The following is a 71,608-nucleotide window of genomic DNA, read 5'->3' as shown; positions in this document are numbered from 1 at the left end:
ATTAACTGACCAACGCATAAAAAATTATTTGCCAAACTGGGTGCAAAGTAAACATGATCAAGAAATTTCACATTACCATTACTGGATCGTACTGCGATAGTACCTATTCCCCCCACTTTGATCTTGGTGTTTTTTCCAAGCTTTACTTCTTCCTTGAAGTTTTCATTAAGTTCTTTGAATGCAGATTTTTCTCCAGACATGTGGTGTGAACAGCCGCTATTGATGAACTAAACTTCCATTGGCACATTCACCTCCACCTCTTGCTCTAGCTCTTGAGCCATGAGCAGCTTCTCTTCTACTTCAACTTCTGCATAACTTGCTTTTTTTTTTCTTTTGAGCTTCCAACAATTTGCTTTCACATGGCCGTAATTTTTGCATTAGTTACATTGAATACTAATTTTATAATGTCTCTGTTCATCATTTGTCTGCCCATAATCAACTTGCTCATAGGATCTTCCTCTACCTCTGCCTCCGCTGTTGGCTCTACCGCTGTGACCTCCTCTGTTGAATTCTTTGCCTCTACCAGCAGCTCTTGAGTCACCGATTGATGGGGAAGCTTTGACTTGAAATGCCTTTTCTTCTGCTTTCTCAATTGATCTGTTGTTCATTCTGGCTTCATGAGATTTCAATGACCCTTTTAGGTCATCAAAAGATAGAGTGGACAAGTCTTCGGATTCTTCGATATCAATAGCTACATGAGCAAATCTAGGAGTTAAACTCCTTAGAACTTTCTCAACCACAACTTGATCAGTATATTTTTCACCATATGACCTCAAATGATCCACTATTGTGGCTACTCTGGACAAAAAGACTTGTATTGTCTCATTATTCTGCATTGTCAGATTCTCAAATTCACGGCGTAGTGATTGAAGTTTGATCGTGAAAGATTTGTTTGTGCCTTAATATTCTTTCTACAGTATCTCCCATGCCTCTTTGGAAGTGCTTGCTGTTGCAATTCGTGAGAATATTGATTCATGAACAACTTGTTGAATGCTGTATAAGGCCTTGTTATGCTTTTTCTTGTTCTCTTTCAACCTTGCTTCATCAGTGTCAAGGTCTGCAAAACCTCTTTCAACTAATTCCCATACATCTTAGGACTTGAAGAGTGTCTTCATCCAAAACTCATACTTCTCTCCATTGAAGATGGGTATGAGTGGCTGCGTGGAAGAGGAAATACCATTCACAGCCATGACATAATTTCCTATTGTGTTTCACTTCCTTACGTGTTTCTCTCTCTCTATTTTTACCCACACTAGCGCAGTCAAGAACCGAACTAGGCTTTGATACCACAATGTTGGGCAAAACTAGAAAATTGATAACTGCAACTCTGTATCAAGTTAAACAATAAGAATAGAAAGATTTAGAGACTAAACAATAATGAAAGAAGATGAAAGAAGCACTCATATTGGATGATAAAATCAAGAGAATTGTTGGCTTATTTATAGCCATACATATAACAGAAATAATAGAAAAATATGGCACTAACAGTAACGTGCCTTGACTCAACAAACAAAGAGACAAAGTAGGAGAATTATTAGCAACTATCTAACAAAGCATGAGCAGTCCAAAATATCCTATTTTTAATCAACTTCTAACAATTGGAATAAGAATGTTTTTGGGAATATTTTTGAGAGAAAACGCACGTTGCTCGCTAGGATTAAGGGGATCCAGTGTCGTACTGATTAGGATAGGCATTCAGGTTTACTGGCTCTTGAAGTTAAACTCAAATGAGATCTTAATTTGATTCTGGATCAGGAGGAAATATTGTGGTTTCAGAAATCTAAAGAGAGATGGATGGCAGACAAGGATAGGAATACCACATTCTTTCATGCTAGTGCGGTTCTTAAAAGGTCGAAGAAGCATATTTCTCGTTTAAAGGCTGACAATGATAATTGGGTTACTGATCAGCAGACCATTCTTGATATGGCTATAAGTTTTTATAGGAAGTTATATGAGGTGCACTGGCTCGACAGCTCCTACATCTCTGCCTGTTGGTTTTCCTGCTCTATCTTCAGGTAATGAAGCTATTCTTAAGGCACGTTTTATAGTGAAGGAAGTGAAGTCTGCATCATGGAGTATGGATCCCTATTTGGCTTTAGGTCCCGACGAATTTCAAGCGGTCTTTTTCTAGAAAGCGTGGCATGCGATTGGTGCTAGTATGTGTAACATGGTTCTTTCCACTCTTCAGGGAGATTCTCTTATAAAGGGAATTTGTGATATTCTTATTACAGTTCTTCCAAATATAGATGTTCTGGAGACCCTTTCTCAGTTCCGACCGACCAGTCTATGTAATGTGAGTTTTGAAGTTATCATGAAGGTTCTGACTAACAGGATAAAACAGGTTCTTCCTATTCTTATTTCACCCCTTCAGAGCAGTTTCATCCAGGGGAGCCATCTCCATGACAATGTGATTATTCTCTAAGAGGTTGTTTATTCCATGACTAGAAGTTCTTCTAAAAAGGGTTAGATGGTGATTAAAATCGATTTGGAAAAAGCATATGACCGCTTGAATTGGGATTTTTTTGCTGGATTCAATGAAAGTAGCGGGATTGCCTAATAACTGCTTCACCTGATTTCTACTTGTTTACGTTCTTACTCTATGAAGGTTCTATGGAATGGGCTTATTTCAGACTGCTTCTCACCTTCCTGTGGGTTGCGTCAGGGGGACCCTATTTCCCTGTACTTATATGTGTTAGCTATGGAGAAGCTAAGTCATTGCATTCAGGAGGCGATTTTAGGGTAACTGGAAAACATTTCGGCATTCTAGCAGTGTCCAGATATCTCCCTCCTATTTTTTGCTGACGATTTGCTTCTATTTATTGAGGCTTCCTAGGATCAGGTGTGATTTATTATAGATTGTTTGAATCTTTTTCGCTCGGCTTCAGGTCAGAAGGTGAATGTCGCGAAGTCTAGTATCTGGTTTTCTCCGAGTGTGGCGGTAGGTGAGCAAAGGAATGTTGGGGCTTTATCCGAGATGGGCATTGCAGAAGCCATTAATTCTTATTTAGGAGTTCCAATTTTTAAGGTTAAGGTGGTTAAGGCCTCCTTTGATGGCTTATTATGAACGCTGGAATCTCATCTAGCTGGATGGAAAATGAAGTATTTATCCTTAGTTGGTCGTGCACACTTATCAAATCGGTCTTGACAGCCCTTCCAAATCACATTCTGCAAACCATCTATATCCTCCAAGCAGTTTGTGGTGCCTTTGATAAAAGAGTACGACAATTCCTCTGGGGTAATATTGCTGATAGTCAACATACACCTCTTGTACGGCGGGATGTGTGATACGGAAATGCTACCACTTAACCATAAAGCTCAAGGAAGCATGGGGAACACCTAAGTTTCTCACATTAATGGAAGCACAAGTTGAGATGGAATCTGAATTTCCAGCCTATGGCACTCCCAGACCGTGCTATGTTAGCATGCCCGTGCAAGGTGGCACGCCCCAGGCCGTGCCCTCGTCTGGCTTGCGGAGGAAAACCAAGTAACATGAAGCACGCCCATGCCAAATAGCACGCCCAAGACCGTGCAAGTCTCTGACTCTCGCGAGGAAACACTTACCTCAACTTCATGCTTAGGCGTGTTCTTACTTTAGAGAGAGTGTGAGATTGCGTTCTTTTAATTGCATCAAGAATCAAGGTAAACTTATCAAGTTATTTGTGGCGTTTATCTTATTCTTTTACTCTATTATTGGTGTTCTTGCTTCTTTAAGCTTTGGGTGCCATAGAGGGGAGTTTAGTTTGATCTTGGATCTCTTCCAAATCTTGTCATAGAGTTCTTGGAATAAATTTCCATAGCGTTCAGCGTCAGTTTGGTATCAGAGCCAAAGATTAAGGTAAATTCTTATTTTTCTTAGTTCTAGGGTTTGTGATTATTTGTTTTCTTGTTTCTTCTTGTTTTCGTGTTTATCTTCTTGATTGTTAGTTTTAATTTAGAATTTTCATCAATTGTGTTTGTTGATTTTGTTCTTGATAAAAAAAAAAAATTTCTGGAAGTTGTGATCTTAGATCTTGTTAATTAGATTTGCAAAAAAAAAAAAAAAAAGAGTAAGAAAAATTCGTCCACCATTAAAAAGCTTGAGTTGTTGTGTGGATTTTGTTCCTAATTCTTAGGGATTTTGTTCCTAATTCTTAGGGATTTGACCTTATTTTGTGGGATTAAGTTTATACACTATAATCTCTTGATAAAATCTAATTTTAACTACTTTGTGGATAAGGTAACAAGAATTAGTTGTCCATATCTTTTGAGATTTAAGCATATCCACTACACTCCTTGTCAAAATCTAAATCCTACCTAAATTGGGTTACATTAAAAGGATAAGGGAGGATACAAGGCAGAACGCCCGTGCTACACTACAAGCACGCCCGTGCTAGGCTCTGACTCTCAATTGTCGGACCAAGCTATACGCGCACGCCGGTGCTTCCATCTAGCACGCCCGTGCTCGGTTCTGACCATATAAAAAAAAAAAATTTCTTTTGGATTTTCTTTTATTGCTTGCTTTGTTTTTGGGTAGAATTAACTAGGTCCATATTTGGTTTGCTTTGTAGTAAACTAAATTCATACATTATATCCAGAAATTGTCTTTTAAATTCTAGTTTCTTTATTCTTGGTTTGAGCTTTCTTTTGCTTCTATTACATTATTAGGGTGTGTTTGCTTGTTTACTACACTCTAATTAATAATTAAAGTAGTGCATTGTTTTGTTCTTGTGCTGCTATCCATCTCGTTTTTGAGTCTTCTTTCTAGAATTTGTGCTTATTTTTTTATTGTTAAGTTTTATTCCTTATTTCTAAACGTGCTTTTGAGTTGATTGGTTGACTTAAGATTCTGAAGTACAATTGGAGGAATTGCAAGGAGTGATTAAAGAGTGTAAACACGTGAAGAAGTGCTTTACTATTAACTCAAATCTTTTGTGTTTTCTATTTGAATACTAACCATGAGTTCAAGCAAGTTTGAAAATAATAGTGGGGATGGAAGCCAAATAGACGATTCCCAATTAAAACTTGTAATGGAGTCAATCTAAGAATAGTTTAGAAACTACAACAGTATCCTCCAAGATATGAGAAAGGATTTGAAGGAGATTAAAGTCACTCGACGCTCTAATACAACGAGAGCTCATCCTAATACTACACCAACTAGATTTCAAACACCTGAAGATGAAGAGGTCGATAATCCTAATCATTACTTTAGGAATTTGAACAATAAGTTAGGAAGAGTGCAAGGAAGGAAAAATGTGGATTACCTCAATAGGTACTCATTCACAAAGGATGGGTGGATGACCGGTCCAAGATCATTCTCAAAAGAAGTGTATGAAGACCAATGTGAAAAGCAAAAGATGAGTTTTGAGGCTGTCAATAAAGAAAAAGAGTGTAAAAATAAAATGAGTGAAAATATACAGAGTGCAAATAAAAAGAAAGAGGGAGAAGAAAAGGAAAAACAAATTCAACCTATATTTGTACCTCTGAGCAAAGAAGTGTGTTTGACCATCAATGATCCTAATCCATCTTTGCCAAGTGTGTCTGTTGATCCTTTGCAAGAAATTGAAGAATATGATGACCAAAAGAAGCTACCTGAGGAAGTGTCCTCAACTTTGAAAGAAAATGAGAGTGAGGCTTCGAGTTCAAAAGAACCAAAGTGTGAAAAGAGTAAAGAAAAAGAGGAGGAAGAAGCCACAGAACAAACAAAACAAACTAATGGCCCATTAGAGAGTGGAACTTCAAGATTGAGAGAACAAAAGAGTGAAAAGAGTAAGGAGGAAGGGAAAGAGGCCACAAAAATAACAAAACAAATTAATGGCCCAATTGTGAGTGAAAAAGAGAGACAAATTATGTATGTGAGAAAGAGAGATCCAAAACAGTGTAAGTGAAGGTAGATCGGTCCTAATGATTCGGTTTAAGGAGTTTTTGCGTAATTTGACTAACATTGACACTTCTTCTCTACCTTCTAATTCTGTTTCTTTGTTGCAGGAGTTCCCTAATGGTAAGAAGAAGCCTACATTGGTGAAGGAGATGCACGCTAAGGCTAGGGTTCATATGAACATGAAGAACAAAGACTATGCCAACCATGCCAACAAGAGAAGAAGGAATGTTGTGTTTAAACCAGGTGATTGGGTTTGGGTACATTTTCGCAAGGAAAAGTTTCCCAACCAAAGAAAGATTAAGTTTGATGAACATGGAGATGGACCATTCCAAGTCGTTGAGCACGTTGATGACAACACCTATAAGATAGGCTTACCAGGTGAGTATGGTGTTTCCATTACTTTCAATGTTAGTGATTTGTCTCCTTTTGACATGGATGCAGATTTGAGGACAAATCTTTTTAAAGAAGGGGGGAATGATATGAACCTGCCATCACTCATCCATGGAACTCAAGGGAACTTAAAGGAACAAGGAGAACAACATGAAAAATCCATTAGTGCTTCCTAGTGGATCAATTACAAGAAGTCATGCAAAAAAATATGGAGCAACCATGGAGCTCAAGAGAGCATGGATACCTCAACTTCTAACTAAGATTCGAGGACGAATCTTTTCGAGGAAAGGGGGCATGATACGGAATCTCTACCACTCAACCATAAAGCTCGAGGAAGCATGGGGAACACCTAAGTTTCTCACATTAATGGAAGCACAAGTTGAGATGGAATCTGAATTTCCAACCTATGGCACGCCCAGACCGTGCTATGTTAGCACGCCTGTGCAAGATGGCACGCCCCAAGCCATGCCCTCGTCTGACTTGCAAAGGAAAACCAAGTAACATGAAGCACGCCCATGCCAAATAGCACGCCCAAGACCGTGCAAGTCTCTGACTCTCGCGAGGAAACACTTACCTTGAAGCACGCCCCAGACCGTGCCCGCCTCTGACTCTCGAGAGGAAGCACTTACCTCGAAGCACGCCCGTGCGTATTGGCACGCCCCAGGCCGTGCCCGCCTCTGCCTCTAGCTAGATTAGTTAGTTTATTTTGAATTTTAACAATGTTAATGGGTTGGGCCTCCTATAATTCGGCCACCCTTGGTTATTTTAGCCTTGATTTGTTTAGATTTGGTCAATCTTTAGTTGATTTGGATTAGTTAACCAAATCCTTAAGTTGTTAAGATTTGTTAGTCATATCCTTAGTTGGTTTAGATTAGCTAAATCCTTATCCTTAGCTGATTTAGATTAATTATTCTAAATCCTTTAAGGATCAGGACCTCTTAGGATTAGTATAAATAGCTTGTTATATTGTATTCATACAACAATTGAATAAAATAGAAATTCCTCAACTTCATGCTTAGGCGTGTTCTTGCTTTAGAGAGAGTGTGAGATTGCATTTTTCTAATTGCATCAAGAATCAAGGTAAACTTATCAAGTTATTTGTGGCGTTTATCTTATTCTTTTACTCTATTATTGGTGTTCTTGCTTCTTTAAACTTTGGGTGCCATAGAGGGGAGTTTAGTTTGATCTTGGATCTCTTCCAAATCTTGTCATAGAGTTCAAAGATCTGGACCCATAACTTCGCCCCAAAAGCTAGCTCGTAGGGGAAGGACTGAACCCAGCCTTATACACTAGCCCAGGATGTACTCCGCGGGCGATGTGGGATGCATCATCCCCACCTCATAAGACCCGACTGCCTCAGTCGGCGTTCTGACGAACCCCCGACCCTACGAAGCCAGAGCTCTGATACCAAATGATAAGGATCTGGACTCCTAACTTCGCCCCAAAAGCTAGTTCGTAGGGGAAGGACTGAACCCAGCCTTATACACTAGCTCAGAATGTACTCCGCGGGTGATGTGGGACGCATCAATGTGGTTACTAAACCTGTTGATCAAGGTGGTTTGGGTATTCGCCTTATGAATGATGCTGTTTTGACAAAAATAGGGTGGAAGTTGATTTTTGAAGATGATGCTTTGTGGTCAACGTTGTTACGTAATAAATATTTGTCTAGGTTAAGGGGTCTGCCTCATATGGGGGTCGTGCTCATTCTTCTAATCTTTGGCGGGGTATTATCCGTTCATTGGACTTATTGCAAAATGGTATAGGGTAGGATTGTTTCAAATGGGATAAGTACGATGTTCTGGACTGATGATTGGCTTGGTATTGGTCCCTTGGTCTTATTGGCGCGTTCTAAGATTCCGAATCATATGCTTAATCTGCCTGTTTCATTTTTCTGGAGTGGCGCTGGTTGGAGATGGGACTTGATTCGACCTTATTTAAATGATCAGCATTGCTTAATGATTGAAGCTATCCATTTGAACTCTGATGCTTTTGCTATGGATGGTTATGCTTGGAAATACACTCCAAATGGTCTCTTTAGTGTGAGTTCAACTTATAGAAGGCTTGGCAGTTTGGCTCCTAGTAATAAGAAGTCGCTGGGTGCTTGGCAGGATCGGGTTCCCTAGCAGCTAGGTGGCTTGAGCAATCGAACTCCCTTGTCTGGTCTTGGTCTGCTGCGCTTTCCCCTCATCGTTGTTTATCATCTGTGGTGGAATTGGAAATGGCAGAATGAAGTTATTTTTAGAGGTCAGATTTATTCTATCACTACTGAACTCTATGCCATTTCTTCTTATTTAGACTTACTGTCTTCATCTGAGTCCAGAATGAATAAAGGAAAAACCGGTTGCGTGAAAACTATAATTCATGTGGCTTGGTCACGTCCGACGGATGGATGGGTGAAGTTGAATGTTGATAGGGCTTGTAAAGGTAACCCGGGCAGAGGGGGTGGTGATGGTGTTATTCACGACAGAATGGGCAGATGGCTGCTGGGCTTTGCTGTTAAACTTGGTATTTGTAATTCGATGTTATCTGAAGTTACATCTTTGTTGTTTGGTCTTCGCCTAGCCTGGGACTCTGGTTATCGAAAGGTTGAAGTGAACATGGATTCCTTAGCTACTGTTCATCTGGTTCGAGAATGGCCTAACTCTCATGGTGAGAATGCTCGCTATGCACCGTTGCTTCTGCAGATTGATGCTTTTTTTGTCCTGGCCTTGGCAAGTCAAGATCAGCCATTCGAGAGGCTACCAGGGCAGCTGATATCCTTGCAAACACTGCGACTTTTGCTAATGAGCACCTGCAGATTTTCCGGGCTCCTCCGAGAGAGTTTCAGATGGCTCTTCATGACGATATTCATGGGATTAGCCTCCCTTGTTTGGTTAATGCTATTTGAGTTTTGTTTTTTCCGGGCTTGAGCCCTCCTTAGTATCCAAAAAAAAAAAAACTTAAACGAATCACAATTTGATTTAATTATTATTTTATTTATTTAAATTTTTTTTCCATATGTGGACCTACAATTTCATTTAATTAATTTTATTAGATTCTATTTATTTAATTTTTTTCTACAATAAAAAAAATAAATAAATACAGACTAAAGGCCCATCCAATAAAACCCAGAAGTAGAACTACAAAATCAGCATGCATAAAGGAACAAAAGCTTCCCATAAAATCAAACCCTGCTCAATCGAGTGAGCCCAACGTACGAACCCGAAAAATCTGCAACCATATTTCCACCTGCTTAAAATAATAATGAAAAGTTGTGGTTTTCCTGCAAAAATTCTTTTTTGTATTTATAAGAGGAAAATTTCTATTCAGTCCCTGTTCTTTGGTGAAATCACTAAACTTTATTTATTCCAATTTCATCAAAGTTTGGTTAATTCTATTTTCAAATCTAACGTTGGCTTTCTTTCAGTTTCATCAATAAATAAATCAGCCACTAAACACAATTTTAGCACGTGATGTATGTTCTCGACTCAACAATCTTGAAAAGACAATGTACTCTATCTTTTAACATCTAAATTATCTCTCTGACATTCTTTTCGGTTTGATTCGATTTTTGTTAAACTCAATAAATAAATCCAAATCTATTAGAAATAGTCCAGATTAAACCAAATTGATCTAATTCAATTCAATATTTGGTTTGCATTTGTTTGATTCAGCTTGAACCAAACTGACTTAGTACTCGCCCCTAATAAAAATCTCCATAAATTTAAAATCTAAAGCATAAGTGATCAAAAACATAAATACATACAAGAAAAATTATTGGGCAAATGACAATTCATTTAGAAAATGTATTTTGCTTCGTAATCATAAGGAAATTGATAAATACTTAGAACGGGAAACCTGTTAGCAAATTAAAACTAAATATATGTGTCTCAATAACTAAGGGTGTATTAAATTAGGATTGTGTTAAATTTTAAAAGAATGATTGAGTTTGATGGAACTGAATAATTTCTTAAGATTTCCACATATTCCACTAGAATTCTACATAGAGTTTGTGAAATTGGTGGGATTTTTTTTTATAGCTTTTGATTAACTTTGATGAAATTATAATGATTTTATATATCCAATCAAAATTAATTTCAAGACTCAATTGAACAAATTAAAATATTTTTGACCCCAAATGAAAATAATGTAAAGCAATGAGGGATCAAAAAGTAAAATGCGTCAGCTTCTCCAAAATCGTTTTCTTCTTTATTAAAGCCTTACAGCTACCAATAGTGAAAGGACTAACACTGGCCATCCCATGCTTCCAGAAAAAAGACAACGAGCTTTTCGTCCCTTGATTAAACAATGATCATCTCTCCAAAAAATCGTGAGCGTGTGTGTGTGTGTTTGTGTGTGTGTGTATATCATCAACCACGGCCAGCCAGGACTTGCGTTAGATATCAGTCCTAGCGCAAGGAGGCGATGCACATCCAAATAGACTTGATGCACGGCTCGTTGCTTGCTACTCATGGAGCCTAGCGATTCGGCCACAACAACGGCAAATTGTGTTCTTCAGTGCTTCAACTATTTTAAAAATTTTAGAAAATAATCAAATTAATTCTGAAAGTATTAATATTAATTTTTTTCAAAATATCAAATTTTCAGCACATGAATTCGTTCAAAAGTTCGAAATTAATCAAATAATTAATACATAGTTTTATACTTAAGGGGTGTATTGGATCAAAACTCTGTTAGATTTTAAAATTTTGTGAATGACTCTTCTATTTATACTAGCACTCTAAAATCCAATGAAATCAATAATTTTATGAAATTCTTTCAAATCAACAATTTTTGAATACCATCAAATTTATATAGACTTTTAAAATCATAATTGAATACCATTAAATTTTTATAAATTTTATAAAAGTCTGAATTGAATATCATAAATTTTTAATAGACTCTAAAAAAATCTAGATTAAATACTATTGGAATTTAAAATCTTTTAAAATGTAACAGAGTTTTAATTCGATACATCCCAATAAGTAGAGATGGAAAACCTATTAGCAAATTAAACCTAATGGGGTGTATTGGATTAGGACTCTATTAGACTTTTAAAAAATTTTAAAACTCCAATAATATTCAATCTAGATTTTTTTTTTGGAGTCTATTAAAATCTTATGATATTCAATTCAAACTCTTATAAAATTCATAAAAATTTGATGGTATTCAATTATGACCTTTTCAAAGTCCATACAAATTTGATGGTATTCAAAAAATACTGATTTAAAAGGATTTTATAAAATTATTGATTTCGTTGGATTTTAAGGTGCTAGGTATACATGAAAGAGTCATTCACAAATCCATCCTCCAACCCAAAGATTTCAAAAATCTTTTAAAATCTAACAGAGTCTTAATCAAATACACCTCTTAATAAGGATGGAAGCAGAGCAGGTGCCCGCAATTTTAAACGTATCCGTTTAAAATTTTACTGCTCATTTTTATTCTAAACCCATTTAAATACTATTTAAATACCGTATTTGAATTCATTTAAATTTTACTACTCGTATATGTCCAAAACTCATTCAAAGTACCTTTTAAATAGGTAGGTTATATGCGAATCTTAACTATTCAAATTCAAACTTATTAAAATATATTTTTTACTAATAATATAGAGTACCCGCGGGTACCCACTACCGAACCTGTTTAATATATATAGCTGTTAACGGATAGCGAATATCCAAATATCCATACACATATCCTACCTATATCTATTATGGGTAGTTATTTCACGACTCATATCTGTTACGAGTGGTAATTTCATTATCCATATCTGTTTTAAACTCATTTATAACTACCACATCCTCTTTAAACGGATCAAAGCGGAGCAGATACCATAAAATACATGTACTACTTCCATCCCTACCCCTTAAGATATAAATCAATATCTTATTTATTGGATTAGTTTTGAATTAATTCATGTACTGAGAATTTGATATTTTGACAAAAATTAACATTAATACTGCTATAAATTTTCAAATTTAATTTGAATATTTTTTAAAAAATTTTTATGGGTTAAGTTCAATTAAATAATGATTTAACAAATAAAAAAAAATTGAAAAAGCTTTGAAATTGAAACACCCTGAATTTTTATTTTCGAAACATTTGAATTTTTATTAAATCAAAATTTAAATTTTTGACGGTATGGGCCGTAAATAGTGAACAATTTTAATTTGAGTTCAAGTTTTTGCAAATTGGGCCCAAGCCCAAATATAATGTCGAAAATTTTGAATCGAGAACAGTTAAATTTTCGGTTAATAAAATGAAAGTCCAGCAATTGATCTATTATGTATATATATAAATTAATTTTCCTAAAAATCAAATATGATTACTAATTATGTTTTTATTTTATATAGTTAATGGAGGAATGTTATGAAACCTAATTAAAATAATTAAAATAAATTGAACCGGATTCAAAACGCGAATTGATTTTTCGAAAAACCACACGAATAATCTGAAAACCCATGTGAAAAACTTGCAAACCGAACAAAATCGAGCCGAATCGTTGAAATTAGACCAAACCGGTTCGAATCGAACCGGAATGGTCTAGAAGCCCAAGATTTTTCTTTCTTTTCCTTTTTTTTTTTTCTTTTTTTCTTTTTCTTTTTTTTTTTTTTCTTCTTTTCCCTTCTTCTTCCTTGCGCCAGTGCCAGTGCGCAACATCCTCCTCCCCCTTCCTCCCTGTTTCCGGCGACCAGGGCCGATCGACCTCATCTCCCCGCCGTCGCCTCCTCACCTTGCGTCTCCGGCCTCTCCTTTCCTCTCTTCTTTCGTTTCTGGTGAACGCAATGTCGCAGGAGGAGCTGTGACTTTGCCTCGATCGGGAAGTCGCGTCGCAGCCTTCTCCTCGATTTTCCGGCGACACCAGCCCATAGCCGGCCAATCACCTCGTCTCCAGCACCCCTCGAACGCCGTTGCTCCACCTCTGGTGACTGGTAGCTCGCGATTCAGTGAGAAAGAGGAAGGACAGCGAGCTACACTTCATTTTGCCGATCGGTAGCCTTCTTCAACGCTTCTCGTTCCATTTTCTAGGGAGCCCAGCCAAGGACCGGCCGGACTACGTTCTCTCCGCGTCTCCAGCATGCCTCCGGCCACCTTTCCACCCATTTCCGGTCACGTCAGCGGCAGCAGCGACTGTGTTGGTGCCTTGTTGCTACTGCCGGTCATTTCAACCGGAAAATTTCAAGTTCCAGCCCGTTTTGCAACTAGGTAAACCATATTATGAACCTCTTCATTTTAATTCATGAGTTCTTTGATCTTAGTTGAAGGATTTGAGATATATAATTGAGCTATTGTAGAAATTTAAATATTCAGCTGCTATTTATATCAATATGATTAGGAAATTCAATTTGTACTCTTTAAATAGGTATATAAACTAAATCCTATATAGAAATGGTTAGATTTTTTTGCTTCTATTATATATATTTGTGAAGAATTAAAGATTCCTTATATTGGCAGTAGCTATTTAGCCATTAGCTTGAGATTTAGGTAAGTAATGAAGGTAATGTATACTATATGCTAAACTTTTGATGGGAAGTTTTGATCTTTACCTTCTAATTGATATATAACCTGAAATCTTGTATAGAAATAGGTAGATTATTTGCTTAAACTACAAATGTTTGCAAAGAAATCAAGGATCTCTTAACTATGGCAGCAACTAACTTAATTATTTATAGAGTTCTATTTTTTTTAGAAGGAATGGTATTAAACAAAATGATTATGTTGAGAAATGAATTGATTATTATGTAAAACATGAATTTTGGTGGAGAAACTTAAAGGCAGCAACTATATTGTTCATCTTGATGAGTTTGATAACGATGAGATTAGAAACGGTATATTACAATGAATTCTTTGTTATTTAAATGAATTTGCTAGTAAATGAGTTTAAGCTGGAATTTAGGATTTTTATGTAATGGCGGTTGTTGCGAGATTAGCTCTTATGAGTATCGGCTAATTGAAAGCAAGAATGGTTGTGTTTGATTTCCTTAAGATGATACGGATTTATTGGGTATATCTTTATTTAAAGTGAAGTTCAATCTAAGAACATTTAAATTAAACTTCAGAAATTTGATGTCCTTTGCAATAATTTGAAGAAAGGAAGATATGTACATAATTCCTACTTGACTCATGAAGCATATTTAAATAAATTTGTGTAAGGTAATCAATTAAAGAATATTAAGTAAGAATTAATTGTGGAATGTAATATTGCTATTTGAGGACGGGTATGTGATTGGTTGATTGCCCGATGGATGGGCTGTATGATTGATAATTGCTAAGTATATTAAATGGTGATGTTTAAACAGGTAGATAGTCAAATTTTTAGGGGTGGTGCTGCCGAAATTTCGATAGAACTTAGATTAACTTTAATTAACAACATAATTAATAAGTTTAGTTAGATTAGTTCTATAACTTGGTACATAATAAATATAGTGCTCTGATTATTTATTATCTTTATTACTCATTTAATGATTTACATATTTATTTATTTATTTATTTCCATTATTATTGTTACTATTGTTATTTATTTTATCATTGTTGTTTATTGTTAATACTATTTATTTATTTAGTTATTTGCATTGCATTATGATGTTTAATTGATTAATATGCTTGCATTTAATTGCAATACTTGATTAATTGTGTTGTGATATTGCTGTGCTTTGTTTGTGTGAAATTAGAATGAAGTGGGTCACCATGGGTTTGTGAGACTGTTTCTGTTATACGGATCCTGATTCCGATTTCTGTTATATTCTGATTCTGTTATATGGATCCTGATTCTGTTTCTGTTAGCCGGGTAAATGGGAGATCGGCGCCCCCGTGTACACCTACTGTTACCGTTACTGTTAACCACAGGTTGGCTTCTTTATTGGGCGCACCTGATAATCTAGATTTGATCGCAGCCCGCAGGGTGGCCTCCTGTTGTGAGCGCCTGATGATCTAGATTTGATGGAGACGACCGGGTTGCCTCCTGTTGGTATGAAAAAGAAAAGAGAGGATAGAAAAACAATGAGAGGGCTGGTCAAGTGAGGATTAGACCGGTCGGCCAGTATGGGGGATCGGCTCCCTGGTGCACATGTGAGAGGATGAGCCATGTGGGAGGACGGCTCATCGGGAGTTCGGTGACTCCACTGACTAATTTCCACGTGATGTGATTAATTGAAGGTGATATTGTTTGTGAGTGCCGGTGACATGCCATTTTGTGTGACTGGCTGCGTGAGCATATACTAGTCGGATGACTAGATTGATATATATATATATATTTATACATTTGTGTGAATGTATGTGTTGTGCAATAATGTTACTCCTTAGAAAGCTCACATATCTTGTTTAATTTTCCAGGACGAAAGTTTCTCTTTAATTCGACTAAGCTATGTTCCTTCGTCGCAGAGTTAGAAAGAAATTTTTACTAGACCAATAAATATTTTGCTATGTATCTAGATGTATAAAAATCTATGTATGTTAGTTAGTGACTCCGCAGTTGTAGAAACTGTATACAATTAGTCGTGTATTAACATAAACAATATAATTATATTGAGCCGGTAAAGTTTTAGTGTTTCAGGCTTACTACGGGCCTCGGGGGCCTTAAGCTTACCTGGGCTCTAGTGCCGGTCCGACCCACGGAAATGGGTCGTGACAGAAATAGTCAAAGAACTGAAGGATACAATTTACCATTGTTGTGGTGGACCACTACTCACCATGAGCCGCAAGCGACGGTCTGTGGATCAATTTTAAATTAATATAAAACCACCTCCTTGCGCAAGCTCTAACAGTTGACACAGGTCCTGGTTAGCGGTGATTGCTGGTTTTCGATTGTAAATATATATATATATATATATATATATATATATATATATATATATATATATATATATTTATTAAAACACCCCTTGTGAACTTTCAATTTTATTGCTAACAATGAGGATAGTTTAGTCATTTTCTAATTAGAAAACTTTTTATTTTATTAGTATTTTTTTTATTGGTTATGTTAATTTACTATTTGAATCTAAATTCTATTGGGAAATTTAATCTAATCCTATTTTAATTATGATATCAATTGTTATTTTTATTATATTAATATTATAAATTTAGTCTCATTCTAATTAGGAATTTATTCTACCATACCACTATATATATGTTCAATTTTAATTGCTTTTAGTTATCAAGAAATTTGCTACTTTTGACTATCAAGAATTATTGCTTTAAGCTTTTGCTAATTTAAAATTATTAAATTTACAATTATGTCTTCTTCTTGTGGTAGGTATTAACTCTCTGTATTTATAAATTAATTGAATAGTTTTTATTTATATTTCTTATAATTTAGTAATCCCTCCACCCTCCTTGTTTGTGTTCATAATTATAGATTTACAGATTTATAGATTCATTTATCCCACTACCATACTTGATGAGACACATATTCAAGAAGTTAAATAATAATGATAATAATAATAATAATGTATAAAAGTTTGAAGACATCGGTTCTTAAAATGCCCTATTAATTTTATGAATGGACAAAAATATCGTTGACAATTTTAATTTTATTTGTTGAAAATTTTATTTATTGAAAAATAAAGTTTAATATTGATTGGTTGTCTTAATTTCTTATTTGAATCTAAATTCTATCAAAAAGTTTGATATAATTCTAAATAGGAAATTGATATTTAAATATTTTAATTGTTTGATTTAATATAATAAAACAAAAAATCAACAGGACTCTTTTATTTTTGTATTGTTACTATAAATTTTAATTGTTTGGTATGGGACGTTTACTATGATATGAATTTATTATTTTTATATTGTTATTAGGAGCTTATTTCTCTTATATCTATTTATTATTTTTATTATATTAACATTATGATATCTACAGACTTTTAATTTTATTGGTTAATTAAATATATCATCAAGGATAATTTAATCATATTCTAATTATGAAACTTTTATTTTATTGATTGAAAAAATAAAAGTATTTTAATTTTGATTGGTTATGTTAATTTTCTATTTGAATCCAAATTCTATTAAGAAGTTTAATCTAATTCTAAATAGAAAATTATCCAATTTAAGATTTTAATTTTATTGGTTGATTAGGAATTTTAGATCATTAATATTAAATTATCCAATTTAATATTATAAATTTAATCAAGTTTTAATTAGAAATTTATCCTATATATACATAGTTTTAATTATTTTTACCTATCAAGAATTTGTTGCTTTTGGCTATCAATGATTTATTACTTTTGACTATCAAAAATTATTATATTAAGTTTTTGTTACTTTAGAATTATTGAATTTGTAATCACGTCTTCTTCTTGTTGTAAGTACCCTTATAAATTTTTAATTTTAATGATTGATTCAAAATATTATTAAGTATAATCTAATCATATTTTAAATAAGAAATTGTTAATTTTATTGATATTTTATAGATTGATTAAAAATATCATTCAAGATAATTTAATTCTATTTTAATTAGAAAAGCTTTAATTTTATTACTCGATTAAACTTATATAATAATTTTAATTAAATTAGTTGTATTAATTTTCTAAATCAAATCATTTTAATTAATTATCAAATCTTGTTTCATTCTTTTTTCGTTGCTAAAAGTTTGTATTATAAACGAAATATTTTTCCGTTTCTAAAGTTATAACCTAAATTGATTTTAACTAATTAACAAATCTTGTTTCAGTCTTATCCGTTGCTAAGAGCTGTGAAGGAGTTCCACAAAAAGTTTAGCAACGGCTTTTCTATCCTTTGTTGAAGTTATAACCACAATTGATACCCTGCTATGCATCTTTTTCTCTTTTCTTCCTCCCTTTTATTTTATATTTTATTAATAAAAATTTAATTTTATTTAGATTGTAAGATTAATATTTGTCAAGATAATATTTTTTACTTTTTATTTTTTAATTTCAAGTATTTCGATGGAAGTAAGGTATTCATGAGAATTTCAATATTAAAATTATAATACAATATAAATCATAATTTTTTTATATGAATAGAAATTTCAAATGCTATGTTAGCTAATTCTTATAATATACAATTCTAAAAAATAATAAAAATAATTCAACCAAAAGAATTAAAAAATTGATATTTATTATTTAAATTTATTATTGTATTTCTGATAGTTGAATATAAGATGTATGAGTAATATCTTAATTATAACTAATTTATGAATTATAATATAACTGAATTAAGAATCTTATTAAAATATCAATTTATTATAGTGTATCAATATAAATGTTTAATACTTACAGAAAAAATCACTGTAACAATTTTATTTTTCTTTGGCTACAAAGTTAATTATTCTTTTATATCAAAAACTTTTCTTATTATCATTTTACTTCTTAATCTAAAAGATATTATTTTACTCGAATTTTAATTATATTTACTTTTCATATCATTTCAATCATAAAGTTTTATGTTTTTCATTCCATTTTGATTTTTTTTACAATATTCATTCATTTTGTCTACATACATAATACAATATTCATTTTGTCTATATTTATTTTTTTTATTCAATAATTTATTATCATTTTTATTATATTATAAAAAATTAATAAACTATATTTAGAAAAAAATAAAAAAATATTAAGTATAACGAGTTTTACCGTGCAAAGCACGTTCTTAATACTATATATATATATATATATATATATATATATATATATATATATATATATATATATTAAACGGTCGCCGTTCAGTCAAATGACGAAAAGCCTATAGTCTTCTAACCATATTGTGACTATTATGGGAGCACAGGATGGCCGCCAGCAACACCGGCGCATTACAGGCTTTTCGCTGTCAACAGCAATAAAGTTTCAATGAAGAAAAAAAAAAAAAAAGAATGTTTTTTAAGGTTTTAATGAAGAAAAAAAACACGATTTTAAAGAAGACGACGCATTAACTAATTCATTTTGATTTGAGGAAAACAAAAATTTCTAGAGATAGTAGAATGTAAAAATATTGGTACACACATTTAAAGGAAACCCATTAACCAAGCATAACTCTGCAGTTTCTCTTTTACAGTTTTTTTAATCAGAATCAGAGTCAGGATCCGCAGATGACCTCACAGTCCTTCGCCTGCTTTCAAGGTAATCATCGTCTTCATCATCTTCATTATCTTTCTTCTCACTAAGTATACCTGTAATATAGCGGTTTAGAGAATAATTCCTTGAACTAAAATATCACAACCGAACGAGACATTTACCTTTCTTTATCAGCAGAATCTCAAGCGATTTTTCGGTGAAATCATCTTTTCCTCCCAAATCTTGAAACCCAATGAGTCTATCAACAGCGATCCCTTTCCTAATATTTGACAAATAATAGAATTTTTTGAGTTTATAATCGATGCAGAATCTCAGGAAGAGCAAAAGTGCACATAATGCAGATTCAGTGTAGTGCTAATTAGAGCATTGTTTGAAACGGCTTTTCCAGAAAAGCATATTTGTGTGTATTTAGATATTTGGAAGCTTATATGACAAAAACAATTGAAATTTCCCTTAAAATAAACTTTAATGACCTATAGTAACATTTTTAGCATACTGTTTTCTTCAGAGCAGCTCAAACAACAGTACTAAACAGACCATTATTCCTTATGACTCTGACCGGGTTAAATTCGCAACATGCCACATTCACTCATCCATACACATTGCTCAGTTAATAAAAAAGAGACTCCCAAATCATAAAATCAGGAATGAAGATTAGCATGGCAATAAATTCCAACTTTTACTATGGTTCTCTTGTACTTGGAGAAGTCAAACAGAAGAATGTTCGCATGCATCTTATAATGTGCATCTTATAATATTAATTAATATGAGCTACAGGGAGAAAAGAAAGAATGAAAGAAAGAAAGAAAAACAGTGATAAAGGTAGCCACACCTGAACAGTATGACACATGGCAAAGTTTTGATTCCAAGTTTGGTAACAAAAAATGGTGCATTCTGCAGTTCATTTACAATTGTTAGAACAACCCAGGAAAGTTAGTTGAAAGGCTGTAACTTGAGATACTTAAAATAATATTTTAAGATCAGCAGTCCGATGAATCAAACAATGAAAAATCAAGCAAACTTCAGATACCTCTGCATCCATCCTGATGAACTTTGTATCAACATGTCTCGGTGAAAGAGCCTTCAAATGCTTATCCATTATTCTAGAATAACCAGTCAGGGTCATCGGATAAAGTGACATATAAGATGTTCAAACATGTGTGTGTTTGTGTAAGAGTATTTGAAGTAAATGCTATACTTGCACCGATAGAACTCCCTATGGTAGAAGTGGCAAATAACTTTCTCACTGCCGGTGACTTCACCCAAGAAATCCCCCTCAGTTATCTCCCTGTACTCACCATGTCCTTGCCTCTTTAGGGCTTCACGCTTTTCAACTTCTTTCTATTCAAATAAATCCGATGGTGAATATTTTACCAAATTCAGAAAGCTTATCCCAAACATAAATATTAACAAGTTACATGGAGGAATATTCAACTTTTTACCTTGAGTGCTGCAATCCTATCTGCATGCAGTTTTTCCAGCTCAGGATCCTACATATTAAATTCAATAATACTATACAATTAAAAGGAAAAAAAAAAAAATTGAAATTATGGCACTGCAGAAACAATACAGATGCTCTATCAGAACTTACATCTATCAACTCATCAAGATCAACCTCTTGGTGGACAGAATTAGATCCCTGTGCCTTTTCTTGAGCAAGCAATTCCTGCAAGATCAGAATGTAAAGTCATAAAAAACCAATAATGATAAGTAAGACATCTTATTGTCACATTCTTATTTGGGTCTATTAAAGGGAGTCGCCAGAGCACGACAATGCTTGCTTTGAAGAAGAGAGTTTGCAACCTCAGTTGAACTAGAATTAGATCCCTTGCATTTTTTGCAAAGACACTATTTCCACAACTATAAACTCATGACCTTCAAGTAAGAGAATGAGCCTCTCTGCTCTGAATTATAATTGAATTAAGATTTTCTTTCCTGCAAGGTCGGCAATATCAGTTCTATTATGTCCTTAATCACAATTAGTATTTTACCCTTTGTTTGGAATAGAGTATAAATGAACTTGAAGTACAGAATTTATTCATAAATGATAGAACTTAGTTTAGTTATGTTGAATTCTATAAATTCAACTCTTAAGAGTGAAATGGATATTTTCATTAATTCTAGAGATGAAATCTCAAATTTTGCAGAGTTCATTTATGCCAAGAAAGGTCTTAAAGTACACCAATCCTTGAAAATCTTGTAAGATGAACTGATGCATGTAATTTTCTCTTACCTAATCTCTGCAATTATTCATATAAGCAAAAAAATAAAACAGAGACAAAACAACTAAACTAAATGAGTTCTTCAATAGTTAGATCAATTAAGTGTTAAACCAAAAACAGAAATCATCAAACAAAAAAAGATTCAACCCAAAACATGAAATCCACTTCCTCATGTTCAACAAGTTCTTTAACCAGAAAATCTCATACTGTAATGAACCAATTTCAGAAATCAAACCTTCTGATAATCGCGAGCAGCTGCTGCAATTACATTGCCAAATGCTAAATTAGACAAGGTTGATTTCACTGAATCTGGATCCATTTAGCTCTATCTGCAAAATAAAGCCCAATCAATAAATCGAAACCATGATTAGAACAAGAATACAATTAAATGTTTGAGATAAAGAAAGCAGATCTTGAGACAAGACCTTAGCTGGGTGGATCTGAATCTGTAAAAGGGTAGGAAATGCAAGTTTTAAAGATGGTGTCTCTTTTTTCGCAATAAAAGTAGAGAAAGGGACGATTGGACTTAAAAATTTCAAGCATAATACCGCCATCCTTTAAAAAGGTGCGTTTTCCCAATGGTCAATCACACAAATGGCATAACAACAGCACTCATTATTATTAACATCTTCACATAATCAGATCACGTGAAAATTGGTCAGTGGCGTCACCGAAACCCCCGATGAGCCGTCCTCCCATATGGCCCATCCTCTCATGACGTGTGCACCGGGGAACCGATCCCCTATACATAGCCGACCGGTTTAATCCTCACTTGACCAGCCCTCTCATTTTTTTCAGACCCTCTTTTCTTTTCCATACCAATAGGAGGTCACCCTGTGGTTTTCCATAAAATCCATATCATCAGGTGCACACGGGGGCGCCGATCTCCCCATACATGGCCGACGGTATCGAAAACCGCCCTCACAAACTCGTGATGAGCCACTTTATCCCAACTCCACACAAACAGAGCATAACATTATCACATCACAACTAATCAAATATTGCAATTAAATGCAGACGTATTAATCAATTAAACATCGTAATGCAATGCACAATTAGACATCCATATTCAAATGCAAATAAATAAATAATATTAACAATAAACAACAATGATGAAAATAAATAAATAAATAAATAAATAATAATAATAATAGTAAATAAATAACTTTATTTTTTTAATATATCAAGTTTAAAGAATTAATTTAAATAAACCTATTAATTAAATTATTAATTAAGATCTCGTAATTCCAGTTAATGATCCATTAATCATCGTCTATTGAATATGAATAAGCGTTTACATATATATCTATCAACCCGAAAATTTGAAAATACACTTATTAATCCTTAATTAACAGTCGACTACATATTACTTAATAATTATTAACCCTTATTAATATTAACTTCGTAGAAACTAAAACATCCTAATTATTATCAGATTCATACATATAACTTATTTTGAACACTAACAAAATTTAAATACTTTGCTAACTAGCTAATTAAACCTTTCTAAGATCATATAGTTCTTGTTTTATCGACTTTCCTTGATTCTTCAGCCTGAAGCCTAGTTTCTAAATTTACGGCAATCCACAGTTCAATATCAATTGATGTCAGATAGTAAAACTAATTATTGTTCATACTCTACACGAAAAATGCAACGTTCTGCCTCTTGGGAACTCCGGTCACCGGAGCCACCGCTGTCTCCGCCGCTACGGTGGCCGGAGGTACCATGGTTCCAGAATCTTGCAACTCTTACGCCAAAACATAGCAAATTTCATATAGAACTCAGTTCTATAGCCAACTACTACAAATTATGTCAATATCTAACGAAATCCCAATTTTTATTCTTAAATCCCCTAAGTCCCATTTTGATCAATTCCGTCAATAAATCGCCTAATCTATACAAAATAATTTGTAACGGAGTGAAGTGGGAGGACAATCAGCTTACCTTGTCGGCTATAGTCGTCGGAGTTGCTCGGAGGGAAGGACTGAGACGCGACTGTCTCGATCGGGCTGAAGTCGCAGCTTCGCTGTTACTTTTGCGCTCACCAGAAACGGAAACGGAGAGAAGGGAAAGGAAGGCCGGACTGCTGCGGCGAGGAGTCGACGGCGAGGAGACGCGGCGAGGGTCTTTAGTCGTCGGAAAACGAGAGGAGAGGGGCGAGCCTGCGAAAGCTGGAGAGAAAAAAAAAGAAAATAGTTACTGGAAATTTCTAGGCCATTCCGGTTCGATTCGAACCGATTGGGCTCAATTTAATGATTTGGCTCGACTTTCGTTTGGTTTACATGTTTTTCACTGGTTTTTGGAAAATTCCAACTGGTTTACAGGTCCAATTGATTTATTTTAGTTGATTTAATATTTAATGTCCAATATAATTCTTAAAAAGCTTAGAAAAATCTCGGTTAGTACTTTGGGCCAGCCCAACCTGCGAATTTGGACGCAGATTAAGGTTATACAGTACTTGTAGTCAATACTTGTAGTCCAAATAGTCAAAAATCCTGATTTTTAATTTAATAAAAATTTAAAAGTTTTGAAAATAAAATTACGGGGTGTTTCATATTTATAGAAGTTAGATTTTTCAAATTTACTATAAATATCCTATTATTTTCATTCATCCTCACATCATATTCTTCCATCTTTCTAAGCTCTCCAATTTATAATCATTATTCAAATTATTCTTTAATTATTCGCTTTAATAATGTCCAAAAAAATGTCTTCAATTTTTAATTATTCTCTTTAATTTTTTTATACTCAATTTTTTGAATTTGCATATTATTATTCTATAATGGCAAGGAAAAGGTTGGAGAAAAGCAAAATCCAATCTCATCCATGCATATGAACAACATATTTGACTTCACTCCCAACCAATTGAATTTTAAGGAAATCCAAATTGAAAATTATTTCATAAATTTTTAAATTTTAGATTTTATACCTAAAATATCGTCTAATTTTCAAATTATGCAATTAGATTTTCAAATTATGTAAACTGATCGAAGAACTTGCCAGAGAACCATAAGAACTAGAATCATTAAGAAATTGGAACTGGAATCATAATTATAGGATTCTACACTGAAACTAAAATTGTTAATTTTCTATTCGGTTCCAATTTTACATTTTTGGAACCGAAACTGTGGTCACATCTACATTAGGTTATGTCTTGGTGTGTCTATTTAATTTAGTTTTGAATAGTTTAATTAGATAAAATAAAACCAAACTACTACTTTCTCTGTCCTAAAATATAAGTAACTTAATATTTTTACACACAAATTAAAGAAGTAATTATTCTTCAAGATTATAACAAATTCAAGGATAATGTGACCAAATTATCTTACTCAAAACCAATAGTTGCTTATAAAATATTTATTGCATTTAATATAAACAATGATAATATTGGAAAAACATCATTTATTACTTCTTGAAAAACCCAAAACGATTTATATTTTAAGATAAAATAACAAACTAAAAACAACTTATATTTTGAATAAGAGAGATCATTCTATTTGTTTTAAATATTAAACCAAACCAAACCAAACCATTTATAAATACAAATCATATAACATTGATGGTTTGATGCACTTTAATTTGATGTTACGATTTAACCGTTTAATGCACAGCCCCTAGACGCAGAGTTTTGAGCTGAAACATTTTTTTTTTTTTTCTATATTTTACATATACACTATTGTGTTTGATTTGCCAACCACAACAGCAAAACTTTTGCATGAGATTGATAAAAACATGCTTCATAAAATTATCTAAATAAATTAAAAGATAGATTGTTGATACAAGTGAAACTAGACCTAAATAAATTGGTTATAGAAGACCAAATAAATTTTAGAATATAAATTATTCATAGAATATAATTTAGATTAACCGTTTTTATCTTTCAATTTAATTGGCAGTTAGGAAATCTCATATGCCAACTTGTATTTTTCTCTCATAAAACTTGTAAAATTTTACAACAATAAAAGCAGATAATCCCACTTTTGCCCATCTTTATCTCTGTGTTGATGAAAGGATCAACAGCACCTGGGGAAGGGCCAGCATCAAGCAACAGAAATCCACTGGGAAAGAAGTAGGATTGTTGGACGGACCTTCACAACTAATATACTGCATCATAAAGGATGTCTCAGTACGAACAGCGTGTAAAAAGATGAAAGCAACAAAATCGATAAATAAACTGTAGTAGGTCAAGTTTATGATCACAAAAAATGTAGATCATAACATTATTGCACTAAGTTTATCTTACCTCGATGGAAACTCCTATTTCGCCATTAAAGCCGAAATCAGTTGTAATAGAACAGGGAATTTCTACTTTCTTACTTTTTCCCTCCTTGCAAGTAAACAATCTTTCCTCGTATTAAAATAAACTGGTACATTGGCAAAAATAAATTTTTCACTAATAAATATTAACTGCTCAATATTATATCTGGTGCAAAATGGGATTAAGCAATCCTAATTCAGATACAGAAGTCAGCCTCAAAAAATAATGAGCTTTCCTAAGCATCAATAGCGTTGCCTGTCCTTAATAGCATTGATCTGATACTCTGATCAATCAGAATTTCATAATTTCTTAGCTGCTTTCCAGGATCAGGAGCAGAAATGCAAGATAGATAGTAATGGATCTTAGCAGTAGTGCTGAGTCAGTAGATACACCAGTACCAGACTGACTAATTCTTAAAAAGCATTCTGCTACATGAACAATGGAAATATAAGCAAATGGAGATAAAGCTTCCATGACAACAGTTCAAGTTATCAACAACGGAAACAAGACTGTTAAAACACTCGGGAATTAATGACTGTGAAAGGGCACACCCCATCTCTGCCATAAGACGAGCAAAGATCAAACCAAGAGGCGACTCACCCTAGGTAATCTGATGCTCTTACAGAACAGGCCCACTAAAAAATTACAGCAAGACCACAAGACAGACAAAAGAATTTCAATAAACGTGCACGAGCGCGCGCGTACGCGCAGACACACATGAAATGCTTTGGAGAAAGAGAATATCATTCAGAGTTTAGAGCATAAAGGGTAGATAATCAACCTCAATGATATCCATTAACAAATGGGAAAAGACTAATGCATCAAGTAACATTTTCCTTCTATCGGTAGAAGTACAAGAACATTGAAGCATTTATGTGTATAGGGACTTGAAGGTAAAACGGAATATCCTGATGTTCTTTCCTTCCTATAGTCTACTTCCTTTATTTACCAAGATATTTTTGTAATTTGAGAGGCATACAGCATTTGATATTGGAAATTCTAACCTGATGCTTGAAGAGTGACTTCATCAAGGTGAATGCAGAGCGATCATATTTGTGCTATGCAACGGACAAGCAATGAACTAATTGTCAGGGCAACTGCAGTTTCCAAAAAGATATCATTAGATCAATTGAAGAAAAAAGCACGTACAGCAAAGATCTCAAACACAAGTTGAAGTCAGTTGTTAGTAAGATAATCAACTACATCAATCACTATCATTGGAGCATTTGAAAAGCCCCAACTTTACAAATAACCAAGAATAACTCTGAAACAAAAGTTAAATTAGGAGCTAGGCCTCATTCTCCAAAAGGCTTTGTGACTTTGAAAATTCCTTAACTTCAAGTTGAAAAGAGAACAGGTTTAACAGATTATCTTCAAGTTCTGAACTCTTAGGAAAAGGCAAAAGGACATATTTAGTCTCTAAGCACACAGAATTTTCTTCTCCTTTGGACCAAGAGGACAGAGGCATAAAGAGAGAATATAATAATCATTTATACGCATCAAAGATATATTTCTTGAAATAAGTAAGCAAATTCACAATTGCTTGAGCAGTGGTTAAAAATAATAATTCGCAAATAAGTAGCTACGAGAAACTTGTTTTTCTTTACACACCTACACAAACTCACACCATATGCATATGCACAATTACACAGTGAATTCACCACATACACACATAAGATATAAGAGCACAAAAATGTCGATCAAAATCAACTGAAAACCCTATATTTCCTCTATAACAATGTTTAGGTCCCTCACCTTCATGTTCCTCACAAAGCATCGTCGCCCAATAACCACTAGATCTCCTGTTGCGCACTAGATGAAGGATCTTCACTATTCTTATGAATAATAATGGAAAAACCGAGGAAACCATTTACATGATTCACCAATAATCTCCACTGGAACAAAATCCATCTTTAAAATTATTAAAGCGATTAGTGTCCCTAACAAAAATCTCTCTGTGTTCAAAGCAGGATATGAATTTTATAGCAGTGTGACAGTCACCACAGATTCTGAGGTTCTTAATCACCTGTAGAGGAGACCCAGGACTAGTGCTCAGAAGCCCTAGCACAACTGCCAACTTCTCGCTGTGGCCACATAAGATCTGTTCCTTGTCTCGTTCCTCCACATCTGGCAATACAAAGTCAGTATCAAGAAAGCAACCTCATTTTTTCATTTCCATCCTCAATTCAGCCAACTTTTCTATAATTTGGGTCATTTGAGAATGTGAATTATCACCGGTAATGAGCATATGTACTTTGCTTTTGACCTCAATCCAACTGCAGCCAGGGTTTTTCCTCAAACCCCTGCTCTTCATCATATCCCTCACCATATTTACTTCAACCCACATTCCCTTAGAGGCATAAATATTTGATAGAAGAATGTAGTTTCCAGGATTTTTTGGTTCTAATGCAAAGAGTTCCTTTGCAGCAATCTCACCTAAAACAACATTTTTGTAAACTCTGCATGAACTAAGCAAAGCACCCCAAACACAAGCATCAGGATCAAAAGGCATCTGCTTGATCAAGGTATACGCCTCTTGCAGCCTTCCAGCCCGACCGAGAAGATTCACCATGCAAGCATAATGCTCCAATCTAGCTTTAATACCATAATTGTTGGACATGCTTTTGAAATAATACCAACCCTCATCTGTTAGACCATCTTGGCCGCATGCAGATAATACACAAATGAAGCTAACAAAATCAGGAGTTTGCCCACTCTTTTGCATCAATTTAAATATGTCAATTGCTTCCTCAGTCTTTCCATGCATAGCATATCCAGCCATTACCGCATTCCAAGAAACTAAGTTTCTGGTAGGCATCATATCAAAACAGAGCCTGGAAACATGTATGCGTCCGCACTTTGCATACATGTCAATCAGTGCACTGCCACATAAACATTACTTGAAATTCCACTTTTAAGAGAAAAACAATGGGCTGCCTTCCCATGCATCAATGCTGCAATATTTCCACAACCTGGCAGTAAGCATGGTATCGTCACAGAATTTGGCCTTACACACCAACATCCTGCATTTCCCTGAAAATCTCCAAAGCTTCAATATCCTTCCCATTCTGGGAACAGCTGGCGATAATTGATGTCCATGAAACAACATTCAATTCGAACCCTTCAAACTTGAATTTTCTAAATAACTTCAATGCATTGTCCACAAGACCATTTCGTGAGAGCCCTGTAACTAAAGCATTACAAGCACCTATATCTACCTGATATATCTCATCAAACACTTTTGACACCTCCAATGTACGTGCACACTTTCCATACATATCAGTAAGTGCAGTGACCACACACTTCTTCTGTTCTAAACCTTGCTTAATGACAAGTCCATGAATCTGAAAGCCCATATCCAAGATTTTCAAGCCGCCTACTGCAGAGAGCACACTAGAAAAACTAGTCCCATCGGGTCTAAATCCTTCCAAATGCATCTTTTGAAACATAATAACTGCCTCAGAATAGTTTTTGCTATGAGTAAACCCCACAATCATTCCATTCCAAGAGATCAAATTAAGTTCAACACCTGCATCTTCCCTTCGAGAAAACAACACCTTAGTGTCTTTTACGCAACCCTTTCTTGCATAACCTGCAAGCAAAGCACTGTAAGCAACAATGTCTGGTTGAGGCAGCCTATTGAACACCTTGTGAGCATCCTTTATCCTGTTGCATTTAATATACATATGTATCGAAGGGGATAATACATGCGAATCAGAATCAAACCCAAATGTAGATGCAATACAATGAACCTGCTTCCCAGTCTTCAGCAAAGATAACCCAGCACATGCCTTGACAATAGTAGGCAAGACATGTCCATCATGCATAATACCATATGAGAGCATTTGTGAGAAGGCAAGGATTGCCTGACCAAAATGATTAAGCTTTGCAAAGGAATATATAAGGGTAGAAAAGGAGATGACATTAGGTTCAGGTATTGAATTAATAATGACATTATCGTCAGTTAAAGAGTGATGATCTGCAGATACAGAAAGGGGTCGGTTGGTGAGGCAAGTTTTGGTGAAAATACCTCTTTTATGGACATATTCACAGGCCTGCCAGTTTTGCGGAGATATTGTGGCTGAATTGAGGTAGAAGATAGAGTGGTGAAGATGCGAAAATAAGGGGAGGGCTTGTCTCCCCATATATAATAATTGAAATACAAGAGTATCAGAAAAGGAAGCAAAAGCCAGGCGTTGCTGTGCTAATTCCACTTGTTTTCTTTATACTTGGCGTGCTTAAATGGAACATGCAAGCCCAGAGTTTGTCACCTACAAAGTATGATGGTTTTGTTCACAAGAACTGCCAATAGAACTCTCAGTCCATCATTATCATGTCTTTTCTGACCCTGACTGTTTCCTTCCCAGGCTAACAGCCCACATCTAGAGAAAATCAGTGGCCATACTCTCATTTTTGCAACTGAACATGCCAGCAAAGAATTAATATCTGTATCAAAACCACAAGTATAAGATCACAATCCACCTTAAATTACAGTAGAAAATGAAAGAATCATAAAAATAACAAATTCAAAACATCCAAGATACAATGACAAAACAAAAGGACAACAGAACTTCTATAAAGGAAAAAAATTTGCGGTGTCCAAACTCTTTAGTCTTTTTCTATTTTGGCGTTTGAAGGAAAAAAATTTGCAATTGATTGTCTGAACTGCTAAAAAGTTGCAATCAAGTGTATTTGGCTGGATTATTTTATCAGAAAATTAAGGTAGACCATTTTACTTAATAAATGATATTAAACATAGAAATCCATTCAATTCATCTCTCTTTTTTCATTTTCTTTTAAAATTTTGTTTTATATCTCTTCAATTAAAAAAGTCTCAAAAAATTCCTTCTAATTTTCTTTCAATTCCAAAACAATATATATATATATATATATATATATATATATATATATATATATATATATAGCGAGAGAGAGAGAGAGGGAGAGAGAGAGAGAGAGAGAGTGAGTGAGTGAGTTTTTGGTAAGATTAAGCTCAACCAATTTAGAAAGATTACCCAGTTCCACAAGAATTGAAGCAGCAAAATTATTATCAAAGAAGTTCAAAGATTGCAGTCTAGAAATGTCACCCAAACCAGGTGGAATCGACGAAGTTAAGTAATTGGAAGAATCAAGAACACTACTAGATAAAGATAAAAAGTTCACAAGCCATGAGAGACAATAGAAAGCAAAACTTGAAAAATGCTTGGAAGACCAAGTGGGAAAATTCCAACCCTAATGAAGAAGCATAAGACAGAACCTAAAGAAACTTAATATAAAAGCACCTTTGGATTAAATTGGAACAATACCAAGCGAATTTATCAATTAAACAGAGGAGTGAAAGTTAGAGAAGAAGGAGGGAATAGCTACACATCGAAAAATAAAGAAAATTAATTTAGAAGTTAAAAAAAAAAAAAAAAAAAAAGAGCCTACCCAAGAAGACGAGAAGAGAATTCTTTAAATATTAGCAGCTGAACCACGCAGCTGAATCCATTACAACACTGTCAAAGCAAAATGAAGAAGAATAGAAAAAGAAACAACACATGAGAAGATAAAAATTGAAATGAAAAAACAAAACTTCAGAATACACAAATATTAACTAGATCATACAAGAAAGGAAACGCAAATCATTGCCCACACAAAGAGAAGTAAGAAGGGAAACGATGAAGAGGGGAGAGAGAAATCAGGGGTTTTGGTGAAGATCAAAACTGTGCGTTTTTGTATTTTTAGGGGCTTGGGTTGAGTTATCACAAGCTGACTGGGTGGGACCTGTTTTTGTATTATTTTATTATAAATCTTATCTGATTTTAAATTTAAGGTGAAAATATTTATAAGTTTCTAAGGAGCAAAATCGGGTATTTTTGTATTTTTAGGAGTTTTGGTTAAGTTATCACAGATTAACTGGGTGGGAACTGTTTTTATATTATTTTATTTTTGAATTTAGGGTGAAAATATTTATAAGTTTCTAAGTTGAAATCCTGGAACTAAGGTCAATTTAGAGTTATTGCACCAAGTGACATAGCTTGGGATTTTTGCAGGTTTAGCCAAAAAGGATTCAACCCAAAACATGAAATCCATTTCTTCACGTTTAACAAGTTCTTTAACCAGAAAATCTCATGTTGTAATGGTCCAATTTCAGAAATCAAACCTTTTGATAATTGCAAGCAGCTGCTGCAATCACATTGCCAAATGCTAAATTAGACAAGGTTGATTTCACTGAATCTGGATCCATTTAGCTCTATCTGCAAAATAAAGCCCAGTCAATAAATTGAAACCATGATTAGAACAAGAATACAATTAAATGTTTGAGATAAAGAAAGCATATTTAGAGACAAGACCTTAGCTGGGTGCGATCTGAAACTGTGAAAAGATAGAAAATGAAAGTTTTAAAAATGATCTCTGTTTCCGCAATAGAAGTAGAGAAACGGACAATTAGACTTAATATCGCCCTGCTTTAAAACGGTGCGTTTTTCCAATAAGGGATTGATGGACCTGGACACTTAGATTATGGGTAAACATTATTCGAGTTTGACATGAAAATCGAACCGAATCGATTCGTTTCAGCTACGTCGTTTTTAGCTTAAGGCTGCACAAAGAAAACAAAACTCCTCTCAACTCTCAACTCAACCTCTTGTTCTATGCGCCGCTAGTTCTCTACTTCTACGTTCTTCTACCCATTCACAGTCTTATTGTTCTACCTTACCATTGCTTCGTGCGTGGCTGTCCCCTCCGCAGCAGTCCTGCTCTGCAACCGTAGTACCAGTGTCAGGTTGCTTTATTTCCATTCTTGATTTTTTTTTTCCTTTGTTTTCCATTTATTTTCTCGTTCTCCTTCCTCCCTTTTCTTTTATATAAATACATATACATATACATATACATAGACAAAGAGGAGGAGTTATTGAATATATTGTTGAATTAATTTGTGGGTTAGCCGGCAAATATATGTTTATTGTTTTATTTTTTTTATTTGTGGATTTTGGGCATGTTGAAGCCAATTAATTTCTTGAAAAATTTTGAATCACTCCGAAATTTTATTTTCAAAACTTTTGAATTTTTATTAAATTAAAAATCATAATTTTTTATTATTTAGACTGCAAATACGGTTTAATTCTGATTCGAGCTCAAATTTACGGAGTTGGGCTTCAGCTCAAAACACATTATCGAAATTACCGAGTTGAGAACTCTTAGAAAATTTTTAAAAAATAAATATGGAGCTCTAATTATTAGTTTATTATAAATACATATTTGTGCGTGTATGTGGCTACTATATAAATTAAATATCTTAAAATCAAATATCATGATTATTTTATTATTAGTGAACACATTATCGAAATTACCGAGTTCAGAACTCTTAGAAAATTTTTAAAAAATAAATATGAAGCTCTAATTATTAATTTATTATAAATATATATTTGTGTGTGTATGTTACTATTACATAAATTAAATATCTTAAAATCAAATATCATGATTATTTTATTATTAGTGAACAAATCAAGGAAATGTTGTAGAATCTAACAAAAATAATTAAAAATAAATCAAACCAAACCCGAAAACCAATTTGAATTTTTTGAAAACTAAGTGAAAATCCGTAAACCAAATAAAAACCGAGTCAAATTACTGATTTAGACCAAATCGGTTCGAATTGAACAGGTATTTTCTTTCTCTTTTTTTCTTCTTCTTCCTTTCCTCTCCAGCGCCGACCTCACTCTCGCCCTCTCTTCCTCTCGTTTTTCCGACGACCAGAGACCCGCGCCGCGACTCCTCGCCGTCGACTCCTCGCCGCAGCAGTCCGGCATTCCTTTCCCTTGTCTCCTTTTCCGTTTCTGGTGAGCGCAAAAGTCACAACGAAGCCGCGACTTCAGCCCGATCGAGACAGTCGCGTCTTCGTCCTTCTCTCCGAGCAATTCCGGCGACTATCGCCGACAAGGTAAGCCGATTTCCAAACCTCTTTAGTACAATTTATGAGTTCTTTGATATAAAAAAAAAAGAATTTAGTTGCTTACTAATTATAGTTAAAACATAGTTTGACAAGTGTTTTGGTGTGATTAAGGTGGTTCTAGCTTAGAAATATGTATGAATTAAGGGTGGCAGCCCCTGACCAGAGAAAGTCATGGTTTTGCTTGAAATAAGATTATATTGGTGGTATGAATTTGCTTTTCATAATTTGTTGTGAAAGTAAATGTTCTAATGATTGAGTTTGATGAGAATTGAGAATAATTCTTAAATGGCAAAAGTTATTTCAGTTCATTTTTGTAAGTAATTTTCAGCTTCCTTCTTCGTGCTATGTGATTTCTTGTGACTAGATTAAAGAATTTGAGCTTGGATGGTAGTTGCGATGGAGTTATGGATCTTAAATACTGTTTATGCGAGATTATTGAAATAAATTCCCAAAATTTATGCTGCCATTGATATTATAAATTGAATTTCTATGAAGTATAGTATGAGAATGTAACACTTGAAGATATTGACTTGAGATTGAGCATGAATTTCAGTTTGTGAAGAGTCTTGGGATTCAAAAACACTGCGCTGAAAATAATTCGGGAATTTTGATATTAATCTCTAATTGAAATATAAACTGAGATTTAATGTAAAAAAAAAAAATGGTTAGTTTATAGGAATTAATAACCCCTTAGATGGCAGTAGATAGATGGTTAATTGTATGAGTTTTGTTATGATAAGAAGCAAGTGATGTTTCATATCTGTTTCTCGGTAGAAATGAATAAGTTATATGTAGACTATAAGTTTTGATTAGAAATATGAGATGTTTTGTAATGGCAACAGCTATATTACTTTTTTTTTATTTATTAGTTTTGATAATATTAAGATGAGAACTTATGATGCATATTTGAATCTTGGTGGACAATAAAACAATTAGCTTATGTATTACAGGAGTCAATCACAAACTTTGCTATTATTCCTTAATGCCCGACGGATGGGCTGTGTATTGATTGATAAATATATAATATTATTGTGATATTTAAACAGGTATTATAGTCATATTTTTATGGGAAGTGCTGCCGAAATTTCGATAAAACCAAGGCTAGTCTTAAGTAATAATATAATTAATAGGTTTATTTAGATTAATTCTTTAACTTGATACATAATAAATAAAGTTCTCTAATTATTTTATTATTATCATTATTATTCATTTATTTATTCAATTAATTAATTATTTTCATCATTATTGTTTATTATTATTATTTATTTTATCATTGTTATTTATTGTTAATATTATTTATTTATTTATTTATTTATTTTCATTTGAATATGCATGTCTAAGTGTTCTATGGCATCATGATATTTAATGATTGCTATGCTTGCATTTATTTGCAATGCTTGATTAATTGTATTGTGATAATGTTATGTTTTGTTTGTGTGGAGCTGGGATGAAGTGGGTCACAATGGGTTTGTGAGGGCGGTTTGCGATACCGTTGGCCATGTATAGGGAGATCAGCGCCCCCGTGTGCACCTGATGATATGATATGGATGATATGGAAAACCACAGGGTGGCCTCCTGTTAGTATGGAAAAGAAAAAAAGAGAATGGAAAAACAATGAGAGGGCTAGTCAAGTGAGGATTAGACCGGTCGGCCATGTATGGGGGATCGGCTCCCTGGTGTACACATCATGAGAGGATGAGCCATGTAGGAGGACGGCTCATCGGGGGTTTCGGTGATGCCACAGACCAATTTCCACGTGATGTGATTATGTGAAGTTGTTAATAAGTGTGAGTGCTGTTGTTATGCCATTTTTGTGACTGTCTGCGTGAGCATATACTAGTCGGACGACTAGATTGATATATTTACACATTTGTGTGAATGCGTGTGTTGTGCAATAATTATTACTCCTTAGAAAACTCACATGTCTTGTTTAATTTTTCAGGAAGTAAGTTTCTCTTTAATTAGGTTTAAGCTATGTTTCTTCGCCGCAGGGCTAGAAAGAAATTTTCCTAGTTCAATAATTATTTTGCTATGTAACTATATGTATAAGAATCTATGTATATCTAACAGTTAGTGACTCCGCAGTTGTAGAATTTACATACATTTAGTCGTGTATTAATATAGATGAAATAATTCTGTGAGCCCATATTAAAAATGTGATGTATTATAAATTGGGCTCGAACTATGAAATGTTGAAGATGTTAAATTTGGGCCGAGGTATAATATAATTATGAGATTTATTTTGCATAGTAATAGGGGCTGAATCTTTGAAATTTATATTGAGATAGTAGATTTTAGTGTTTCAGGTTTACTACGGGCCTTGGGAGCATTAAACTTACCTGGGCCCTAGTGCCGGTCCGGCCCATGGAATCTTGATGATTGCTTTTTTTCTTTGTTATAGTCTCTAAAGTCGGCTGTAGCTAGCTTAATTTGCTAGTGTAAACTGTTGCTTTGTTATTTTTTTTATTTGTTATTTGCCTTTTCTTTTGGTCATACTTTTCATGTATAATAATTTCACTATTTATTTGTTATTTCGTCTAAACTGAGTTACTTTAGACTATGAGAATGAGATTATTTCTTTTTGATTTACATTGTTGTTGGTTTTCCTTTTCTATTTAATGATGTTATATATTTTAAATATATTTCTATTTAATAATGTTATGTATTTTGAATATATTGTATCTAAATATAATGTCAACATTTGTGAGTATAGATTGCAAAGATAGTAGCAAAAATGATACCAATATGTCAACACCTTCTTATTCTATGATGATTTATTATAGTTTATTATGTTTTAATTGATTTTTAGTTTGTTATTGTTATTATTGTTATTGAATTTTTATATATTTTCGATTGTCAAATTGTTTAAGTGAGATATTGGTTTGATTGTGCTTATTATCATTTAGGTTGAATTTTAATGCATTTTTTATATATTTTTTGTTCCATTGTCGGGTTCAGATTCGGGTTCTAAGTGGGTTTGGGTTTCATGGATTGAATGAATTTGTGATTAAATGGGTTCGGGTAGTATCTAGGTAATTCTAAACGGATTTGGAACGGATTCGAATATTGTCGGTTTATTCCTTAATGGATTTGGAACGGGTTCAAATACTTAAATTAACAATCATGTCGGGTAGTTTATTTCTAGCGGGTACCAACCCTGCCGCCTCCCTACTCAGGACTAAATAGCAGTTTCTCCTTAATAATTCGTAGCTCGTTCTCCACTTCTCGTCTATCTGTCGCCGCTTTCTTCTTACTTGCCTTTGCCATGCCAAATACAAGTTCAAGCCATTAAAACTTCCAACGAATTGTAAACCTAAGACTCTCTTCTGTTACCTTCTCATCCTGCAGCCATTAAAACAAACCAGACCTGCGCGGCTGCTGATGGGAAGAAAGCCGCTTCCTGTACTGCCATCTCACTGGTAGCATTGTCCTTTTTTTAGTTTATTTTTATATTCTATGGAATCAATTCATCCTTGCATTTATAGTTAAGCTCATGTCAATTTGAAGAAGAAAAAGGTACATTTAGTCCAAAGAGATCCCAGGTGTAATAACTTTGAGTATATTGTATTGGATTTCAGCTTTCATGAGATTGTGATAGGAATTATTCTTTTCTTCATGATTTTGATTAAATTGTGATTGTCAATTGTATCCATACATTGCGGGCTGTAAAAATATGTTCAAAATTGCTTTGATTTTCTCTGATTGTGTAAGTTTCTGATTATATATAGGTACCCCATTTTGCCTAATTTCACTTTTAAAATGTCTCCCTCTCACTCTCTCTTTTTCCCCTCAGAAAAAACAGAAAGTGAAGCTAAACTCCCTTCAAATCAATTTTTGAGAAGGTATGAAATTATATTGCTACATAGTATCTAGGATTTGTGTATGTGTATATATATATGTATATGGTTATGGAAATTGCTTTGAATTGAAACAGGCTCGATTGCAATAATGGCTTATGTTCAACATGGCAGAAATGCTTTGTGGCAAATTATTAAAGGTGCCAACATTAAGAGGTCTGATAGTGCTATACCTCCACTTCTCTATTTTTGCCAAGGGGTTCGATATAGAAAGTTGGATGTTATTCTTACAACTGTAAGTTTAGCTCAATAGACTTTGTGAATCATTCTTTTTAATTTATTTTGTGAGTACACCAAAATGGCTGTAGTTCTTGTAGTGGTGGCATCCTCAAGTTTTCAAGTACTTTGTCTAGGCTTTGTCGGTTTGTTTGTGAAGAAGGAACAGTGAAGGAAATGTATTTAACTGATCTATAAGTTAAGTTACGTTTCCCTCATTAGTTGTATGATGCATGACAGCTTGGAAAACTTGAGTCTTAGAATTAGAAGCCTAGGGCTAAGGTTTTCGGAAATCAAGAATCAGGCTTTGAATGTCAGTGTGGCAGTTCTGAATTTCTTTAAAAACATAATGATTTAATATAAATATAAGTATTTGTTGGAGTGGTGAGATTTTTGTCGAGATACTTTCTAATTAGCTTGCACTTTGCAGGGAAATTGTATTTTGTTTTCTGCTGTAAAGCTTGCTGTTACAGCAAGTAAGCTAGTGGGGTCAGGTAATAGCTTAGTTATAGGCATAAGCTAAGCATGGTTAAGATATGGCTGCAATTTGTTTTTGTGCTTCATATCTTGAGTTAACTCTAACATAATCAATGAAATATACAGCACTTTGAAGGTTCATTTTACAGAACCTGTTTCTCTTTATGTGAGATTTTAGTTTTACGAACTACTAATTCTCAACAGTATTCATAAATAAATAGGGACACAATTGCAGGAAAAAACTGAAATTAAAAAAAAAACTGAAACTAAAAAATCGCCCCTTAGACTTAAAAGTCATTGACTAGGAACTTATTCATTGAAATGGATGTAAATATAAATCTGAAATGAATGGATATATATAGATCACACAAACACACATGCGCGCACGCACACAATCTAAATCCTGCATAAAATGTAGACCGTAATTCTAAATTTCTTGAGCTTTGAAATTTAAATATTTCGTGGCTTTCTCATCATTATATCTACCCTGCATTTCTTTTTAGAGAATAAGGAAACAAGAGGAGAGATTCCATAAATTTTTCCTTTTTACTGCTTTTGCAGGCTATAATTTAATTATTTATTAGGTGTAATATTGATAGTGAAAGTATAATGCTCCATTTGATGGAAGGATCGTGCCTAGATATACTATTTATGGTATTTGTAGTAAGAAAACTTTTGCTGACAACTTGAAACATATGCTTTTTATGAGATAAGTAGTAACATACTTTTGCATGTATCCTCTCTGTTAAAAATCACACAGCTATAATCTTATCGCAGTTCAAAAATTTATGTAATAGTAGAATCAACTGCTGATATTCATTTCAAACACTTGCAGAACATAGAGAAGCTTGGAAAAGCTGGTGAGACAGTGAAAGTCGCTCCTGGGTATTTTCGGAACCATCTCATGCCCAAATTGCTTGCTGTCCCTAATATTGACAAATTTGCTTACCTCATAAGAGAGCAGCGCAAGGTTTCTTAACTCTTGATTTTGTTTAAACAGAAATAAATACAAATGTTTCACTTTTGCTGATACAGAACTTTTAGATCCACCATTTATCTTTCAATGCAGTTTAGTTTCATTTCAAAAAAAATATCAATTCTTTCAATACTTGATGGCAACTCTTTTCATATGTGCTCTTGACCTGGTTATTGCATCAGATTTATCAACCCGAGGAAGAAGAAGAAATTAAAGTCGTTGTAGAGACCGTGGAGGATAAGATGAAAGAATATGAGACAGCAGCAAGACGCCTGACTAATTCCCAACTGGTTTGTAGCCTTATCTATTATGATCTTGATTCTTTCTCATTGGTTGAATTCCATTGTTGTAAATGCTCTCTTTCTAGTTAGTCTATTGGGTCTTTGCAACACTTCTTGATTATATGGTGCCTTACAGACGATCAGGGCAGGGATCAATGCTGAGAAATTCCGTGCTCGTGCAACAAAAGATGAAGCTATAGAAATCCGTACACCAGTTACAGTGGATGATATTGTGAAGGAGGTATCAAAGTTCTCATTCTTGATAGTTACTTAGCTGAAAAGACTTTTTAAATTTATTATGCATGGGAAATGGAAAATAGAAGTTTCAAAGAGCTTTATGTGAGAAAGCTCTTGCCATTGCTTGGTTAGAGTATACATATGTAGAATCTTGTTTATCCAACTTTCTTTCACACATTGGACATTTGTGCAGGCCATACCTTTTGCATTCCATAGCTTCAAGCGGGGGTAGAAACTAGTAAGTTAGGAATGGCTTGCAGATGCTTAATACACTGGAAACATGGATTTTAAATAAACATCTTTGACCAGAAAAATACACATCATTGTAGTAGTGGCTGCTGTCCTAGGCTTTGGACTGGTCTCTGGATGATTTCATCATATATGTCTAAGTTATGAAATTATTGTTTGGTGTCATCTTTGTAACCGTAAATGTAAGCCTCTTATTCACAAATGAACTTGTGGAGGGTTTGGGTTTTAAGATATATGTTGCCAATGAAATTTTGTTGTTGAGTTGCACGGAGGCAGAGATGTTTAATTGTTTGTTGTGCATGGGAGCTAATATTTCTCTTAATAAAAATCTTTCTTATTCACTTGCTTTGTAATTTTTCTATAGGATTTACATGTATAATTTTCAGGTGGCAAGGCAGCTTAATGTGCTAATTGAGCCTGATAATCTTCACCTTCCATCACCCTTGACTACGTTTGGAGAACATGATGTGCAATTGCGCTTGCCAAAATCTATTCCATTGCCAGAGGGAAAGGTTAACTGGACTCTTAAAGTGAAAATCCGGGGTAAATAAATGGCTACTCTTCATAGCTAGATGTTATTTTTACAAGTTACAGTGAAGGCATTGACTATGTCATCATCATTTAGTGGTGATTTTTGAAAGTGGGCTAAGTACTTCAACTCTTGACATTCTTTATTCAACTGTGAAGTATTAGTTCCTTCATATTCTGATATCCTCTGACTTATATTTCAATAATAAACTCGAATAGACTTGTCCAGGGGATGAATTTTGACTGGTGGAATTCTTCCTTATATGAAACTTCCAGCAATGGGTGGGTTATACATGCTTGCATTTTGGTGCAATTCCGGTTATTTTGGGCCTTTCTGGTAGAATGAAATGATGCCAACTGCTTGATTTTGATGAAATTAGTCAACAGAGACTTTTTGGTTGCTCTTGTTACCGTATCATGCATCATTTGCTGTATTGAATGTCTTGAAAGGCATGCCAATCAGAATGTTTTTCTTCTGCTATTTTTTTGATTTTTTCGAAAACCAAAGAATTTATCAGCACTCGCTCGCTTATAGCGTGCGTAGTTTGACTCCATTTGACAGAAAGCAGGTTTTGTTTCAAAATGCAATCCATAGTCAACAAGAAGAAAAGCCTAATAAACAGAGACTAGAAACAAGATATGAAAGCAGAAGTAAGATTATAATATTAAATTTAGAAAGAAGTAAGAATCAAAAGTTCAAAGATTAAAGAAAAAAACATACCAACAGTTGAAATTGATGCCTGCAGCCTCCTCTCCTCGATGTTTTGACTGAGAATTTGCAGAAGAATGCCTGTATAAGCAACTTGAAAGGGCTTTTCTACACATACACATATATGTTTCACACCTGGATTTACTAAAATGTCCTCGTTAGTGTTTCACAAACTATTCAATATAAAGGATCTTACAGTAATATAATCAGAAATTCCCATCAACAGAAAGTTGACTTATATATCATATGTATTTTGGGTACCTATTTTTTTCTCAAACGGAATTCATTTTTGAAAGATGTGATTGAAAATCTTGTATGTCTCTTGGACTAGAATGTAATGAAATGAAGACAGAATGGTAGTTGATTAGAGAAACTCCAACATGCAAATTTCATTATATTATTAACATAATAATATTATTGTTACATAATTTATACAGGAAATTCCAGGAATTCACGAAAAGCTATCAAAATAGGGAACCATAAGGAGAAGAAATTTTATGAAGCTATTGATAAGGAGCAGTATGTACAGTAATGCCAATCCTAATACAATGAATGGCTCACTATATCTTCTTCTATTAGATCTTGTAGCTCAAAGAATCCTCATCAGCAGATAAAATTTTTTCCCTGTTGCCTAATTTTAGCCTCTTGGCTTCTCCTTCGTCAATTTTTCCACTTGTTTCATCCTTAGCTTCACTGACTTCAATGTTCTTCCTTTTAAGGAAATTAACAAGTCCATTAAGAGCAACATCAATCCTCACTGTTCATTAGTTCCTCTGCCATCTCTGCTGGGGAGACATTGGTATTGTCAATTAAACCTTCAATTTCTCCATAGAGAAGATGATGCTTACTGGGTGGAATCTGTTTATATATATATATATATATATATATATAGCTCTTTTTAAGGATTTATTATATATGGGGAGACAAGCCCTCCCCTTATTTCCACATCTTCACCACTCTATCTTCTACCTCAATTCAGCCACAATATCTCCACAAAACTGGCAGGCCTGTGAATATGTCCATAAATGAGGTATTTTCACCAAAAATTTCCTCACCAACCGACCCCTTTCTCTGTTTGCAGATCATCACTCTTTAACTGATGAGAATGTCATTATTAGTTCAATACCTGAACCTAATGTCATCTCCTTTTCTACCCTTATATATTCCTTTGCAAAGCTTAATCATTTTGGTCAGGCAATGCTTGCCTTATCACAAATGCTCACATGATATTATGCATGATGGACATGTCTTGCCTACTATTATCAAGGCATGTATTGGGTTATCTTTGCTGAAGACTGTGAAGCAGGTTCATTGTATTACATCTACGTTTGGGTTTGATTCTGATTCGCGTGTATTATATCCTCTTTGATACTTATGTATATTAAATGCAACAGGATAAAGGATGCTCACAAGGCGTTCAATAGACTGCCTCAACCAGACATTGTTGCTTACAGTGCTTTGCTTGCAGGTTATGCAAGAAAGGGTTGCGTAAAAGACACTAAGGAGTTGTTTTCTCGAAGGGAAGATGCTGGTGTTGAACTTAATTTGATCTCTTGGAATGGAATGATTGTGGGGTTTACTCATCGCAAAAACTATTCTGAGGCAGTTATTATGTTTCAAAAGATGCATTTGGAAGGATTTAGACCCGATGGGACTAGTTTTTCTAGTGTGCTCTACGTAGTAGGTGGCTTGAAAATCTTGGATATGGGCTTTCAGATTCATGGACTTGTCATTAAGCAAGGTTTAGAACAGGACAATTGTGTGGTCTCTGCACTTATCGATATGTATGTAAAGTGTGCACGTACATGGAGATGTCAAAAGTGTTTGATGAGATATAGCAGGTGGATATAGGTGCTTGTAATGCTTTAGTTACAGGGCTCTCATGAAATGGTCTCGTGGACAATGCATTGAAGTTATTTAGAAAATTCAAGTTTGAAGGGTTCGAATTGAATGTTGTTTCATGGACATCAATTATTGCCAGCTGTTCCAAGAATGGGAAGGATATTGAAGCTTTGGAGATTTTCAGGGAAATGCAGGATGTTGGTGTAAGGCCAAATTCTGTGACGATACCATGCTTACTGCCAGGTTATGGAAATATTGCAGCATTGATGCATGGGAAGGCAGCCCATTGTTTTTCTCTTAAAAGTGGAATTTCAAGTAATGTTTATGGAGGCAGTGCACTGATTGACATGTTTGCAAAGTGCGGAAGCATACATGTTTCCAAGCTCTGTTTTGATATGATGCCTACCAGAAACTCAGTTTCTTGGAATGCGTTTATGGCTGGATATGCTATGCATGGAAAGACTAAGGAAGCAATTGACATATCAAAACAGTGGGCAAACTCCTGATTTGTGTATTATCTGCATGCAGCCAAGGTGGTCTAACAGATGAGGGTTGGAATTATTTCAAAAGTATGTCCAACAATTATGGTATTAAAGCTAGATTGGAGCATTATGCTTGCATGGTGAATCTTCTCGGTTGGGCTGGAAGGCTGCAAGAGGCGTATACCTTGATCAAGCAGATGCCTTTTGATCCTGATGCTTGTGTTTGGTGTGCTTTGCTTAGTTCATGCGGAGTTTACAAAAATGTTGTTTTAATCTTTGCATTAGAACCAAAAAATCCTGGAAACTACATTCTTGTATCAAATATTTATGCTTCTAAGGGAATGTGGGTTGAAGTAAATATGGTGAGGGATATGATGAAGAGCAGGGGTTTGAGGAAAAACCCTAGCTACAGTTGGATTGAGGTCAAAAGCAAAGTACATATGCTCATTGCCGGTGATAATTCACATCCTCAAATGACCCAAAATATAGAAAAGTTGGCTGAATTGAGGATGGAAATGAAAAAATCAGGTTGCTTTCTTGCTACTGACTTTGTATTGCAAGATGTGGAGGAACAAGACAAGGAACAGATCTTATGTGGCCACAGCGAGAAGTTGGCAGTTGCGGTAGGGCTTCTGAACACTAGTCCTGGGTCTCCTCTACAGGTGCTTAAGAACCTCAGAATCTGTGGTGACTGTCACACTGCCATAAAACTCATATCCAGCTTTGAACACAGAGAGATTTTTGTTAGGGACACTGATCGCTTTCATCATTTTAAAGACGGATTTTGTTCCTGTGGAGATTATTGGTGAATCATGTAAATGTTTTCCTCGGTTTGCCATTATTATTCATAAGAATAGTGAAGATCCTTCGTCTAGTGCGCAACAGGAGATCCAATGGTTATTGGGCGACGATGCTTCGTAAGGAACATGAAGGTGAGGGACCTAAACATTGTTATAGAGGAAGTATAGGGTTTTCAGTTGATTTTGATCGACATTTTTGTTCTCTTATATCTTATGTGTGTATGTGGTGAATTCACTGTGTAATTGTGCATATGTATATGGTGTGAGTTTGTGTAGGTGTGTAAAGAAAAACAAGGTTCTCATAGCTACTTATCAGTGAATTATTATTTTTAACCACTGCTCAAGCAATTGTTAATTTGCTTAATTATTTCAAAAAATACACCTTTGATCTGTATAAATGATTATTACATTCTCTCTTTATGCTTCTGTCCTCTTGGTCCAAAGGAGAAGAAAATTCTGTGTGTTTAGATGACAAAATATGTCCATTTGCCTTTTCCTAAGAGTTCAGAACTTGAAGATAATTTGTTCAACCTGTTCTCTTTTCAACTTGAAGTTAAGGAATTTTCAAAGTCACAAAGCCTTTTGGAGAATGAGGCATAGCTCCTAATTTAACATTTGTTTCAGAGTTATTCTTGGTTATTTGTGAAGTTGGGGCTTCACAAATGCTCCAATGATAGTGATTGATATTTAATTACACACAAATATGCTTTTCTGGAAAAGCCGTTTCAAACAATGCTCTAATTAGCACTACACTGAATCTGCATTATGTGCACTTTTGCTCTTCTAGAGATTTTGCATCGATTATGAACTCAAAAAATTCCATTATTTGTCAAATTTTTTTTTTTTCTTAGGAAAGGGATCGCGGTTGATAGACTCATTGGGTTTCAAGATTTGGGAGGAAAAGATGATTTCACTGAAAAATCGCTTAAGATTCTGCTGATAAAGAAAGGTAAATGTCTCGTTCGGTTGTAATATTTTAGTTCACCGAATTATTCTCTAAACCGCTATCTTACAGGTATAATTAGTGAGAAGAAAGATAATGAAGATGATGAAGACGATGATTACCTTGAAAGCAGGCGAAGGACTGTGAGGTCATCTGCGGATCCTGACTCTGATTCTGATTAAAAAAACTGTAAAAGAGAAACTGCAGAGTTATGCTTGGTTAATGGGTTCCTTTAAATGTGTGTACCAATATTTTTACATTCTACTATCTCTAGAAATTTTTGTTTTCCTCAAATCAAAATTAATTAGGTAATGCGTCATCTTCTTTAAAATCGCTTTTTTTTTTTGTTTCTTCATTAAAACCTTACCGCCACCGACAGTAAAAAGCCTGCTATGGCCGGTGTTGCCGACGGCCATTCTGTGCTCAAATAGTCACAATATGATTAGAAGACTATAGGTTTTTCGTCCTTTGATTGAACGGCGACCGTCTAATATATATATATATATATTAGTTTTAATAACGTGCTTTGCATGTTGAAATTCGTTATACTTAATATTTTTTTATTTTTTTCTAAATATAGTTTATTAATTTTTTACAATATAATAAAAATGATAGTAAATTGTTGAATAAAAAAATAAATATATTAATTAGGTGTTTTATATTCAATATTTTATTGTAAATATTATACTATGTATGTAGACAAAATGAATGAATATTGTAAAAAAATCAAAATGGAATGAAAATCATAAAACTTTATTATTGAAATGATATGAAAAGTAAATATAATTATAACTCAAGTAAAATAATATCTTTAAGATTAAGAAATGAATGAATATTGTAAAAAAATCAAAATGGAATGAAAATCATAAAACTTTATTATTGAAATGATATGAAAAGTAAATATAATTATAACTCAAGTAAAATAATATCTTTAAGATTAAGAAGTAAAATGATAATAAGAAAAGTTTTTGACATAAAAGAATAATTAACTTTATAGCCAAAGAAAAATAAAATTGTTATGGTGATTTTTTCTATAAGTATTAAACATTTATATTGGTATGCTATAATAAATTGATATTTTAATAAGATTCCTAATTTAGTTATATTATAGTTCATAAATTAGTCATAATTAAGATATTACTCATACATCTTATATTCAACTATCAGAAATACAATAATAAATTTAAATAATACGTATCAATTTTTTAATTCTTTTAATTGAATTATTTTTATTATTTTTTATAATTGTATATTATAAGAATTAGCTAACATAGCTAAGTTCATTGTAGATATCAATTTATCATTTATTATTTAATCATTTTATTATTATTTTAGTAGTTTTATTTGAATTATTTTTAAACTTTTAGTAATTTAAATTTATATAAAATAAATTTATATAATTTTCTATCAATTGAGTTAAAATATTTTGACATGTACTTTATGTTTCTTAACTGGATCTTTAACTTCATTTGATAACTAGGCGAAGGCCACGCACTGCGTCGATTGTTTTGTTGCCATACATTATACTTCATAGTTTATAATAATTTATAATTTATAATTTTTTTTTGATGCATTTATATTATTTCATAATCTACATAACTTTTTTGAATTAATGTTTTGAATTACAAAAATTTGAATTTAATTCCCCATTTAAAAAGTTTATTAACTTTAAACATTAAAATATCAATAAAGTAAAGAAGTAGTTATTTGAATTTAAATGATAATTCTAAGAACTAAATGTATAAATGTTATATTTTATTGGTCAGTTTTATATTATTTTTATCATGTAAATTTATATTAGGATTTAACTACCCTATTAGGTATTGATATGGATAATATATCATCTAACGGAAAAATTTTAAATTTTATTCTACACTAAACGAAAATCGTGTCTAAAAAATAAAATATACAATTCAATAATAATTCTATCAATTGTAGAAATAAATATCATGAGAGAAAAAATAAAAAATTGAGAATAGTGTCTAAAAAATAAAATATACAACAATAAAATATATAATTCAACAATAATTCTACCAATTGTAGAAATAAATATTATAAGAGATAAAAAGATAAAAATGTAATGGTTGTTGATCAATATGGAGTCCTTTCTTCTATGAAATCTTGGTACAATGCTTTTTAGAATACCAGTTGAATTAAACATTGACTCAAAAGCCAAAATTTCCTTGTGAAACTCTTTACAGATTTAGTTGATTCATCAATGGATTAAAGGAGCAAGAAAGAAGTAAAAGAGCACCTAAATACAAAAAGAAACAATAAAGAAGTAAAAGAGTGCGAGCACCTAAATACAGAGAATTAAACATACATAGTCTATAAATTTTCAATAAAATGTCACTTCTCTTATAGGAGAAACAAAAATGAAAAGGGGAATAGTTGATTGATAATAAGGATAAGATTAGATTTTAAAATTGAATTTAACTTAGATTTCAAAATTGAGTTAACTTAGATTTTATTTGCTTATTAAATATTATGTTAGGTTAAATTTGTAAAAGAAAAAAGAAAATATTCAAAAAGTTATTAAAAAATCAAATAATTTATAAAAAAAGATAAAAAGGAAAGCTCAAAGGATAGAATGCCAAGTCAGCTTTGTAGATTTTTTTTTTTTTTTTTTTTTTTTTTTTGCTTCAAGATTATATATATACTAGACGATCATCCGTGCTTTGCACGTTTGTATAATAATTATATTTGTCATTTCAAATGTAAGATATATATGTTGAGTAAATTATAGAAATTCATTTTTTGGGGAAAAAGTGACTAAAATTATTATTAGATATAAAGTCCTGTAGGTATTTAAAATAATATAAATACTTAATTTTTATTTTTGTAGAGATTTATCTAATTGGAAGTATATAATTAAAAACCTATTTGAACATAATAGTTAATTTATCAATGTATAAAACATATTTAAATCTTTTGAAATTGCATACACTTAAATCCCTGTAAAAATAAAACAAAATAAAAATAAGCTAAACAAAATATAGAATGAGAAAACAAAACTAAGTAAACAATTCAAACAAAGCAATGAAATACTATAATGTTTTTCTTTCAACAAGCAATAAACTGAAGAAGTTAAAATAAAAAATTAAATTAAACTTTCAACAATATAAAGAAATTTAAAAATTTTAAAAAATAAAAATAAAATAATGAACAAAGAGAGAATCTTGAACTTTCTTTTTATATGATGATATATAAATATAGATCTTTATTAGTTAAAAAACTCTAATTATACATTAAAATGTTTAATATAAAATTTAATATCAAAAGCAACCAATAAAATAAAATATAGATCCTTATTAGTTGAAAACTCTAACTATTCATTAAAATATTTAATATCAATAATGCAAATTTATCTTTAAAATATTTCTTAACGCATTAAGAATAAATTATTCAAACTTAATAATAATAATAATAATTTTATGTAATAATAAGTTTACTTCAAAGTTAAGAATAAATTATTCAATGATTATAACAGTGAAATCCAATTGAAAAATGAAAAATGATCTACCAAATAACCTCTTTCTCCAAGTTCAAAGTTGGAGGGACTAATTCATATTAAGTTGAGAACTATTTCCAAATAATTAAATTTGAGATCAAAGACAACTTCATGGCACAATACTTGTTCATTGGCTTCTCTTTATTACATTATATATTCTTATGATGTACTGTCATATTTTTCTTGCTGCAGATTTTTTTTGTCCTTTATTTTTTTTTTAATGGAAGGATGTTATATGAATTGCATTTGCTAGGATGTAGGAGACAAAATAAAACCCAAATGGCATGAACTCTAAAGCCCAATTTCTGATACTGATTGGGTTGATTTGATTGGAATTGAAATGTAAATGAAAAATGAAAGTTTTTTAACTTTAAAAAAATTATTTAGAAAAACAAATATCATATTTCAAATACAACTATAAAGAACCAGTTTCCAATTTTCAATACACCCTATTAGACACATTATTCAAGTGAAATGGAGGCCATCCCTCTTTAAATTATTAAGGAGTTACAACTAATGCTAGATTAACACTCAAATATTTGATGGGTCATTTAAACATCTAATCTGAAATATGAAATTAACAACATTAACTTTGGTTTTGAAATATGAAATTAAAATTAACAAATATGAAATTAAAGATAATTTAAATTATAAATTTTTTCGTAATTAAATTATATATTTTAAAATATTATCACAATATCTCTACGATTATCGATAAAAGTATTTATTGTGCATAACATAGATATGCTGCTAGTATATATATATATATATATATAAAGCAAGCGTGTTTTTCATATATAATGATAAATATGATTGCTAGAGTTAGATTGTGCTAAACAGTGTTGTTAAGGTTAGATAGTGCATATACCTCTTTTAATTTTATATTAATTGTAACTTAATTTACATAAATAATTACAAAAATCAATCAATATTTAATAATTAATCATCATCATCAATATATTTATCATTCAAAAAATCATTAATAATGAATATGCGATTCAATAAATGGTTAAATATTCTCATTCCAATTCAAGGCATTTGAAATTAATTTAAATAAATATTTGTGTTTTTATAATATCTATCTATCTATTTGGTGCTTTTCACAATGAAAGTTTTATAATTCATTTTATTTTTATTTTAAATATAATTCTTAAATTAAAATTCACTAAGTAGCTATAAATAAACTTAATTGTAATGTGAATAATATATAAAATGTTTTAAATATAGTTTTGAATATAGCTGAAACATTTGTGCTATAACTTTGATTAGTTGAACTTAATCATATTTTGAATAATATATAAAAAAGTTTAAATATATTTTTAATGTAAAAAAGAAAAGTAAAAAAATACTAAACTAGCAAAGCAATAAATAAAATTCAAAAATTATGGAATATATTATAATAACAAGAAATTACTAATAATACTATATTTAAGAACATTTAAAATTTTAATAAAAAGTTATATATTATAATGGTGCATAATATGAATATACCGTTATTTTAAATAAAATGAGACAACATATAATAAAATAATATAAAATTTTTAATTTTTTTATTTATTGAGTGGCCGGAAAGACTGAATTAACAATGCAATGCAAGCCGTATAATAGAAGAACTCGAGAACTATTATTTCTCGTATTAGTAAAAAAACTAACTAGACCAATTAACAAATTTTAATATTTTTTTATTTTGATATGAAACTTTAAATAATTTTTATAATTCATATTAAACATATAAAATACAAATCTATAAATTATTAAATTTTTTTCGTAAATTAAGCTCCTAGTTTATTTCTATTTTGGAGTGGATTTGTGACGGTCACCGGCTACGGCTTCCTTCTCTGGTTTTCAAAAATCTCTGCAACATTGCTACACTATTTCATGTTCCTATAGAGTCAATTTCAAATCTGTCAGAAACATATTTTCAAGTCTTTTTTTTTTAATTATTCTTTAATTATTATTATTATTATTGTTGTTGTTGTTGTTGTTGTTCGACTTCGAGATTTTTCTCTTCTGATTTCCTCTTCCTTTTCAGTTGGCTGCCCAAATTGCTGGTTTCAGTTAGGTAAGTCATTGTTCGGCGTTTTATAAATTGAGTTTTGATTGAGAATTTTATCATTGGAGAGTACTTGGTACTTGGATTGGTTATCAATCTGTGTTTGGTTGCTGAGAAAATGTGGGAAAATTTATGATGGAAAATAGTAGTTTAATTTGAGCTCGAGATTGCAATTTGAGTTCTTTGTTTTGGTATTTTAATTTTGGAAATCTAATCGGTGTTCCTCTAATTTCTCCTTTCAATAATTTTATTTTTTATTTTATTTTCTGATGATCAATTTTTCTCTATTTTCTCCCTCATTTGTAGGAACTGGAAACATTTATAGGGTTTTGTTTTGGATCCCATGGATACTTCAATTGCTGAAGTCTGTTTCACAACTTAATTTTACTTCCTCTTAAATTTTTGATAAGGCCAGGCCTGCATAGGAAGAATTTGGTTTTTGTTGTGCTGGTGGAAAAACCATGGTAGGGAATTCATTAGCTCAGGTTTCAAAATGCTCTGCTACCATGTTATCATCATCGTTGATTGTTGTACCCAATGGTTCTTCGAGCTTCTTGCCCTATCTTCCATCACGACAGAAAAAACAAGTCAGGCTGGTCAGAGCTATGTCAGCGGACGCAGGACCTAGCCAAGCATCCTCATCTTCATCAGAGAAAAAGAATCCACTTGCAGTTGTTTTGGAGGTTCCTCAAAATGTTTGGAGGCAAACATTAAAGCCATTGAGTGATTTTGGCTTTGGAAGGAGGAGCATTTGGGAAGGTGGAGTTGGGCTGTTTCTTGTGTCAGGTGCTGTACTTTTTGCACTTAGTTTGGCTTGGTTGAGGGGGTTTCAATTACGTTCGAAATTCAGGAAGTATTTGGCTGTATTTGAGTTTGCTCAAGCCGGTGGTATTTGCACGGGAACCCCAGTTAGGATTAGAGGGGTGACTGTTGGCAATGTCATCAAAGTTAATCCTTCCTTAAGATGTATTGAAGCAGTTGTTGAGGTATGCCAATTGAATTTTAATTTTGTATGCTACGCCCTGACATAAAAATTGTACTGATTTCCTACTTCATATTTTCTAGGTTGAAGATGATAAAATAATCATACCCAGAAATTCGCTAATCGAGTTGAACCAGTCAGGTCTTCTTATGGAAACAATCATTGATATTACACCTAAAGATCCAATTCCATCACCATCTGTTGGACCTCTTGATGCTGAATGCATTAAGGAAGGTCTAATTGTATGCGACAGGCAAAAGATAAAGGGACGTCAAGGAGTGAGTTTAGATGAATTGGTTGGAATATTTACCCGTCTAGGACGTGAAATGGAGGAAATTGGTGTTTCGAAGGGTTATACACTGGCTGAACGTGTTGCTGCTGTAATTGAAGATGCAAAACCACTGCTTACAAAGGTGCGAACTGGCCTTCTTCTAGTTTGTTTTTGCATTTAGTTGATAATATCTCATTTTAGCTGCATTGTTGAGGTAATCAACATGAATCTTGCAAAAATTAAGATTATTTATAAGACAGGGTTTTATTGGTAATAACAAATTAACAATCACCTGCTGTTTTGAAGAATTTTTTTCCATTCAGTTTGGTTGAGGTGTTGGGAAAAATATGTTCTTGGGGGCGCAATTGAATAATTTTGTGGGGCACAATTGAATAATTTTGTCAAGGCACATTCAGTTGGAATCTGAAAGTGCAGACTATGAATAAAATGCTACTTCACTTGAATGACTGAGGTTTAAACATTGTATTAGCAAAACCTCAAGAAATTATACTTAAGATATGCAGAAACCTATTTGTCAGTTTCAAGTTCCACTATTTTAAAATTGATCAACGGCATAGGAAAAAACAAATGTTATGTTCAATCAAATTTATACTCATCTATTGTGAACACATTAATGGATATCTCATGCAAACTTTGGTTCTGATGTAGTGATATCTCAGATCGAGGAAATGGCTGAAGATATTCAACCTTTGCTAGCTGAGGTTCGTGATGGTGGTCTTCTTAAGGAAGTTGAAACTTTGACTAGAAGCCTAACGCAAGCCTCTGAAGATTTAAGGTGAATTATACTATTTCTTTCTATAACTAGCTGGAATTTTGAGCACACTTCCAACTAATAATAAAAGAAAACACTTGACAAAAAACATGTACAAACTACCTTCATGACCATGGAAAACATCTCCAAGATTGGGGCCGTGATCAAACTGAGATGAAAGCATTGAGTAGCTATGTTAAAGCCTTGAGTGGGTGAAGCAATGGTATAATAACTACAAGACTAACAACTAGGTCAAGCATGCACTTTAATAAACAATTTGATGCCAGATGCTTAGAGGTCTGGAAAGGCCAGTCACAAGTCAACGAATGAATTAGACTTAAAAGCAACCTTTAGTATAGTCATTTGTGGGTGTCATCCAACTTTCTAGCCTCACATTTACACTGGCCTGGAGAATTCTTATTCTATTGTGCATATAAAGGAGACAATCTGCCAGCCCATACATCATGCCAAAAAAAAAAAAAAAAAAAAAAAAAAAAAAAAAACCCATAAGAATACCAGTTTGTTTCTTTTGTGGGTTTGTAACTCAAAATAGAATGTAAGAGATTTCTTTTGGTTCAAAAACCCAATGGGTATATTTTGACGAGCTTTTCTGGGAGAGAACATTTTCATTCCTCACCTTTGTTGCAAATTGCATTCTCTCTGTAACTCATTGAAAAATACTGTAATATCTCTCTTCTTTCATTGCCATTGACGAGGTCCCCACTTTTTATTACAATTATGCGTGCTTCTTGCATCATCAATATTATTTCACTTTCTTCCACTGTAACATTGTATAACCAGGTTCTGCCTTCCTCTTCCTACGCATTTTGCTTGATCCAACCACTTGTTATATATTATATATATATTTTTTGGGAAAGAATGATGTATATAACTAACAAAAAGAAAATGGACAAATTCGATCTGTATATGAACACTATGTCACCACGTCAAAGATATTACTTCAGTATCAAGAGCCAATAAAATGTAGGAAAATTCAGCGGGACTCAAGTTCCTGACTTTTGGCACCTCCCCTTTTGGGTTGAGGACTTGTAGCATCAGCAAAATAAAGTTTCTTTCTCTGAATAAATATCTCTGTTGCACCAAAGTCTACCGATAAATGAACCTGCATCATCCAGTAGCACAACCATGCATGCAGGTAGTCTGTGTTAAGATTCTTGACCTGTGACATGATATTTTTTCCATCAAGGCAAATCTAAGGTTTAGAAAGGTCTTTTTAGAGTGGCAATGTGAAGCCATCTTGATGTCCAATGTTCTGGTGTGTCAGTTTTTCACTCATATGTATTGTCAAAGATCCTTCCGCCAGTTATATGTACTTCCTACAATATAAATGCCCGAGCCAAGCTTCACATTAAACAAATGTTGGACACTGGACCTGTATGCTTCAACATGTTAATTGTTTTTGTAGAAAGCCTTAAGAGTACAAACACGTAATGGTATTGAGAGGCGTGATGGGTTTTTGAGTGATTAGAAATGATTTTGTTGATAATTTAACATCTGCATATTGACGTTCAAATTTGACATTTGTTTAAAGCAAAATGATAATTCTGGGGACTGTGCATTGAAAGAAACAATTAGGATGGTCTTCTTGAAAACATGGAGGGAATAAGCCATTTGCTGACTCATAAAATCTCAATGGTTGACTCTTTCTTTTCTGCAGAAGGGCACATGCATCTATTATGACCCCCGAGAACACTGAGTTGATTCAAAAGTCCATTTACAGTCTGATATTTACTTTGAAAAACATTGAGGTGATATCCTGATTGAAATTTTCCTATAGTTTTTGCTATGATGTAATCTTGGATATTTTTATTTGTTAAGTTTTTTCTGATTTTTTTTTTTCTTCTTCAACCATATTAGAATATAAGCTCTGATATTCTGGGATTTACGGGTGATGAAGTTACAAGACGGAACTTGAAAGCACTTATCAAGTCTCTAAGTAGGATGTTATGAAGACAAGTAAAAAGTGAGAATAGCAATGGTAACTCTCAAAGTTGATCAGGTGCCTGAAATGGTTTCCTTCATTATGCTTGACACATGACAGAGCCATAGTGAATCTTACAGGTCATCTCCCTTCTGGTTGCATTTGTGAAGAAGGCTTCAACTTAGAGGTACTTATTGCATTCTTTTTAATAAAGTTATGTGAGATGTTTCTCTTAACCCAGTCAGAATTGAATGGAGGAAGCTTTTTAATGGAAGCTTTTTTGTTATAGAAAACTTGTGATTACCATTTTGAATACTTGGAAAAGCTTTCATTTTCTCCTGGGATTTTGTTTCCCAGCTAAAAGAAAGTTCCATTCTGGAGAAGATAGAATGCCATTACTGCTTGATGAATTTTTTTTTTATCTGCATGGTCTTTTTTTTTTTTTCACCGTCCTTGAAAGGCTGACAAATGAAATCATGAATTTATTTTTCTTTTTAAATTGCTAACTTGGAACTATATTCCTATTTATTTGTGGTTTGAATTGTCTTCTAAAAAGACAAAAGACAGAGTCCTGATTCATTCTTATCCGAATCTTGTTGATTTAGTGTCTGAGATTCCTAGTCGTTTGATTTGTTGTGAATATATTTGGTTGGTGGAACATACTTTGAATACTGTTTTGAGTTGTGGCATATTCAAATCATGTTTTACTTCTGTCATAAAGTTGTGGGAGTCCACTAAAATTGAATACTGTGTGCACACTACCTATTATTTGACCACCTTTTATGTATTCCTTTCAAAAGTTAATTCATAATTTTCAATATGAAATAATTAAAATTTGAAGGTAAGGTTTGCATTTCTTTTTCTTTACCTCTAAAAAATAAAACAGGTATTTTCTTCCAAACAAATGTAGAGGTGCGCTCTCCTTGTACTCTCTCTTCCCTTTTATTATTTTTTACAGTGTTAATCTTGACGAGGCTATTGGTTATTAGAATTTAATATTCTTATAAAGATAGATTTCGAAAGAAGTAATAAGAATGCTAGTTTCTTTTTATTGTTTGTTTATAATTTTCTTTTTTGCACGTACAATAGTTTAATTTAATGAATTTATGAAAAAAAAATATATGATATAATATCTTTATTTTATCCATATTTTTTCTACGTGATATTCTAAAATTGTACCTTATAAAATATAGGTATTAATTCAATAAAAATTAGTATAACGAATTAATATAAAATACAAATATTACTAAAAAAGTAAATGAAATATGAAAGTAAAAAGCCAAAAAAATTTTATTTAATATTAATCAACATTATATTTTTACAATTATAAATGTTTTTAATTTTGAAAAATTATGATTTTATCCTTATAAAATATCGAAATTAATTTGCATATCTTTTATATTTTGGAAAATACATTTGTGTATCTCTAAATTTTACTTTCATCAAATCATCCTATCCTTTCGTTCATATTTTCTACTTTTTTGTTAAATTCTTAAAGAAAACATAAAAATACCCTTCACTGGAAATAGGATGCTTTTGTTCTTCTTGTTGGCTCTTACACTGTGTTTGGAATAAATGAATCATTAATATAGAATTTATTTATAAATAAATTATAAATAGAATTTATTTATAAATGAATTTCTCGTATTTAATATGTCATAAAATAAAGATTTTAATTGAATGCTATAAAATTATGTTTGGAATAAATTTTTAAATGAAAATTCATTTGTCTTTAATTCTTATAATGCCATTGACATAATAATTAATAAAAATAAATAGCAAACGCCAATTTATTATATACAATAAAATAACTTGTTGTTTTTTATTAGTTAATTAATTATATAAGTATTAACACTCATCATAATAATTATTTTAATTGTTAAAAGCCTTATTGATTTAAGTAATTAATTTGGAAACTACAAAATATTTAAACAGGTTATTACTATTTTCAATTGCATTTGAAAACAACCGTTGATAGTCAACTTTTATAGTGTCATAGTACTTTCTCCGTTTCAAAAAGATAGTCCATAGTTCATTTTCATCTTTTACATTATAGCTGATCCTTAAATTGTCTACTATATTTTTATTAAATTTTACTTTATTTTCAATAACCCTTATTAATTTTTAATTATTATTCCAATATAATAATTACTCATGTGTTATTTAAGATGCAATAATAGGAAAATTATATGAATAAAATTGTCTTTTAACCGTATTTCTTAATCTGTATGAAAATAAAAAGTAGACTATCTTTTTAGGACGGAGGGAATAATATTATTATAAGATTTTTTTAAAAAATAACATTATTAATAGTTTGCAATTTAAAAAAAAGGAAAAAAAGTAAATTATTATTACCAGATTTCCAAAAAAAATTGGAAAAAAAATAACGGTATTAGGAATTTCCAAAAAGAAAAATATAAAGTTAGTTATTACCAGATTTTGAAAAAAATTAGTAGGGATTTTCAAAAAAAAAAAAAAAAAAAAATGTAAAAGGAAAAAGTAAAAATATAAAGTTAGTTATTACTAGATTTCAAAAAAAAAAAAATGTTAGTAGGAATTTAAAAAAAAAACAAAAAGGAAAAAAAATAAAAAATATAAAGTTAGTTATTATCAGATCTAAAAAAAAAAAAAACGTGAGTAGGAATTTAAAAAAAATAAATAAAAAGGGAAAAAAAAGAATAAAAACAATTGAGTTTACAGTTTAGGGTAATTTTGTCAATGAAGAGAATTCATTTAGAAATTTCATTAATTTTAGTAGAATTTAACTAATGTACACCAAATTCCATAGAATTTCACTCGTAAAATTCAAATCTGTAATTTCTTTTTTATTTCAAACAGAAAATTCTAGATTACCAAATGAATTTTATAAAATTTTGTAAAATTTATTTGTTCCTTAAGGACTATCATAGTCCAAGATGCTCACTTGGTCACGTCTCAACAACAACCCACAAACATGTTTATTATCGCCGGAGAAAGTAAAATGGTCGATCGAGGTGTGGTCAAGAAACAAAAATCCACAAGGCCATCTATATAAAAGATGAATAGATTGCAGAGGCTAGTCCAACAGCATGTTGTTCTGCTATCCCAATATCAAAGAAGCAGACAAGGGCTTCTCTTACAAAGCAAAAAGCAGTTCACAAAAGCCATTTGGCAAGGCGCAAAGCAAATCGCGGAGGCAAGAAAGAAGGCAAACAAAAGTTCCCCATATAATAGATATAGGACATGGGAAACCAAAAGACCAGACCCCAAAAAAGCCCAATTTTTTTAGCAAGAAGGAAAAGAGAGACCTTCCTGTCTCTGAAAGCAGGTTCTTGAATCAAATCTATTTACTATTGTGGAATTGATTTAGCCTTGGGCTAACAAAATAATTTCCTGATTTATTATTATCTTTTTTAGAAAGGTCAATCAAGAGGAGAGATACTAGATAGCTATCAGATAAAGAAATTCTCATTTAATATTCAATTCACACTCTCACCGTGCTATAAATCTATACACGGAAGTAGGGGTGTCCATTTCACGGTTTTTGGAACCGGAACCGCCGATTCAGAATTGGTGGACACCGAAATCGGAATCGGTTCGGACCGAAACAGGAATCGGGGGTTTGTGGTCCGGTTTCGATTCTAACTTTTGAGGAACCATGAATTAGCGGTTCCAAAAACCGGCCGGAACCAGCTAGAACCGGCGGGTTTTCCAACCGGTTAGAACTCGCGGTTACACCCGGTTCCAATAACATTTTTTATCTTTTTAAATATTTTTGTGAAATTTCAAATTAACCCTCCTCATAACTACATAGCGGCTTATTTGTAGAAAATTAATTTTTTGGATTTAAATATTCCTTTTTATTTTAAAAAAAATTAAGTTGAAACCTTTTTCTAAAAAAAATAAATTAATTTCAAGCCCTTTTTCTAAAAAAAGAAAAAATAAATTCAAGCCTTTTTTTAAAACAAATAAATTAAGTTAAGCCTTTTTTTAATTTTTTCTTTAAGTTTTTTCTAAAAATTATTTCATAAATATTTAAATTTCAAATTTTCAACAAAAAAATGTCCCTAATTTTTTATTTTATGATTATGTGATTTGCTGGAAAATAAATCGGAGAACTAGCTGGAATTATCGATTTGGAACCGTTAAGGAACTGGAACCGTTCGATTTCAAACTGTAACCGGAACCGTCAATTTTCGATTTTTCAGACTTTTTGAAAGCGAAACCATCAATTCCAAAACTGAAACCAACGATTTTGAGACCGTAGGGATTAGTCATCCCTACGCTAAAGCGTACCCTCGAGCCTTGTGCAGGTTGGCCACCTGCGAGTGCGATAAAAAGGAGAGAGGTTACATCTTTCTCCTCCGAGCAGTCCTTTTGCATTGACTTAATGTGGGAAAGTGGAAAAATTAAATGGAGGGATAGACAGTGTAACAGAAGCAAAGTTTAGACATATATTAATAATTTTTCGAAATATAAGGATATACGAGTTAATTTTGATATTTTATTGAGATAAAATCTTAATTTTCACTTTAATAATGTTTTAATCATATACTTTTCTATATGGGAAAGTACGAGTTATATTCATAATTTTGGTGACTCAGCTTTTATAGCATTGTAAGTTTGTCGCTTGTAACATTTGTGTCGATCAAAATTCTACTTTTCCGGCTCGTTTTTCTACGTTCTTCAATAGTTATGGTGAAACAACAAATGTCGCGAATAATTATTATCAAGTGGAATTTTTTAACACTTTATTATCAAATGAACTGTCTCTGCACAAGCTTAAACTGAAAGTAAACTGTCTAATAATACTATTTAGGTACATGGGTGCTTCAAACGGCGTATACAATGGGACCAAAGTGATTTTCATATTTTTGCCGTTCAATGAACTATCAAACAATGGTTTAATAGTAAATACGAGAGACTAAATAATACTATTGTATTAAATATATAAAGTACTAAAATATCAAATATTAGAAGGTATTTAACTTATAAAATAGTATATTTGGACAAAATATCTAAATAATATAATAATAAAACTGAACTTTAATAACTAATAAATGCATTTACTAAAAAAAAAACAGAGTTTATAATTATGATTAAATTTAAGAAACTAATATAGTTATTTACCAATTTTACCTTTATCCTATTATAAAGCTCAAACTAAAATTAGGCTTCTTACTTTATGAAACAATATAAATATATCTACCCGTTTTATACATTTATGAAATTCACTTAAAAAAAATTTATTAAATTAAACTAGTATTAGAATCCGCGCTATGTGCGAAGCAATATTAAAGGATGTAGGGATGGAAACAGGGTAGTACCCCTGAATTTTGAACTACCCCTAACCGTATCCATTTAAATTTTACTACCCGTATCCGTCTCAAACTCGTTTAAATATTTATTTAAGTATCTGTATTCAAATCCGTTTAAAATTTTACTACCCGCATCCATCCCAAACCTGTTTAAAGTGTCCATTAAACGGGTAGAGTATCCTCACATTTTAGACTATCCAAATCCAAACTTATTTAAAATGCATTTTTTACTCATAAATGGGTAGGATACCCGCGAGTATCTACGTCCAAAACCGTTTATTATAGAGGGTAATGGGTAGCTAATACCTAGAGCTTAATACTTGTATTCTATCCATATTCATTGCGGGCAGTAATTTCACTATCTGTATCTATCTAAAACGCATTAATAACTATATGTATCTTCATTATAAAGATCAGAGCTATGGGTACCCTAAAATACTTGTCTCACTTTCACCTCTAGATGAAATAATCTTTTACAGCATCATTCAAAAATAACAAAATTTTATAATAAAATGATGGTAAAATGCATAACAAAATTGTATATTTATTTTTAATATCAATATCCATCTCAAGGAATGAAAAGACAAATTCACATATAATTACTACCTCTGTTCCATAAAACTTGTCACATTTAAGAAAATAGTTTGTTCCAAAACACTTTTCATATTTGTCTATGACAAAAAATTATTACTTCAATTTAATGATTTTCTTGGAAAATTAATATTAAATTAAGAGTAATATAGTCAATTTACTCAATAATTTATGGTAACTTGGGCACATTTAATGATTTTCTTAAGGAACGTAAAATTCCAAATGTGACAAGTATTATGGAACAGAAATAGTAATATATATCTCACTCTCCTTTTATATATTACATAGATTTTAATTTAATTTAATGACATGAATCCATTTTTTTAAACTGAGGCCCGTAGTAAGTCTAACTTGCATGAATCCATTTCTTTAAATTGATTCCAGGAACAATAAGCCCATATTACAGTATTATTAAATCGTACAGTCAATTTATATTTCTGGTCAGTGCTTCACTATTTCATACTTCATTATTCGGGCCTTGATAAGTGCATTATCAAGTGCTTTTATTGTCTATAGTCGTATGCATTTTTGGGTTATTCATGTGCTTAATTCACTTTGTTAGACAATTTTTACCAATTAGACATTATTTTAGTTGCATTTGGAGTAATATGATTAAATTGGTAAAATTCCAGCATTTTTTTTATCTTGACCCTTGTTCGGTTTTTCAAGGATATCTGGAGTTGTAGACCTTCAAATTGGATTCCGTTGGATGTGCTGGAAAGATGAAATAAAGTTCTACAATTGTCAAAGAGGAATCAGAAGCTAATTCAGTCTCAATATTGATCAAATTCAGCTCTGAATTTTGAAGCTATGTGCTGTATAACTGAGCACAACCTGTTCTGTTGTGAACTTCATATCTGGAGTTCCAAGTGTCCAAACTAACTCAGCCCAGGCCCATTGAATTCTTAGAAGACAGCCCTACAGTTGTTGAGAAGACAATTAAATGAAATGAAGTCGTTTTGGTCTTCAAAAACGTCATAGAAATTAACGTTTTGAGCAGAAATATCTGCTTCAACCTGATCTGGTTTTTAGGTCGTATCTTCTGCTGTGAGTGTCCGTTTTGGGCGAGCCTTAGTTCGTTAGAAAGATGAGAAGGAGATCTGCAAGTTTGTTGAAGAAGTCAGAATCAGATTCAAAGAGGAAGATGCTGAAAAACAGGGGAGAAATCAAAACAGCAAATATTTTCTGTTTACTGCTTTTGAATTTCCCAATTGATTAGGGATTCTTTTTCCTTTTGGAGGTGTTATATAAGGAGTGATTCTACAGCAGCTAGGAGGCACGTTTTTCTTCTCTTAGTTCATCTATTAATCTAGGTTTTTGTTCTTTATTCTTTGTTTTGGTGATTGGAAGCCATGATTATGAGTGGCTAATTTCTTTACATCAATTCAAGGGATTTATCATCCTTGCACTTTTGTGAGACTTGGGTTTTAAATGAGTAGTTTCTTCTTGAATATCTGTTGTTTCTTGTTCTTATTGAGTTGATTCTATTGAATTCTTTGCTAAAAAGGCCTATTAGTGAATTGTTTGGTAGGATTAAGTGCTATTTTAGATTTCATAATCCGTAATTGTCATGAAAGTTTGAATGTTAGTAGCAATTAGATATTACTGATTATATTTTAGGTTTTCAGTAATAATCTATAGAGACAATAGGGTTGAATTAAATGGTTTATGCTTTATAAATTGTTGTTCAAGTTTAATTACTTCCTGATTCTTAATGCTTTTATTAAATTGAAAGGGATTGCTTAATACCCGATCGTTTAATAATTAGAGTTAATGAGGGTGCTGGCTTAAGTTAACGAAATAGGGGAGTTTTGGGAATTTATCATGCTTTTTGGTAAATTTCAGTTAAGTATTCAAAGAGTAATTAAATCATAAGTTGTCTGTGATCAATTGTGCATTGGATTAAAAATCACCTTGAATTGGTTTTTCATCAATTTGCATTACCACTTTAGTTTAATTAATTAATTTTCTTTTTGAACTGTTCAGTTGAATTTTTCACAAACAAACCCCCCCTTCTTTTTAACACAAAAATTAAGATTTCAGTCTCTGAGGATCGACTTGAATTCACCACTTCTACAGTTAAATTCAGTAATTTAAATTTGGTGGAACCGACAAACATCAAATTTTTGGCGCCGTTGCCGGGGACTGAAAGATTATTATATTTTGTGTTTTCATTTTGTTAAAATAGTTTCTTACCTTTGTGTATTGTTGTGGTTTCAGGTTTGTGGTAAAATTTGTAGAATTGAAGGAGAATTGAAGTCATTTGGTTTATGACAAGAAGTTCTCAATCTGGTGCAATTATTTTTGATCCTGAAGTAGAAAAAACAGCTAAACGTTTGAGAAAATTAGCTAAAAAAGCTAAACAAGCTAATTTGAGTCAAGCCTCATCTGAACGGACGATTACTGATAGTTCAATCAATTCTCCGAGGGAATCAATTTCAGATTCAGAATCTGAAATTGATACCATGGCTGCCAGAACCTTGAAAGAATTGGCAACACCTGACCTAAATCAGCAACCTTTGTGCATTCAATTTCCTACTTTAGATGTTGCTTTTGAATTAAAATCTGGTCTAATCCATTTGTTGCCTAAATTTCATGGACTTTCAGGTGAGGATCCGCATAAGCATTTAAAAGAGTTTCACGTGGTGTGTTCTAGTATGAAACCTCAGGGAGTTTCAGAGGAGCAAATTAAGCTTAGAGCTTTTCCTTTCTCATTGGAAGACAAAGCTAAGGATTGGTTGTATTACCTTCCTTCTGGATCTATCAACTCATGGAATGAGATGAAGCGAATGTTTCTAGAGAAGTATTTTCTTGCTTCAAGGGCTGCCAACATAAGAAAAGAAATTTGTGGCATTCGACAATACAATGAAGAGAGTTTATATGAATATTGGGAGCGGTTTAAGAAACTTTGTGCAAGCTGTCCCCATCATCAAATTACTGAGCAGCTGTTGATCCAATATTTTTATGAGGGACTTATGCCGATGGATCGAAATATGATAGATGCTGCTAGTGGAGGTGCTTTAGTTGACAAGACACCGGAAGATGCAAAAAGATTAATTGCTAACATGGCAGCAAATTCCCAGCAATTTGGAATGAGAATGGATCACACATCTAAGAAGGTTAATGAGGTAAGTACGTCTAATCTCGAGAAACAAATTTCAGATTTAACTTCTTTGGTTAGACAAATTGCTGTAGGAAATATGCAAGCTGTTAAAACATGTGGAATTTGCATGATTCCTGGTCATGCTACTGATATGTGTCCTACACTTCAAGAGGATGAACTAGTGCAGCAAGCCAATGCAGTAGGAAATTTTGGGCAGCAACAACGCAGGTATGATCCCTATTCTAATTCTTACAATCCGGGATGGCGAGACCACCCGAATTTGAGTTATGGAAATCAGCCAATGCAAAATCGCTACCAGCAACAAAGACCACAAGTGAATCAACCATCTTCTTCCTCTCAAAATCAAGGTATGTCACTTGATGATATTGTTAAAGCTTTGGCTACTAATACACAACAGTTTCAGCAGGAAACTAGGACTAGTATTCATAATATAGAGAAGCAGATTGGTCAGTTAGCTTCATTTGTGAGCAAACTTGAAGCTCAAAATTCTGGTAAGCTTCCATCGCAATCTGTGATTAATCCTAAAGAAAATGCTAGTGCTATACTTTTGCGAAGTGGGAGAGAAGTTAATAATCAGGTTGTAAAAGAGTCAACAAAGAAGCACAAGCAAGGTTCAAAGGATTCTGATATTCCTGAAGTTGAGGTAAATTCTAAACTTAATGATGCTAATAATTTTGTTGTTCCTCCTCCATTTCCTAGTAGGTTGGCCAAGACAAGGAAGGAAGAACAAGAGAAAGAGATTTTGGAGATGTTCAGGAAGGTAGAGGTTAATATACCGTTACTTGATGCAATCAAGCAAATTCCCAGGTATGCTAAATTCCTTAAGGAATTATGTACTACAAAGCGAAAGTTTAGAAATAATGAAAAAGTTACCGTTGGGGAAAATGTGTCGGCATTCATTCAAAGAAAATTACCTCCAAAGTGTAAGGATCCAGGTTCGTTTTCTATCCCATGTAGAATAGGTGATTCTAAAATTGAGAAAGCAATGGCAGATTTAGGAGCATCTATTAATGTCATGTCGCATTCTGTTTTTCAAACTTTGAATTTAAATGCTTTGAAGGAAACTAGTGTTATTATTCAATTGGCTGATCGTTCTAATGCGTACCCGATGGGTGTAGTTGAGGATGTTTTGGTGCAGGTTGGGCAATTAATTTTTCCAGCAGATTTTTATATTTTGGATATGGGGGAAAGTGTTTCCACATCAAATTCTGCATTGATTTTATTTGGTAGACCTTTCTTAAAAACTGCCAAGACTAAAATTGATGTGGATGCTGGCACTTTAACCATGGAATTTGATGAGGAAGTAGTTAAATTTAATATTTTTGATGCTATGAAACATCCTGTTGATGAGCATTCTGTGTTTTCTCTTGATGTAATTGATTCATGTGTGCAGAATGTTGTTGAGTTGAGCAAGGAGGATGAGTTAGAAGTAGTGATTAGTCAAGGAATTTATGAAGAAAGTACAAACCAGCCCCTAAGTGCAGAAATTCAAGATGCAGTAATGGAATTGCAGTCATTACCATTAGTTCCAAAAAGGTACAAGGTTTCTAGGATTGATTTACCTAATCATACAAAATTTTTGCCTTCTATTATAGATGCACCAGTTCTTGAACTCAAACCATTACCGGAGCATTTGAAGTATATTTACTTGGGAGATAATGATACACTTCCAGTTATCATTTCAAGTAAGTTAACTAAGATTGAAGAAGAAAGGTTGACAAGAGTTCTAAGAATACATAAGGAAGCAATTGGATGGACATTGGCTGACATCAAAGGTATAAGCCCATCGGTGTGTATGCATAGGATTTTGTTAGAAGATGATGCTAAGCCAAGTAGAGAAGCTCAAAGGAGGCTGAACCCACTGATGATGGAAGTTGTGAAGAAGGAGATTTTGAAGCTATTAGATGCTGGGGTGATTTACCCAATTTCAGACAGTAAATGGGTAAGTCCAGTTCAAGTTGTGCCAAAGAAATCAGGAGTTACGGTTGTAGCAAATCAAGATAATGAGCTGGTTCCAACACGGATTCAGAATGGATGGCGTATGTGCATAGACTACCGCAAGTTAAACTTTTCAACTAGAAAGGACCACTTCCCATTACCATTCATTGATCAGATGCTTGAGCGGTTAGCAGGTAAGTTTTATTTCTGCTTTCTTGATGGTTTTTCGGGGTATAATCAAGTTGTGATAGCACCAGAGGATCAAGAGAAGACTACCTTCACTTGTCCTTTTGGAACTTTTGCATTTAGAAGAATGCCCTTTGGACTTTGTAATGCACCGGCAACATTTCAGAGATGTATGGTCAGCATATTCTCAGATTTTATTGATAATTGCATTGAAGTTTTCATGGATGATTTTACAGTGTATGGTGATTCATTTGATGCATGTTTACATAATTTAAATTCTGTTCTTGAACGATGCATTGAGAAAAATCTAGTTTTGAATTATGAGAAGTGCCACTTTATGGTAGACCAAGGAATTGTTTTAGGGCATGTTGTTTCTAATAGAGGTATTGAGGTAGACAAGTCAAAGGTTGATTTAATTGTGAATTTACCATACCCCACAACTGTGAGGGAATTGCGTTCTTTCCTTGGTCATGCAGGTTTCTATCGAAGGTTTATCAAGAATTTTTCCAAGATAGCAGTACCTTTATCTAGACTATTGCAGCAGGATGTTAAATTTGAGTTTTGTGAAGAATGTAAGGAGGCTTTTAACAAGTTAAAGTCAGCACCGACGACACCTCCTATTATTCAAGCTCCTAATTGGTCTATACCATTTGAAATTATGTGCGATGCAAGTAATTATGCGGTGGGGGCTGTTTTAGGGCAGCGTGAGGAAAAGCTTTTTCATGTGATTTATTATGCATCCAGGACATTGAACTCTGCACAACGCAATTACTCCACAACTGAAAAAGAGTTCTTAGCTATTGTTTTTGCTTTAGATAAATTCCGGTCATACTTGCTTAATTCTAAAGTGATTGTTTTTTTTGATCATGCAGCTTTAAAGTTTCTCTTAGCAAAGAAGGAAGCAAAGCCAAGATTAATTAGATGGATTCTTCTTTTACAAGAATTTGATCTACAAATCAAGGATAAGAAAGGTGCTGAGAATTTGGTAGCTGATCATTTGAGCAGGTTGGTGACACAAGAGGATCCAATTCCTTTACAAGAATTATTTCCTGATGAGCAATTATTTAAATTACAAGGTATGATCCCTTGGTATGCTGATTTGGTGAATTATTTGGTTACTAAGACTATGCCTTCTGATTTAAGTAGAGCTAAAAAAGAAAAATTGAAGAGTGAATCTAAGTATTATGTATGGGATGAACCATATTTGTGGAAATTTTGTTCTGATCAAATTATTAGGAGATGTATCCCTGATAATGAGATTGAATCAATTCTTGTTTTTTGTCATTCATTTGCATGTGGTGGTCATTTTGGACCTAAGAGAACAGGTAGAAAGATAGTGGATTGTGGTTTTTATTGGCCTACCATTTTTCGTGATGCATATATTTTCTGTAAAAATTGTGAACAGTGTCAAAGAATAGGAAGTATATCTCGAAGGAATGAGATGAGTCAGACCCCAATACTTGTATGTGAAATTTTTGATGTGTGGGGAATCGATTTTATGGGTCCATTTCCTTCTTCTTTTGGTTTTATTTATATATTACTTGCTGTTGATTATGTTTCCAAATGGGTGGAAGCTAAAGCCACCAGAACTGATGATTCTAAAGTTGTTGTAGATTTTGTCAAGTCAAATATTTTCAGCAGGTTTGGAATTCCTAGAGCTTTGATCAGTGACAGAGGCACTCATTTTTGCAATAGAGCTGTGGAGGCATTATTAAAGAAATATGGTGTTTTTCATAGAGTTTCTACAGCTTATCATCCTCAAACAAGTGGGCAAGCTGAGGTATCAAACAGAGAGGTGAAGTCTATCCTAGAGAAGATGGTGAAGCCAAATAGAAGGGATTGGAGCCTTAGAATTGATGATGCTTTGTGGGCTTACAGGACAGCCTATAAGACACCCATAGGTATGTCCCCTTACAGGTTGGTTTTTGGTAAGATGTGTCACCTTCCTGTTGAGATAGAACATAAGGCTTTTTGGGCTGTTAGAAATTGTAATTTTGAGTTAGATGCTGCTGGTGTGGAAAGAAAGTTACAATTGCAGGAGTTAGAGGAGATTCGTCTTGATGCTTATGAAAATTCTAAGATTTATAAGGAAAAGACAAAAGCATTTCATGATAAACTAATTTTAAAAAAGGATTTTGTGGTTGGGCAAAAAGTTTTATTGTATAATTCTAGATTAAAGTTAATGCCCGGTAAGTTGCGTTCTCGTTGGATTGGTCCGTTTATTGTTACTAATATGTTTTCTTATGGTGCTGTTGAGATTCAAAGTTTAGGAACTAAGAAGGTGTTCAAAGTCAATGGCCATAGACTCAAGCCATTTTATGAAGGCTTCCAAGAGCATTCACTGGAAGAAATCAAATTGAGTGATCCAATTTATTTAGATTGAAGAAGATGTTGTGACCATGTCGAGCTAACGACGATAAAAAAAGGCGCTTTTTGGGAGGCAACCCAGATTTTTGCTTTATTTTATTTATTTATTTATTTGCAAATAAATAATGTCATCTTCCTCCTTTTGCTATATATTTATTATCTGGGTTCTTTTAGTTACTCCACCCAGGTATGTTTTCTGATATTCATTTCGGATTGTTTTGGTTCTGTTGCAAATTATACAGGTTTGAGGAAATTCTGAATTTGGGATAAATGTTTTGTGAATGATTAAATGGTTTATTTGTGATCAAGTTTTTGTTGAGTTAGTAGATTCAGTCTTATAGGTTTGTGCAGATTCCTCAGAATTTAAAGTTCCTAAGAGACTAGTTGATTTGTTAGTTCTCTGCTATTTCCTTGAGTTAATTATTGACTCGGAATCAGTTAAGCTTGTGTTGATAATTTGTGCCTAAATTTTGAATGATGTTAGTATTTGAACATTGTAAATGAACTGATTTTCAGGTGCAGGGCTGGACAGGTAACAAGTGTTGCATATGGTTGATGTTGTTAATAATTTTGGTCGAAAAAGTGACCAGCCATTCACTTGTTTGCTTGTTTGTCTGGCTTGTGTTTTGCATTTTATTCTGTAGCAGGTACCCTTTACCAGACAACAGCTTGGCTTTTTGTTGCAATTTATTTGATGAGTAAATTTTAGCGAAACAGGGCAGTTTTCTATTACTCTTGAGACCTTCCTCTTGTGATTTAATTGTGATTTGTCCACATTGAGGACAATGTGTAAAGTAAGTGTGGGGAAGGGTTTTATTATTTTATGATTTTTTCATGGTATAATAATGCTGTTGAATTTATGATGGCATATTGCTGAAATTTTGAGCTTTCTTTTGTTAAATAGCTATTGCCATACAACTTATTTTGCTCATTTGTTTCTGCTACCATTTGATTATGATTGGTTGAGTTAGATGTCAGGCACTTATCCTATGAATTTTGAGTAAAATTTTTGTTTGATTAATGATTTGAGCTGATTTTTGGGAATACTCCAAGGGTTTATTGTGTCCTTTAAGTAAGACTTGAAACTCTAATTTTTACGAAAAACTAAAGTTGCAAAGAATTTTATTCTTGGGTTTGAACAGTCCTTTGAAATAAGTTGAAAAGCAATTTCAATTAGTCTAACTAAGTCACTTTCACTGTTTTTGACTCTTGTGCATTTTTGAATAATTTGTTAAATTTGTGACTCTTTTAGACCTAGAATTTGAGGCTTGAGTTTTATTTTTTATTGTATGAGCTAAATTTTGATCGTTACTTCTAGAATTCTTGGTAGGATACCTAGGTACAAAGATGAGCCTTTTATGTATATGTGTTTTTGAGTCAAGAGAAAAGTCAAAATGAGTCAACAAGTGTAAGACTTGTAGCAGTCGGATCGCTTCGCTGCCCAATAATGGGTAAAGAGCAGTGCTAGTAGCCACTTGAGCTCGTGACTTCATATACCCGTAAGCGGGCACCAATGATGACAACTCAAGCACACGATAAATGCTCAAGCTTCTTTGAATAAAAAAAAAAAAAAGAAAAAGAAATAGCGTATGTTGAAAAAAGAGTCGTTGAAAAAAAAAAAAAAAAAAAAGAGAGAGAAAGAATAAAGAGTTTTCTTTTGTTTTTATTTAGTCTTTGCATGTATGGTCGCGATGAATTTTTGTACTTTGGTGAGTTACCAAGTAATTCTTTGAGGAACGGTTATCAATTTTTTGTTGCATGTGCTTAATTTTATATATTCAAGCCTTGGATTTTATGTTTAGGAGAGTCTAAATTCAACTTATTAGTCTTGCTTGCACTTCATTCAAACTTAGTCAATTTAACTTTGCTTAGTAATTGACTTTATTTTTTCGATTGTTCTCATAAGGATTGTTTAGGGTCAAGAAGAGTTCTTCCCTTTATGTTTGAGCTATGTTTTGTTGAGTTTTAAGTCATGCTTGAGGACAAGCATGGATTAAGTGTGGGGAAGTTTGATAAGTGCATTATCAAGTGCTTTTATTGTCTATAGTCGTATGCATTTTTGGGTTATTTATGTGCTTAATTCACTTTGTTAGACAATTTTTACCAATTAGACATTATTTTAGTTGCATTTGGAGTAATATGATTAAATTGGTAAAATTCCAGCATTTTTTTTATCTTGACCCTTGTTCGGTTTTTCAAGGATATCTGGAGTTGTAGACCTTCAAATTGGATTCTGTTGGATGCGCTGGAAAGATGAAATAAAGTTCTACAATTGTCAAAGAGGAATCAGAAGCTAATTCAGTCTCAATATTGATCAAATTCAGCTCTGAATTTTGAAGCTATGTGCTGTATAACTGAGCACAACCTGTTCTGTTGTGGACTTCATATCTGGAGTTCCAAGTGTCCAAACTAACTCAGCCCAGGCCCATTGAATGCTTAGAAGACAGCCCTACAGTTGTTGAGAAGACAATTAAATGAAATGAAGTCGTTTTGGTCTTCAAAAACGTCATAGAAATTAACATTTTGAGCAGAAATATCTGCTTCAACCTAATCTGGTTTTTAGGTCGTATCTTCTGCTGTGAGTGTCCGTTTTGGGCGAGCCTTAGTTCGTTAGAAAGATGAGAAGGAGATCTGCAAGTTTGTTGAAGAAGTCAGAATCAGATTCGAAGAGGAAGATGCTGAAAAACAGGGGAGAAATCAGAACAGCAAATATTTTCTGTTTACTGCTTTTGAATTTCCCAATTGATTAGGGATTCTTTTTCCTTTTGGAGGTGTTATATAAGGAGTGATTCTACAGCAGCTAGGAGGCACGTTTTTCTTCTCTTAGTTCATCTATTAATCTAGGTTTTTGTTCTTTATTCTTTGTTTTGGTGATTGGAAGCCATGATTATGAGTGGCTAATTTCTTTACATCAATTCAAGGGATTTATCATCCTTGCACTTTTGTGAGACTTGGGTTTTAAATGAGTAGTTTCTTCTTGAATATCTGTTGTTTCTTGTTCTTATTGAGTTGATTCTATTGAATTCTTTGCTAAAAAGGCCTATTAGTGAATTGTTTGGTAGGATTAAGTGCTATTTTAGATTTCATAATCCGTAATTGTCATGAAAGTTTGAATGTTAGTAGCAATTAGATATTACTGATTATATTTTAGGTTTTCAGTAATAATCTATAGAGACAATAGGGTTGAATTAAATGGTTTATGCTTTATAAATTGTTGTTCAAGTTTAATTACTTCCTGATTCTTAATGCTTTTATTAAATTGAAAGGGATTGCTTAATACCCGATCGTTTAATAATT

At 32.9% G+C, this 71,608-nt stretch overlaps 4 protein-coding genes, 2 long non-coding RNA genes, 1 other non-coding gene and 2 pseudogenes across 10 annotated transcripts; 6 read left to right on the top strand and 3 right to left on the bottom strand.

Annotated features, from left to right (window-relative positions):
* Window positions 1-12,686: 12,686 nt before the first annotated feature.
* Window positions 12,687-15,767, top strand: LOC149496728 (uncharacterized). The gene is made up of 2 exons (XR_016320680.1): window positions 12,687-13,435; window positions 15,563-15,767. It is a non-coding gene; the product is annotated as an uncharacterized LOC149496728 (long non-coding RNA).
* A 3,331-nt stretch (window positions 15,768-19,098) lies between these two features.
* On the bottom strand, window positions 19,099-23,695 carry LOC105634622 (thioredoxin domain-containing protein PLP3B). The gene is made up of 9 exons (XM_089720867.1): window positions 23,431-23,695; window positions 21,721-21,814; window positions 20,855-20,929; window positions 20,706-20,753; window positions 20,462-20,604; window positions 20,294-20,366; window positions 20,096-20,157; window positions 19,425-19,522; window positions 19,099-19,358 (listed from the first exon to the last, which is right to left on the bottom strand). The coding sequence occupies exons 2-9, from the start codon at window positions 21,802-21,804 to the stop codon at window positions 19,249-19,251; spliced, it is 693 nt and encodes a 230-aa protein (XP_089576993.1). The 5' UTR covers window positions 21,805-21,814; window positions 23,431-23,695; the 3' UTR covers window positions 19,099-19,248.
* A 1,527-nt stretch (window positions 23,696-25,222) lies between these two features.
* On the bottom strand, window positions 25,223-31,119 carry LOC149496727 (pentatricopeptide repeat-containing protein At1g20230 pseudogene; annotated as a pseudogene). The gene is made up of 5 exons (XR_016320649.1): window positions 30,760-31,119; window positions 27,500-30,190; window positions 26,749-26,841; window positions 25,730-25,850; window positions 25,223-25,590 (listed from the first exon to the last, which is right to left on the bottom strand). The product of XR_016320649.1 is annotated as a pentatricopeptide repeat-containing protein At1g20230 pseudogene (transcript).
* A 2,189-nt stretch (window positions 31,120-33,308) lies between these two features.
* On the top strand, window positions 33,309-40,795 carry LOC149496726 (uncharacterized). 2 transcript variants are annotated; one of them, XM_089720801.1, is made up of 7 exons: window positions 33,309-33,668; window positions 37,474-37,522; window positions 37,615-37,772; window positions 39,066-39,200; window positions 39,389-39,496; window positions 39,624-39,728; window positions 39,918-40,314. In XM_089720801.1, the coding sequence occupies exons 3-7, from the start codon at window positions 37,629-37,631 to the stop codon at window positions 39,954-39,956; spliced, it is 531 nt and encodes a 176-aa protein (XP_089576927.1). In that variant the 5' UTR covers window positions 33,309-33,668; window positions 37,474-37,522; window positions 37,615-37,628; the 3' UTR covers window positions 39,957-40,314. The 2 variants fall into 2 exon arrangements, with proteins under 2 accessions (XP_089576927.1, XP_089576926.1); XM_089720800.1 differs by lacking the exon at window positions 39,918-40,314 and adding an exon at window positions 40,360-40,795 and having other exon boundaries at window positions 33,339-33,668.
* A 730-nt stretch (window positions 40,796-41,525) lies between these two features.
* On the top strand, window positions 41,526-44,609 carry LOC105634634 (pentatricopeptide repeat-containing protein At1g20230 pseudogene; annotated as a pseudogene).
* Window positions 44,610-45,135: 526 nt separating this feature from the next.
* Window positions 45,136-45,608, top strand: LOC149496725 (uncharacterized). Its single transcript, XR_016320648.1, has 2 exons — window positions 45,136-45,283; window positions 45,350-45,608. It is a non-coding gene; the product is annotated as an uncharacterized LOC149496725 (long non-coding RNA).
* Window positions 45,609-50,569: 4,961 nt separating this feature from the next.
* LOC105634619 (protein TRIGALACTOSYLDIACYLGLYCEROL 2, chloroplastic) lies at window positions 50,570-55,229 on the top strand. Of its 2 annotated transcripts, XM_012217499.4 has the most exons (7): window positions 50,570-50,850; window positions 51,148-51,827; window positions 51,907-52,236; window positions 52,775-52,890; window positions 54,545-54,635; window positions 54,745-54,850; window positions 54,949-55,229. In XM_012217499.4, exons 2-6 carry the CDS (start codon window positions 51,303-51,305, stop codon window positions 54,835-54,837), a joined length of 1,155 nt encoding a protein of 384 aa, XP_012072889.1. In that variant the 5' UTR covers window positions 50,570-50,850; window positions 51,148-51,302; the 3' UTR covers window positions 54,838-54,850; window positions 54,949-55,229. The 2 variants fall into 2 exon arrangements, with proteins under 2 accessions (XP_012072889.1, XP_012072888.1); XM_012217498.4 differs by having other exon boundaries at window positions 54,745-55,229.
* Window positions 55,230-62,966: 7,737 nt separating this feature from the next.
* Window positions 62,967-68,339, top strand: LOC149496724 (uncharacterized). The gene is made up of 4 exons (XM_089720683.1): window positions 62,967-65,332; window positions 65,372-65,629; window position 66,181; window positions 67,944-68,339. The coding sequence occupies exons 1-4, from the start codon at window positions 62,967-62,969 to the stop codon at window positions 68,325-68,327; spliced, it is 3,009 nt and encodes a 1,002-aa protein (XP_089576809.1). The 3' UTR covers window positions 68,328-68,339.
* Window positions 63,525-63,631, bottom strand: LOC119370931 (small nucleolar RNA R71). The gene has a single exon (XR_005178487.2). It is a non-coding gene; the product is annotated as a small nucleolar RNA R71 (small nucleolar RNA).
* Window positions 68,340-71,608: the final 3,269 nt, after the last annotated feature.

Source organism: Jatropha curcas, chromosome 4 (assembly GCF_041381405.1).
Source record: "Jatropha curcas cultivar XTBG-Jc1 chromosome 4, XTBG_Jcur_1.0, whole genome shotgun sequence".
In the NCBI taxonomy this organism is placed as follows: domain Eukaryota; kingdom Viridiplantae; phylum Streptophyta; class Magnoliopsida; order Malpighiales; family Euphorbiaceae; genus Jatropha; species Jatropha curcas.
The sequence above is the reverse complement of the archived record's forward strand: the minus strand, read 5'-3'. Positions and strand labels throughout refer to the sequence as shown.

Excerpts from the sequence above, each read along its gene's own strand:
- LOC149496726 (XM_089720800.1), top strand. The coding sequence starts at position 37,629 with ATGGCTTATGTTCAACATGGCAGAAATGCTTTGTGGCAAATTATTAAA. Across the intron at positions 37,773-39,065 it reads TGGATGTTATTCTTACAACT|AACATAGAGAAGCTTGGAAA; the intron begins GTAAGTTTAGCT and ends AAACACTTGCAG. Across the intron at positions 39,497-39,623 it reads GCCTGACTAATTCCCAACTG|ACGATCAGGGCAGGGATCAA; the intron begins GTTTGTAGCCTT and ends GGTGCCTTACAG.
- LOC105634622 (XM_089720867.1), bottom strand. The coding sequence starts at position 21,804 with ATGGATCCAGATTCAGTGAAATCAACCTTGTCTAATTTAGCATTTGGC. Across the intron at positions 20,605-20,705 it reads ATAGGATTGCAGCACTCAAG|AAAGAAGTTGAAAAGCGTGA; the intron begins GTAAAAAGTTGA and ends TTATTTGAATAG. Across the intron at positions 19,359-19,424 it reads GATTCTGCTGATAAAGAAAG|GTATACTTAGTGAGAAGAAA; the intron begins GTAAATGTCTCG and ends GCTATATTACAG.
- LOC105634619 (XM_012217499.4), top strand. The coding sequence starts at position 51,303 with ATGGTAGGGAATTCATTAGCTCAGGTTTCAAAATGCTCTGCTACCATG. Across the intron at positions 52,891-54,544 it reads CAAGCCTCTGAAGATTTAAG|AAGGGCACATGCATCTATTA; the intron begins GTGAATTATACT and ends TCTTTTCTGCAG. Across the intron at positions 54,636-54,744 it reads TTACTTTGAAAAACATTGAG|AATATAAGCTCTGATATTCT; the intron begins GTGATATCCTGA and ends CAACCATATTAG.
- LOC149496724 (XM_089720683.1), top strand. The coding sequence starts at position 62,967 with ATGACAAGAAGTTCTCAATCTGGTGCAATTATTTTTGATCCTGAAGTA. Across the intron at positions 65,333-65,371 it reads GATGCAGTAATGGAATTGCA|GATTGATTTACCTAATCATA; the intron begins GTCATTACCATT and ends CAAGGTTTCTAG.